Raw genomic sequence first — 72,089 nt, 5'->3', positions numbered from 1 at the left:
AGAGGTTTGAGGTGGCCTGCTCAGTCTGCTGCCTCAGAGGATAATGAATAGAAGGCAGGATCACATTTTCAATTATCTGGTCATTTTTAAACATCTTTAAAATATTTAACACTGCAGCAACAGCCAAAATATGCAACATTAAAAGTAAAAAATGTTGCATAACTCTTTCTCTAGTTAAAGGGGGTAACAAAGCTAGACTTAAAAATCTTAGGGAAAAAATCCTGAAAGCTGTAAGAGGAACTATCCTTGTTGTAGTTTACAGGCAGATTTGAATGCAAAAAATCTATAAATGTTTCTCTAGAGCACTGTATTTTTATTTTATATTAAATAAAAATGAGAATACTATTTATAATATCCCAGCTGAGCCATTCTCAGACTTTGTGCATTTCATTTTTCAATTTGACAATTGTTTGGAATCCTTTTCACTGAATCACATCCTTTGTTATCTAAATCCTGCACTGTGTGGGAGTATGTTTTGTGCTATACTGATGTTCCATTTACTAGGTGAGTTAGTATGTCATTTTGTCTCTGACAATTGCAGCTGTCCACAAAAATAATCTTCTAGTCATCCACAAAACCAATGTGACAGAAGCAATTGTTGTTTTGTTGGAATTTGATATACAACAAGGTATCTTTGCCACATGTTACTAAAGCCTCTGTGCTTGTAAAATACTTGTAGAATGTACTGGTGATCTAATATTTTTTCCACTCCTAAGATGATGCTATGCTAATGGAGGTATTATAAGAGAGAACAAAAGAAATTGTTCCACAATATAATATTCAGCCCATCATTATCACTTCAATCTCAGTTAAATCACATTTACTTGTCTTTTCTAATTGATTTATTTATGATATCTGTATTTAAAGCACATTTCTTTTAAATTAAACCTTGGCATCTTCTTTTCTTGATGAAATAAAGAATTCAGTAAATCAGTCATACAAAGTTGTTTTAATTAGAATAGCAAAAGAACATGACCTCAGTTTCATTAAATTAGAAAACAGTACACTGGGTTATCGGTCAATGCTCTTGCCTCACACCACTAGAGTTTGTGTTCAGATCTCAGTAGAGAAGCCATATGTGTGCAGTTTCTATGTTCTCTCTGTGCTTGTAGGTGTTCTGGCAGTTTTCCTGTTTATTCCAACAAACCAAAAGCAGAGGAGTCTAATGGGCTTCAGAGGAAGTCTGGGATGGAAAGTATTTATACCCTGCGCTAGTAAGGATAAGGCATGTTATGCTGGTGAAAAGTGGAGATACCTTCTAATTCATACACTGATTAGAGAGGGACCTGCAGGTAGTGAAACATGATGTGCATGATATTGCTACCTACTGCTCAAGCTACCTATGTTCACAATGTCTGTCAGAAGAAAGTTTTCTAACACCAATTTCCCTTGCAAGGCTAAAAGCAGCAAGCACTTAGTAAATTTTTAACTATACCAATATTTTTAGTATATGTTATGTAGCACATTGTTTAAAACATATAGCATATAGCTGCCTGTTCAATAAAACATTTTGTCACCCACATTAAAACATTACTAGTAATATAACTGACAAAACATCATTTTTGATAGGGTTCGCTCTAATAAAACAGGGTGAACTATATATGACATCAGTAATGACGTAGCAGCCAGCAGATGAAACCACAGTATACGGGAATAACCAGGTATTTTACACACCCATAAGTATGTTGGCCACAGAATATTCTTCAGTAGGGATGAGCTTTGAGTTCGAGTCGAACTCATGTTCGAATCGAACATCGGCTGTTCACCAGTTCGCCGAACAGCGAACAATTTGGGGTGTTTGGGCCAAATTCGAAAGTCACGGAACACCCTTTAAAAGTCTATGGGAGAAATCAAAAGTGATAATTTTAAAGGCTTATATGCATGGTATTGTCATAAAAAGTGTTTGGGGACCTGGGTCCTGCCCCAGGGGACAAGGATCAATGCAAAAAAAAGTTTTAAAAACGTCCGTTTTTTCGGGAGCAGTGATTTTAATAATGCTTAAAGTGAAACAATAAAAGTGTAATATTCCTTTAAATTTCGTACCTGGGGGTGTCTATAGTATGCCTGTAAAGGGGCTCATGTTTCCCGTGTTTAGAACAGTCTGACAGCAAAATGACATTGCAAAGAAAAAAAAGTCATTTAAAACTACTCGCGGCTATAATGAATTGCCGGTCCGACAATACACATAAAAGTTCATTGATCAAAACGGCATGGGAATTCCCCACAGGGAACCCCGAACCAAAATTTAAAAAAAAATGACATGGGGGTCCCCCTAAATTCCATACCAGGCCCTTCAGGTCTGGTATGGATATTAAGGGGAACCCCGGCCAAAATTTTAAAAAAAATGGCGTGGGGTCCTCCTCAAAATCCATACCAGACCCTTTAGGTCTGGTATGGATTTTAACCAGTTGCCGACCGCCGCACGACGATGTACATCGGCAGAGCGGCACGGGCAGGCAAAAGGACTTACAGGTACGTCCTTGCCTGCCCGCAGATGGGGGGTCCGATCGGACCCCCCAGGTGCCTGCGCGGTCGGCAAATCCTCCCCGGCGATCGGTGGTGAGGGGGAGGCCATCCATTCGTGCCCCCCCCCTCGCGATCGCTCCTGGCCAATCAAATCATTTCCCTGCCTTTGTATTGTACACAGAGGCAGAGGAAATGATGTAATCTCTCCTCGGCTCGGCATTTTCCATTCCGGCGCCGAGGAGAGAAGACTGTAATGTGAGTGCACAACACACACACAGTAGAACATGCCAGGAACACATTACACCCCCGATCCCCCCCCCCGATTACCCCCCGATTCCCCCCTCCCTGTCACACTGACACCAAGCAAGTTTTTTTTTTTTTTTCTTTTTCTGATTACTGCATGGTGTCAGTTTGTGACAGTTACTGTGGTAAGACAGTTACTGTTAGCCCCCTTTAGGTCTAGGGTACCCCCCTAACCCCCCTAATAAAGTTTTAACCCCTTGATCACCCCCTGTCGCCAGTGTCGCTAAGCGATCATTTTTCTGATCGCTGTATTAGTGTCGCTGGTGACACTAGTTAGGGACGTAAATATTTAGGTTCGCCGTCAGCGTTTTATAGCGACAGGGACCCCCATATACTATCTAATAAAAGTTTTAACCCCTTGATTGCCCCCTAGTTAACCCTTTCACCACTGATCACCGTATAACTGTTACGGGTGACGCTGGTTAGTTCGTTTATTTTTTATAGTGTCAGGGCACCCGTCGTTTATTACCGAATAAAGGTTTAGCCCCCTGATCGCCCGGTGGTGATATGTGTCGCCCCAGGCAGCGTCAGGTTAGCGCCAGTACCGCTAACACCCACGCACGCAGCATACGCCTCCCTTAGTGGTATAGTATCTGAACGGATCAATATCTGATCTGATCAGATCTATACTAGCGTCCCCAGCAGTTTAGGGTTCCCAAAAACGCAGTGTTAGCGGGATCAGCCCAGATACCTGCTAGCACCTGCGTTTTGCCTCTCCGCCCGGCCCAGCCCAGCCCACCCAAGTGCAGTATCGATCGATCACTGTCACTTATAAAACGCATAACTGCAGCGTTCGCAGAGTCAGGCCTGATCCCTGCGATCGCTAACAGTTTTTTTGGTAGCTTTTTATTGAACTGGCAAGCACCAGCGCCCTAGTACACCCCGGTCATAGTCAAACTCGCACTGCAGTAACACTTGGTGACGTGGCGAGTCCCATAAGTGCAGTTCAAGCTGGTGAGGTGGCAAGCGCAAGTAGTGTCCAGCTGCCACCAAGAAGACAAACACAGGCCGTCGTGCCCATAATGCCCTTCCTGCTGCATTCGCCAATCCTAATTGGGAACCCACCACTTCTGCAACGCCCGTACTTCCCCCATTCACATCCCCAACCAAATGCAGTCAGCTGCATGAGAGGCATTTTCTTTATGTTCTCCCGAGTACCCCTACCCAACGAACCCCCCCAAAAAAGATGTTGTGTCTGCAGCAAGCGCGGATATAAGCATGACACCCGCTATTATTGTCCCTCCTGTCCTGACAATCCTGGTCTTTGCATTGGTGAATGTTTTGAACGCTACCATACACTATGGTGAGTATTAGCGTAGGGTACAGAATTGCACAGACTAGGCACACTTTCACAGGGTCTCCCAAGATGCCATCGCATTTTGAGAGACCCGAACCTGGAACCGGTTACAGTTATAAAAGTTACAGTTACAAAAAAAAGTGTAAAAAAAAAAAAAAAAACACAAACAAAAATATAAAATAAAAAAAAATAGTTGTCGTTTTATTGTTCTCTCTCTCTCTCTCTATTCTCTCTATTGTTCTGCTCTTTTTTACTGTATTCTATTCTGCAATGTTTTATTGTTATTATGTTTTATCATGTTTCCTTTTCAGGTATGCAATTTTTTTACATTCCCTGAGATAACAATAAAAATGATTTAAAAAAAAAAAAAATATGAAAGGAACAGTTTAAAAATAAGTGTTAAAAAATGGGGGGTGTGACCTATCCACTGACTTATAAAAAATGCACCAACATGCCTCCATCCCAATTGGGTAATGAATGAAGATAGAGGAGAAAAGCGGGACTTTACGTGAGGCATGTTGGTGGAAATGTAGACTGAATAGTATATGCTAAAGTATATTATCTAGGATGTGTCCTATACATAGTTGTGTTCACAAAGAGTGAACCAAATATAAATAGTATAAAAAGATTTTTTATTTGCATAGGTCCAAGAACCAAATACAGTCATAAAAAAAAAAACAAAACATCATATGCAACATTTAGGCATGCAGTAGACAATATATTTTGAAAGACATAATAAAGACATTGGTTGTACAGTTTACAACAGAGAATAAATGCAATATATGCTGGATAAATATGTGCATCGATAGTTGTTAACTCAACGCGTTTCTTGGCTTGTAACCAATCATCAGGAGTCCGATGCAATTTTAAGCTGCATTGAAACAGTAAACGTGTATTAATATGTGGGCAGATATGTAGAAGAAAAATGCAAAAGAAGTTCCAATTGGCCATCGTACTCACAGACAGTGTCTTGGTCCATGATAACCTAAATTCTAGAGTGCAGCAATGATCTGGGTCTATAAAGTCTCCCCCGGGGTTGAGGCAGGAAGCTTGCCCCAGGAGGTCGTCGGCCACAGCCACCAGGATGACCAGGGTACACATAGGGGCCGCCAGGCAGGGACAAACAACGAAGCCACAGAACCCTGGAATAGCTGTGATGAATGAAATAAGTGTTTGAGCATCGGACAACAGTGAGGAAATGGGTAAGGTGACAAAATAGTGAGAAACCAAAAAGTGGGTGAATGTGAATTATAGACCGGGGCCCGAAGGAACACGGAAGGAGAGATGGGGAATTGTGTGAAGGAAATAAGGGAGAGAATGTGTGTAGAGCAGGGGGGCAGAAGAGCCAAAGTGGAAAAGTGCAACGAGGTTACCTGTGTATTGAGAGTGATGGGCTCGGCCGATTGCCACAAATCCCTAGCGAACCTACATGCACCCGGCCTGGGGCCGCCATTATATGCCGTGGACCGGGGGCGTGCACCTGCCAACGTCATCTGCTGGTGTAATTACGCAATAGGGGAGGGACAGACAGCCCGGACACAAAGGCGGCCGCCTCCCATTCCCGCAGCGCAAAAGCCAGAGAGTGGTACGCCACTAATTCCCGCAGAGCGGCGGCACCTGGCGCCTCCTGCGGGGCGTGGGAAAATGACGCCGATGCGCCAAGGTCAAGGCCCGCCCCCGTCACATGACAGGACGGGTGACAGGTCAGGAGCTGGGCGCATCGCAACCCCGGGTATGGGACCAGACAGACCACAACACAAACTGCACTCAGAGAGTTTAAAAATAAGACAAAAAAGCAAAAAAATAATAAAGAAAAAAAAAAAAAAAAAAAAAGCACCCCTGTCCCCCCCTGCTCTCGCACTAAGGCGAGCGCAAGCGTCGGTCTGGCGTCAAATGTAAACAGCAATTGCACCATGCATGTGAGGTATCACCGCGAAGGTCAGATCGAGGGCAGTAATTTTAGCAGTAGACCTCCTCTGTAAATCTAAAGTGGTAACCTGTAAAGGCTTTTAAAGGCTTTTAAAAATGTATTTATTTTGTTGCCACTGCACGTTTGTGCACAATTTTAAAGCATGTCATGTTTGGTATCCATGTACTCGGCCTAAGATCATCTTTTTTATTTCATCAAACAGTTGGGCAATATAGTGTGTTTTAGTGCATTCAAATTAAAAAAGTGTGTTTTTTTCCCCAAAAAATGCGTTTGAAAAATCGCTGCGCAAATACTGTGTGAAAAAAAAAATGAAACACCCACCATTTTAATCTGTAGGGCATTTGCTTTAAAAAAATATATAATGTTTGGGGGTTCAAAGTAATTTTCTTGCAAAAAAAATAATTTTTTCATGTAGTCAAAAAGTGTCAGAAAGGGCTTTGTCTTCAAGTGGTTAGAAGAGTGGGTGATGTGTGACATAAGCTTCTAAATGTTGTGCATAAAATGCCAGGACAGTTCAAAACCCCCCAAATGACCCCATTTTGGAAAGTAGACACCCCAAGCTAATTGCTGAGAGGCATGTCGAGTCAATGGAATATTTTATATTGTGATACAAGCTGCGGGAAAGAGACAAATTTTTTTTTTTTTTTGGAGCACAAAGTTGTCACTAAATAATATATTGCTCAAACATGCCATGGGAATATGTGAAATTACACCCCAAAATACATTCTGTTGCTTCTCCTGAGTATGGGGATACCACATGTGTGGGACTTTTTGGGAGCCTAGCCGCGCACGGGACCCTGAAATCCAAGCACCGGCTTCAGGCTTTCTAAGGGCGTAAATTTTTGATTTCACTCTTCACTGCCTATCACAGTTTCGGAGGCCATGGAATGCCCAGGTGGCACAAACCCCCCCCAAATGACCCCATTTTGGAAAGTAGACACCCCAAGCTATTTGCTGAGTGGTATAGTGAGTATTTTGCAGACCTCATTTTTTGTCACAAAGTTTTGAAAATTGAAAAAAGAAAAAAAAAAAATTTTCTTGTCTTTCTTCATTTTCAAAAACAAATGAGAGCTGCAAAATACTCACCATGCCTTACAGCAAATAGCTTGGGGTGTCTACTTTCCAAAATGGGGTCATTTGGGGGGGTTTGTGCCACCTGGGCATTCCATGGCCTCCGAAACTGTGATAGGCAGTGAAGTGTGAAATAAAAAATTTACACTCTTAGAAATCCTGAAGGTGGTGATTGGTTTTCGGGGCCCCGTACGCGGCTAGGCTCCTAAAAAGTCCCACACATGTGGTATCCCCATACTCAGGAGAAGCAGCTAAATGTATTTTGGGGTGCAATTCCACATATGCCCATGGCCTGTGTGAGCAATATATCATTTAGTGACAACTTTGTGCAAAAAAAAAAAAAAAAAATTGTCACTTTCCCGCAACTTGTGTCAAAATATAAAATATTCTATGAACTCAACATGCCTCTCAGCAAATAGCTTGGGGTGTCTACTTTCCAAAATGGGGTCATTTGGGGGGGGGGTTTATGCCATCTGGGCATTTTATGGCCTTCAAAACTGTGATAGGTAGTGAGGAGTAAAATCAAAAATTTACGCCCTTAGAAATCCTGAAGGCAGTGATTGGTTTTCGGGGCCCCGTACGCGGTTAGGCTCCCAAAAAGTCCCACACATGTGGTATCCCCATACTCAGGAGAAGCAGCTAAATGTATTTTGGGGTGCAATTCCACATATGCCCATGGCCTGTGTGAGCAATATATCATTTAGTGACAACTTTTTGTAATTTTTTTTGGTCATTATTCAATCACTTGGGACAAAAAAAATGAATATTCAATGGGCTCAACATGCCACTCAGCAATTTCCTTGGGGTGTCTACTTTCCAAAATGGGGTCATTTGTGGGGGTTTTGTACTGCCCTGCCATTTTAGCACCTCAAGAAACGACATAGGCAGTCATAAATTAAAGGCTGTGTAAATTCCAGAAAATATACCCTAGTTTGTAGGCGCTATAACATTTGCGCAAACCAATAAATATATACTTACTGACATTTTTTTTACCAAAGACATGTGGCCGAATACATTTTGGCCTAAATGTATGACTAAAATTGAGTTTATTGGATTTTTTTTAGAACAAAAAGTAGAAAATATCATTTTTTTTCAAAATTTTTGGTCTTTTTCCGTGTATAGCGCAAAAAATAAAAACGGCAGAGGTGATCAAATACCATCAAAAGAAAGCTCTATTTGTGGGAAGAAAAGGATGCAAATTTCGTTTGGGTACAGCATTGCATGACCACGCAATTAGCAGTTAAAGCAACGCAGTGCCAAATTGTAAAAAGTGCTCTGGTCAGGAAGGGGGTAAATCCTTCCGGGGCTGAAGTGGTTAAGGGGAACCAAAATTTTTTTTAAAAATGGCATGGGGTCCCCCCAAAAATCCATACCAGACCCTTATACGAGCACGCAACCTGGCAGGCCGCAGGAAAAGAGGGGGGGACGAGGGAGCACCCCCCCTGAACGTACCAGGCCACATGCCCTCAACATTGGGAGGGTGCTTTGGGGTAGCCCCCCAAAACACCTTGTCCCCATGTTGATGGGGACAACGGCCTCATCCCCACAACCCTTGCCCGGTGGTTGTGGGGGTCTACGGGTGGGGGGCTTATCGGAATCTGGAAGCCCCCTTTAACAAGGGGACCCCCAGATCCCAGCCCTCCCCCTGTGTGAAATGGTAAGGGGGTACAAAAGTACCCCTACCATTTCACAAAAAAACTGTCAAAAATGTTAAAAATGATGAGACAGTTTTTGACAATTCCTCTATTTAAATGCTTCTTCTTTCTTCTATCTTCTTTCTTCTTTCTTCTGTCTTCTATCTTCCTTCGGTTTCTTCCTCCATCTTCTTCTGGTTCTTCTGGTTCTTCTGGTTCTTCCTCCGGTGTTCTTGTCTGGCATCTTCCTCCATGGTATGGGCGTCTTCTTCCCTTCTTCTCCTCGGGCCGCTCTGCATCCATGATGGCATGGAGGGAGGCTCCCGCTGTGTAACGCTTCTCCTCTTCTGACACATGGGGACTTGACGGGGACTTCCCTGTGGCATTCCCCATGATGTCAGAGGGGGGCGGGGTCACCCGTTATGTAACCCCACCCCCTTCTGACATCACGGGGAATGCCACAGGGAAGTCGTGTCAAGTCCACGTGCGTCAGAGGGGGGTGGGGTCACCGGGTGGCTCCGCCCCACCATTATTTAAGAACCGTCAGAAGAGGAGAAGCGTCACACAGCGGGAGCCTCCCTCCATGCCATCATGGATGCGGAGCAGCCCGAGGAGAAAAAGATAAGAAGACACCGCAGAGGAAGATGCTGGACGAGAACACCGGAGGAAGAACCAGAAGAACCAGAAGAAGAAGAAGATGGAGGAAGAAACCAAAGGAAGATAGAAGAAAGAAGATGCATTTAAATAAAGGAATTGTCAAAAACTGTCTCTTGTCATTTTTAACATTTTTGACAGTTTTTTTGTGAAATGGTAGGGGTACTTTTGTACCCCTTACCATTTCACACAGGGGGGAGAGCTGGGATCTGGGGGTCCCCTTGTTAAAGGGGCTTCCAGATTCCGATAAGCCCCCCGCCCGCAGACCCCCACAACCACCAGGCAAGGGTTGTGGGGATGAGGCCCTTGTCCCCATCAACATGGGGACAAGGTGTTTTGGGGGGCTACCCCAAAGCACCCTCCCAATGTTGAGGGCATGTGGCCTGGTACGGTTCAGGAGGGGGGGCGCTCTCTCATCCCCCCTCTTTTCCTGCGGCCTGCCAGGTTGCGTGCTCGGATAAGGGTCTGGTATGGATTTTTGGGGGGACCCCACGCCATTTTTTTTTTAATTTTGGCACGGGGTTCCCCTTAAAATCCATACCAGGCCTGAAGGGTATGGTATAGATTTTGCGGGGGACCCCACGCCATTTTTTTTTTTTCATTTTGGTGCGGGGTTCCCCTTAATATCCATACCAGACCTGAAGGGCCTGGTATAGAATTTAGGGGGACCCCCCACATAATTTTTTTTTTTAATTTTGGTTCGGGGTTCCCCTGTGGGGAATTCCCATGCCATTTTTATCAATTAACTTTTATGTGTATTGTCGGACTGGCAATTCATTAAAAGCCGCAAGTAGTTTTAAATGACTTTTTTTCCTTTGAAATGTAATTTTGCTGTCAGACTGTTCTAAACACGGGAAACATGCACCCCTTTACAGGCATACTATAGACACCCCCCAGGTATGAAATTTAAAGGGATATTACACTTTTATTGTTTCACTTTAAGCATTATTGAAATCACTGCTCCCGAAAAAACGGCCGTTTTTAAAACTTTTTTTGCATTGATCCATGTCCCCTGGGGCAGGACCCAGGTCCCCAAACACGTTTTATGACTATAACTTGCATATAAGCCTATAAAATTAGCACTTTTGATTATTCATGTTTGTGTCCCATAGACTTTAACGGTGTTCGCGTGTTCTAACAAATTTTTTGCCTGTTCACAAGTTCTTGTGCGAACCGAACAGGGGAGTGTTCGGCTCATCCCTATTCTTCAGCAATGATAACTATTCTAGAAAGGGAAGATCTGAGGTGTGGGCAGCAGGATAGGTAATTATTTAAAGTATTCTTTTACAGAAGCATTAAAAAAATAAACCAAAAAAGACATAGCAATAAAAACACATCACAATGTGGCCTCTTAAAGTGATATTAAAGGTTCAGGTTAAAAAAAAAAAAAAAAACAACAAAAAAAAATGTGCTTACCTGCTCTGAGCAATGGTTTTGTCCCACAAGCTAAAGGTTTTTGAACTTTCTTTCTGTTTTAAATAAAAGTGGGCAAAATAGTTCCTAAAAAGCACGTCTGAAGTGAACTGGACTCACTGTTATGTATTACCATTGAGGTAAACAACCCCCAACTTGTCACAGTAAGTAGATAGTATGTAATACTTTTTCCTTCTAGGCTATTTAAAGGCATAGTTAACCCCTATAAAAGTTGACATATTTCTAATACTTAGCTTGTTACAAAAAAAGGAACCTATGTGGTCCTGCACATTATTGAAATCTGAAACCCAATGTCCCCCCCCCCCCAAAAGGAACATGTTCTTTTTGAATAGCCAATCAAATGTTTGATTATTTGCTAAAAGCAGTCATTCAAGTATTTAATTTAATTACCTACAGACATCTCACTAATATTTTAATAAATTACTAATTTAAATGAACCAGCTGATGATTTGCTGGTTTGTAATGGAAATGCAATTTTTATTACTGTGCATCTATTAAGCATCCCTAGATGATCCATTATTTGTGAAACAATACAACCACATTTTTATTTGCCTTTGTTTTATACTGAAGTAGTAATCTTGTAATATCACCAATGCTTCTAAAACAAAACCACCACACTTTAATTATCCTTGTATAATATAAGAGTAGCAATGCTGTATTTTGAATAACTAAAAATATCTAAGTTCCATCTTATTATATGCCTCTCTGTATTGTAGCATCCTAAATAGAACCAATATATTAACCACCACTACAACACAACTTTATGTTTGTGTCTACCAGTTACTTACCCAAAACTATAGTTACATGACAGTCTTGGTCCCTGCCCATTGGCTGCCACAAGTGTCCATCATCGGGTCTTCACAGGATCCAGATGCTTTCCAGAAATACATCATGATAACAGGCAGACACAAAACCAATTGGCTAAGCAGTGGAGAGCAAAAAGCAGAGTGCTTGATCATTGGTCACAGACTCACAGCTAACAAAAGGGCGCAGCATCACATGACTCTGAATTCAGAAGATTATTTCTGGATTGTAAGGGCTTTTTTTCAAATAAACATAAAAATTGGGCAGGTGAGGAAGGGACAGGGTTTTTTAACAGAATTCTCCAAGGATTACTATACTTTGCACCTCATAAATGTGCTGACTTGCCCTAAAAGGTTAGGACTTTTTTGTTTGTTTGTGAGCTACCACAGCTGTGGTGCTGACCCTCTGGCTTCACTTCAACACATTCTAAGCTGATAATTTGGAACACATAAACAGCCAGTAGCAAGCAGCAGAGTAAAGTCAAATTGCTTAATCTGTGTTTGGTGTAATATGAAGTCCAAGGATAATCGTCCTCAGATCAAGCATGGGCACCCATGCCTGAGAAATTTGAAAGGGGAAAACTGTGGCTTCCCCATTAGAGATCCTGTGTTAATAAACAGAACATTAGGGGTGAAATGTATTGGGATGACACTGGATACATTGTAGTAAAATTTATAACTCTGTACATGATTTTAGCATTGTTTTTAAATATTTTCTGTACTTCCACAACCCGAAAAATGGTGGGGAGGAAGTTGGCAGCCTACTTGCCCCCATGTGTAAGTTACACACTATCCCCCATGACAATATCTACCTCTTGGGCACTAAGGGTGGTGAAAAGTCCAGTGCCTTTCAATGTCTGGGATTAGTGCTTACAAAATGGGGTACCCCTTTTTCGCGGGGAAGACCCCTCAAAAAAAATTGAATCATTGCAAGTTCACTCAAACTATTCTCAAATCCAGGACAGGACACCCATGCCTGAGACATCTGGAAGGGAGAACCTGTGCTTTCCCTAATAGGATCCCTAGATGGACTGCTGAACAGGGTTGGGGTGATGCCGATTGGGATGACACTGGATACTTTTTCAGTCAAATTTAGAACACTGAATATAAATTTAACATTGTTTGTAACCCTATGCATACTTGCACACTGTAATAATTAATTCACTATTTCTTGGGGTGTGGCTTACACATGGCGTGGGTCGGACGTGTGTAAGGAGAGCTCCGTCCAGCCATCAGCCTTATAGCTCTAGTAATGCCTGCCAGGATACCTAAACCCCGCTGCATGCTTAGCAAAAGATCTCTGAAGAAATCGGTGACTCACCCGTCCGCCATCAGCTCCATCAAGCGGTATCTAGCAGCAGAAAGATCCAGCCCCGACACACGAGGCAGACAGGCCAGAGCCTCGAGGTCAAGTATCTCTCCCTCCTCACACACTGCCTCCGTCAGAGAGAGTTCCCCTGCCTCCTCCTACTACTCGGATCTCATGGACGATCCCAGATCCCCTGCTGGCTCAGAAATGACATCACTGGTGACTGGGCTTAAAAAGGAACTTGCAGGGATGCTTCACAGCCTAGAAAAGTTTATCAAAAAATAAATCACTGCAGTAAGAGCAGACATGTCGCATATACTGGTCAGAATAGAGGCGACAGGACTCTCATGCAACGGCCATTAAAGAACTGCAGGAGACTGTCACACAGCTAACCTTTGCACACCGTGCCGCTCTGTATAAACTTGAGGATCTCGAGAATAGCAATCGCAGAAATAATCTGCATATCAGGGGGTTACCAGAAGTAACCAGAGATAACCATCTGGAACCATCGATTTGTGTTATCTTTAATAAAATATTGGACAACCCTGTCACTGACCCACTGTGATTTGATCGAGTGCACCTTGCTCTGAGGCATCACAATGTCACATCAGACCAGCCTAGAGATGTTACTTACTGCTTACACTATTTGGAAGACAAAAACGCCATCATGACCAAAATGCGGAACACCCCTAACATTGACTTTGATGGGGCGGTCATTAACATCTTCCCAGACCTCTCCAAGGTGACCCTAGACCGCCGCAGAACCCTAAAGCCTCTCCTTGATTAATTGCGCACTGATGGGATCACGTACAGATCTGGCTTCCCCACATGTTTAATTGCCACTAAAACTGTCCGCTCCTTTACCCTCCGGTTCCCTGAGGAACCGGAGGGTACTTTCTTGCAGGATCTAAACTTGCTGCCAGTGGAACTCCCGTGCTGGCAGGACCCCATCCCTAAATTCGCGGTCCCCCTAGATCCCCAGTGGTGGAAAACTCCATCAAAGAAAAGGCGCACCTCGATTCCGGGGCTCCTCACAAAAATATGGCTGAGATGAACATTTCATTACCCAAACTCCCTTTTCAAATATGGGTGTCTATCACTACTGTGTCTAATACGCCACAACCATGCTTTTGAGACACCTATTCAGCTTCAGCTTAAGTTTACTTAACTGACAACAGGTTTGACACCATATTGGGTACTATTGCATTTACTATCACCTTGTTTATTTGGTTTAATTGCAGGTTATTTCACCAGGTTTAATGTGTTCTTGTTTTCTAAAAAAAAATTGCAAGGCCGAGTGCTGACGGGGCACACTGCTCCTACGCATTTATTCCACAGTATGATCCCTGCCCCACTCCCCCTGGGGTTGGTAAATGCTGGCAGCCTGCAAGGTGCTCTATTCGATCTCTCTTTCGAGATCTGGATGGCTGCACACTCTCTCTCACCCCACAGGGACCACTGCAGATTTCTGTGTGATTTTTTCTTGTAACTCCTGCAAGTTTGTCAGTATATGAATATACTCTCTGTATATGCTCTTATTCTTCTCTCTCTCCCCTCCGATCTGCTTCTTTTCATTACTTACCCCCCTCCCTGTTGGCATGCACGGATGAATAAGCTAAAGGGTCGCACTCTGCTGTCATAATGGCTACCCTAACAATTACTTCATACAATGTTAGGGGTCTGAATGTTGCCACGAAACAGCACCAAGTATTACGTGAACTAAAGAAATTCACATGCTCTATTGACTTTCTTCAAGAAATGCATTTAACCCACTCAACGCCTGTAAAATTGACCTTGCCTCACTTTCCACAATGGTACTATAGTCTATCTGACACCAACAAAACCAAGGGCGTGGCCATTGGGTTCAGCGAGAGTGTATCCTTTTGCCTCACAGACATGTTAGCGGATAATCATGGTCGCTTTCTCTTCCTTAGGGGCTTTCTAGGCAACACCCAGTGTACCCTAGCAAATGTTTACTGCCCTAATCGTAACCAACCTGCCTTCTTCTCCCAAACTCTCACTAAACTATCGCTATTTGCCAAAGGAATAGTTATTCTCTCAAGCGACATAAACATGCCACTTGACCCCACACTAGACACCTCCCAGGGTCACTCCAACATCTCGTTCAAACGTTTGGCTTTTGTCAAAAAAAGGCTCCTAGACCTTCAATTACTAGACATTTGGTGCCTATTACACCCCAAAAAAAAGATTTCTCCCATTTCTCCAAAACGCATCAATCCTACTCCAGAATAGACAATATCTTTCTGGACCACTTTCACCTCCCTCTCCTGTGCTCATCCCATATAGGCGCTGCGACTATATTGGATCACGCACCTGTATCAATGCGTTTGACCATGCGCACTTTAACACATCGCACTACTAACTGGAAACTCAATGACTCTCTCCTCTCCAACCAAACAGAGGTTTCTATGCTATCCTCCCAACTGACACAATATTTTAGGGAGAATAAACTTCCTGAGACTTCTCCCTCAATTGTGTGGGAAGCTCATAAAGCCACTATGAGAGGTTGACTTATCGAACTTGGATCGAGGAAAAAAAGGGAGCATGGTCAATGGATTGAACAGGTTTTGCAACAAATAACCAACCTCGATAAACAACACAAACTCACACTACATACCACACATCTCGAAGCCCTCACACTTAAACAAGAGGAACTGAAGTATCTCCTTGATCTAGAAACTAAGAGGAAATTCCAGTACATATCACAAAAACTTTATGAATGGAGGAATAAATCAGGTAAACAGCTTGCCAGATCCCTTAGAGCAAAGAAGTCGTATGCCCTGTACACACAATCGGACATTGATCAGACATTCCGACAACAAAATCCATGGATTTTTTCCGACGGATGTTGGCTCAAACTTGTCTTGCATACACACGGTCACACAAAGTTGTCGGAATTTCCGAACGCCAAGAACGCGGTGACGTACACCACGTACGACTAGACTATAAAAGGACAGTTCAATACCAAGCGCGGCACCCTTTGGGCTCCTTTTGCTAATCTCGTGTTAGTAAAAGTTTGGTGAGAGACGATTCGCGCTTTTTCAGACTCGTGGCTTTCAGATCGTATTTCTGCTGTTCAGTTTGTGCTTGTGGATTTGTATCTGGTCTTCAGTGCGTGCAGCAAGTTCCCATTAATTTGTCATTGTGTTTTTGTCCATTCGTTACTGATTTTCAGGTCGCTCTTCACAGGCCTTGGTGTTCTTCAGTGCGATCTGTTACTTCGTTCTGAGCAGCCCGACCGTTTTCTAGCCATGTTGCATGTACGTACTCATCGTAGAGTTCGTGCTGTGCGGGGGCTTGGTGTTGGGGTTCTTGCTTTGACACAAGCCCAGTCCATGAACAGGGCGAGGAGGAGTTCATGGACCAAGAATTGGTTGCTCCAGCGTGACCAATTCTGTCACATGCCTTTGCTCCGTGAGATCCGTGACAATAATCCTGATGATTTCAGGAACTTTCTCAGGATGACGGACCCCTTTTTTCACCGTTTGTTGGCTTTGCTGACCCCTTATATCAGCAGGCAGGATACCTGCATGAGGCAAGCCATCACTGCGGAGCAGAGGCTAGTCACAACCCTGCGGTATTTGGCAACGGGGAGAAGCCTGCAGGACCTCAAGTTCTTGACAGGCATCCCCCCCCAGGCTCTGGGGATCATTATCCCAGAGACCTGTTCTGCCATCATCCAGGCCCTGCAGAAGGAGTATATTAAGGTAAGATTTTTATCCTTTAACATCACATTTTATTGCATTTAATGTTTGTTAATATATTGTATTTCTTTCCTCATTCCCTAATTACCAAGATTGTAATATGCTGTGAATGTCCCCTTTGTCCTCATGCATGCTGGATTTTTATAAAAAAAAAATTTTGTCCTTCATACATATTTGCCTTCACTTAACTCCCCAGCATGCTGTCCTGGGCCTATATCCACCTCGACTACTCAATTAACAATGTATTTATCAGCTTCATAGTAGTGCTTTTCCATAAATACCCCTAAAATGTTTAAAATTGTGATTTGTGCTTTAAATTCAGGCAGTGTGCCAGAGGCTTTTTTTTTGGGTCCCAAAATCATTTGGAACCCTCCCTCCCCCCCAACTGCTAACTCAGCTATTACCAATTATCTATCTGCTGACTTTGCCAAACCATACACACTATACCCACTTCTTTTGTGGTCATATTTGTGGATGAATTCACCAAAGCATGTAGTGCAAGGGCCTGCCTGAATACTTTCAAATGGTACTGTTTAAAGTTTTTGTAGCCTATTATTATCTTGATAGGTAATAGTAGAATGTAAAAATTTGCTAAAATGTGTACAGTGTGTATTTATATCTTTGTATTATGACACTTCTTACCTGTCCAGTGGGCTGCCAATAGTGTAAGTAAGGAGGGGCTGGCAAAAGTAATATACACATTATTTAGGCATTCATCTCTCAATGAAGTGGAGAGGGTTACCTGGCGAAAACATCCCCCCTAAAATGTTTAAAATGGCCCATGAGAGGGGGGGAGGAATCTGAAAGGTGGACCTTATACTTTTGTCTTTAAATACTCCCTAAAATAAATGTTATACTGATGTTGGCCAAGAATGTTTGTGTCTAATCTGCTTTCCGTGTTTATGTGCAAAATGATTAATTTATTTTTCTTGTTTGATTCCACAGTTTCCTTCCAACCCACGGGAATGGCAGACTGTGGCTTCCCACTTTGCCCAGCGGTGGGACTTTCCTAACTGCGTCGGGGCAATTGATGGGAAACACGTCCACATAGTCCCACCACCCAACTCAGGGTCATACTATTACAACTGCAAGGGGTTCAATATTATTGTGATGTTGGCGGTGGTGTCGGCTACTAACGAGTTCCTGTATGTGGACGTGGGGAAGAATGGTTGGATGTCAGATGGTGGAGTCATCGCCCACACGGAGTTCTACAGGCGTCTCCAGAATGGCAGCTTGGGCTTGTCACCTCCAGAACACAATGCGGAAGGACTACCATTCCTATTCATTGCAGATCTTATGTGGCCATTCCCTATGAGGACCCTCACCCTGGACCAGAGGGTTTTTAATTACCGGCTGGCCAGAGCCAGAAGAGTGGTGGAGAACACGTTTGGAATAATGGCCAGCCAGTTCCGCCTATTTCTTACACCGATACACATGGCGGAATATAAACTCAATCACATCATCCTGGCTTGCTGTGTTCTCCACAACTTTTTAGGGAGAAATTCTTAGAACTATGCTGGCTCAGTTGGGCCTGAGGCTGGAATTCATATTAATGAACCAACCCTGATGGTGCTTGAAACTGGCTTGCCCCCCCAGAGTGCCGCGAGGTCCTTATGAGATACATGGAATACTTTGCGGGTAGGGGGGCCATCGATATGCCAGACAATGTCTGAGACATTTTTTAAATAAAAATATATTTTAAACTGAACAAATATTTGCTTTGATTTACTGCTTGGCTTTCTTTTAGCTGACCATGACAGAAATTTGGGGAGTCCAGAAAATGGCGTGATTGTGTAAAATTAGAAAGCACTGTTGGGTGTTATTTACTAAAGGAAAATACACTTTGCACTACAAGTGCACTTGAGACTGCACTGAAACTACATTTGTAGTGCAAAGTGGATTTGCCTTTAGTAAATAACCCCCATTGCCACTGAAAACACCAACTTTACTACAAAAAATGCTTTTGAGCATTGAAAGAAGAAGCCACACATTGTTGATTCTCAATCTTTTTAATCAAAGCACAATCACATGTGCATTTCTAAAAGGTTTTTAGAACAAACCAACATGTTTGTTGTATAACAATTTTTTTGGTCACATTAAAAGTAGAAATTGCCTTTTAAGGTAAAACAGGCATGTTTAAAACCATAAAAAAAAAACAACCTTGGAACTTACAAAGTTCAACTTTTATAGAAAGTGAAGACAATATCAGACATGAGTATTTATAAACTGTGTTTGATATTGCGTTCAGCAGATGGGGTGAAGTCACCCCTGGAAAAGCCAAAATTTGAAGATGCACACAAATTGCCGAATGTCAACATGTGCTAGCTGCCATCATGGGGGATCAATGGACGTGATTTGTGGGTGCAACCCCTTCCTCTCAGCTACTTTATTATTGAGGAAGGGGTTGCACCCCCAAAATGCATACATTGATCTCCCGTGATGGCAGATAGCACATGTTGACACACTGTGTGCATCTTCAAAATTTGGCTTTTATATAATATGTCAAAAAAAGTAAAAAAAAAAAAAACAATAATATAGCAGAAATAAGTTAGGGATTTCTAGGGGTTTTAAATTTTCCCTAAAACATCAGTGATGTTGTTCATTTTGTTTTGAACATCATTGATGTTTTGCTTGATGTTTTCCAAATCCCTATTACACCCCATTATCTCCCTGATGAGGATCTGGGCACTTTCACTGGTGAAGTGACATTCCTCTTCCACAACATCAGGATCACCTAAAATATAAAAAAAGACACACCATGTATTATAAATATGCAGGCATCCATCTCTTACCTGAGCCTGTGGTCACAGACACTCACCTGTTGTGGTGACTATTTCTATAACATCTCCCTCCTCCTCCTCTGGTTGGGTTTGGGGAATTCCTCTTCTTCATGAGGTGGGGTGTCCATTGTCTCCTCTGATGAGTGGTGTCCTCCGAGTCTTTTCACCCCTATGTGAACAAAAATAGGTATACTTAGCACACAGATATTTGATGGCAGAAATAGTAATATGAAACATTGATTGGAAGTGGGGTACAATTGTCTGTTTTGGCAGCGTTCCAAGATGAAGAAATATTTTTTGCCTTTGTCAAGCTTGAATACTTACCTGTTTTGTGCAAGCTTCACAGATATAGTATACACTGGAGCACCTGTGTGCGCCCCCTAATAAAAAGGGTGTTCTTCTGTCCCACACTAGTGCTCCAGCATCCAGATGTGTAAACAGCTGCTGAGTGTCCTCTCCTTACACAGAATCTAGTTTGCATTTCATTCTAGTTACTAACCCATCTAGACAACAAAATTATTTTAAGAGAAGTAGGACAGAACAAATGTATTGAACTGCATCTGGACAAAACATGGTGTTTTATTGGCCGAACGAACAATGTTTCATACGAACGAATAATGTGTCCGTGAACATGAAAGTTGCCATTTTAAAATGTATAAGAGTAAAAAAAAGCACATGGAGCAGCAAGAACGTTAGAAAATGAAAGAATAGGAACACAGGACAACTACTTACTTTTTTGCAGCACTCTCCTGATCCTTCTATACTGATTATGCTCCCTTAATTTGAAGTCCGACCACTGCTTCCTCAGTTGATCCTTGGAACGCCGTACCCCAAAATTCCTATGTAGACTCTTCACAACTTTCGCCATGATCTTGGCCTTTCTCACATTTGGGTTGGGGTAAGGTCCATACTTCCCGTCATAGTCGTCCCTCTTTAATATGTCCACCATCTCCACCATCTCTACAAAAGCCATATTTGAGGCCTTAAATCTTCTCCTCTGGGATCGTGACGTTTCTGGCTCCGAGCTTTCCTCCTCCTCCTCGTTGCTGTAATTATCACGCACCTGCTCTGTCTCTGCCATGTGCTCTTCCCCACTGAGCCCAACGAGAAGGAGTGGGGAATAGACTAGAAAGGATGTCAGGGGCAGGCGGAGTTTCACGCATGCGTAGTGTATATAAAGCGTAACACGCGTGTGTCGTACGTATGATCTGTGAGTGGAGGAAGGGGTATCGGAAGCATCGATCGTGATAACGAAGGTAACATTTAAACTTGGGCCTATACAGCTTATAGATTGAGGCCTATATTGGGACAAGATTGGAAGACTTTAGCCTGACATTAGGGTTTGTCTTGTGCATTGCAGATAAAATGGATGGCTTCAATGACCACAACTTCCTCCCCCTGTTCATAGACAAATACAGGGAGCTGCCCTGTCTGTGGCAGGTGAAACACCCACATTATAATCATAAACAAAAGAGGCAGGCAGCCCTGGAGAAACTGCTGGAGTTGGTGAAGCCGTTGGTGCCCACGGCAACCATCCCCTATTTAAAAGCCAAAATTGGTGGCCTGAGGAGCACTTATCTTAGGGAGCGCAAGAAGGTGCAGGATTCCCAGAGATCCGGAGATGCAGCAGATGACATTAATGTCCCCAGTCTGTGGTACTATGAGAGACTGGGATTTCTGACAGACCAGACTGAAGTCAGGGAATCCCTCTTAACCATTCCTTCCACTCTTCCTTCCACCCTATCTTCCACCCCAGCTGAGGCTTCCGATGTCCAACCTGAGACTTCCAGCCAGGATAAAGTGGAGGAGCCCAGCTTGAGCCAGGTATAGCATTCTTCTACAGATTTCTGGTCAATAAATAAATGATGTTTACTAGATGTTATTATTGATCACTAATTACTGATTTAATAAAGTGTTTTACATATCAATAGACAGTAGTGGGCAAAAATAATTGGGACAAGAATGAAAAATGCTGGGCTCAGAATGATAGACTTTCTAATTATTAACATTCAATTTGCAACAGTCATGAGCTGAAAATTGTGTGTGATTGATGAAGAAAAAACTAAAACTATATCCCTTTTTCATACACAGGAAGACTTCAGCCAGGACAAGGCTGTGGAATGTGGCACACAGGAGGAGGCTCTGGAATGTGGCAGCCAGGAGGAGGCGGGGGTTAGTGGCAGCAAGGAGGAGGCGGGGTAAGCGGCAGCCAGGAGGAGGCGGGGGTAAGTGGCAGCCAGGAGAATGCCGGGCCCAGTAGGAGCCTTACAGAATCCCCTCCGCCTTCCAAACAAAAGACCCAGGAAGGGGAGTAATGTGGAGGATTCAGCACTCAGGCTGATTCAGGAGGCTTCTGTGTCCCTCAGAGCCACCCCCACTTGTGAAGAGGCCTTTGCCTGCATGGCTGCCACCAAACTGCAGGACATGCAGGAGGGCCAATGCCTCATGTGTGAGGACATCCTTTAAAAAAATTTTTACTAAGGGGGTGAGGGGCGAAATCACACCCAATACCCACCTGTGTGAGTTGCATCATCCTGCTCCTCCTCCTGCCACAACTCCACCACCACAGACACAGCATGGAAGGAAGAGTGGAAGGAAGACAAGAAAGTGATGACCTGGGTTCATTCTGGTCTGACAAAAGATGCAGACTCTTGTATGACCACAGCCTGGGTACATGTATGTCATCTGCTGCTGTTTATGATCTCTTGGACTTCTGGACCAGATTGTACTCCCTTATATATGGACTCCTCAGGCCACCAATTTTGCATTAAAATAGTTGATGTGTGCCCTGGGGGTCAAAGGCTTCGCCAATTTCTGCTGTTTCACCAGCGTTGCCTCCCTTTTTCTTTGGTTAGGACCCCTTAATAAATTTTTTGTTTGTTTTATTATACTTGCCTATGTGTGTTTTCCTTCAAAAAGGACAGTTTGTGAGGAGGCAGATACATTTCCAAAATACAATTTGAAATGAACAAGAGACACCAACACCAAGCAAGCTCTTTGAGATTAAATAATACAAGATAATAATGGTGCTGTGGTAACCTGACACGCAAAACACACCCAAAACTATTCTGGAGTAAAAAAAAAAAAAAATATATATATATATATATATATATATATATATATATATATATATATATATATATATATATATATATACAAAAAATAACATGAGATCAGGATTTCAAAAAAACAAAATCTAAAAACATCCAAAAATGTAATTCTTTTCGGGAGATGTGACAAATCAAAATATTATATTCATGAAATCACAATAAATAATTAAGAAAGAAGTTTGTGAGAACTTTGTGTGAATATGAGCAGCAAAACAACTTCATTCTTTTAGCATTATAAAGAAGAAGAAGAGAGTGCACTGCATTAAACAATTTAAAACATTGCAGCGTGACGAAAGTGCTATATCCATTACGAACGCTAATTTTACCAGACCAAGCAGTTCCGTCTCGGAATTTATTCTGAGCATGCTTGGCACTTTGTGTGTCGGAATTGTCCACACATGGTCGGAATTGACGCAAACGGATTTTGTTGTCGGAAAATTTTATAGCCTGCTCTCAAACTTTGTGTGTCGGAAATTCCAATGGAAAAAGTCTGATGGAGCCCACACACGGTCGGAATTTCCGACAACAAGCTCCGATCGCACATCTTCCATCGGAAGATCCGACCGTGTGTACAGGGCGCAAGTCATTTATCCCCAAAATTAAACTTTGGACAGGAAAGCTTGCCCATGCTACCCCACACATGCCAAAGCCTTTAAAGAATTCTATGCAGACGTTTACAACGTTACAAATGGTCTATCCTCCCTGTCTCAAAAAGAGAAACACAGTCCCATGCTGTCCTATCTAAAAGATGCTAATTTACCTAAACTGTCTAGATCGGTCCTTAGAGAAACGGAAGCTGACTTCTCAGTTGAAGAATTCTAGACCACTTTGAAATCCACTCCCTCAGGAAAAGCCCCTGGACTTGACGGGTTCACCATTTTATCTTATAAAACATTTAGCAACATTTTAATCCCCCGCCTCACAGCCTACGCCAATTCAATCTCCCACTCCTCAGGTTTGCGCTCAGGATCCCTCTCAGCCCATATAACTGTTATCCCCAAACCTGGCAAAGACTCCAACCTTTGTGGCAGCTACAGGCCAATTTTGCTATTAAACGTAGATGTTAAGCTATATGCCAAAGTAATGTCAAATCATCTACTCCCCCTACTACCCAAATGGATTTCAGCAGACCAAACCGGTTTCATACCCAATAGAGATGCTAAAGATAATTCCTTACGAACCATATCTCTAATCCAATACGTACATAGATGCGCCCAACCCACCTTACTCCTTTCCACCGATGCTGAAAAAGCTTTTGATCGGTTGGATTGGGTGGATTGGGACTATCTCAAGATGACCCTACGTTACTTTGGCTTAGGTCCTAAGATATAGCATCGTATTTCCTCCCTCTACTCCAACCCCACTGCACAAATTTGCATAAATGGCGACCCCTTTACCCTACACAGTGGTACTAGGCAGGGTTGCCCCCTATCCCCTCTCCTCTTCGCCATTACCTTGGAACCCCTCTTAGCCACAATTAGACACAATGTTAGTATAAATGGCATCCATGTGGGCAATGGAATTCATAAATATGCAGCTTATGCTGATGACATCCTATTCTTTATCCAACAACCTCGCATTTCACTCCCAAACCTAATGTCAGCATTTTCTACCTTCCAAACGATATCCAACTTCAAAATAAACCTCTCCAAATCTGAAATCCTGAACATCAATCTCTCCAGTTCAGAGGCAGATTCATTGAAACCTCTCTTCCCCTTTAGATGGGAACAAAAGAACATGAAATACCTAGGCATATATCTTACTCCTAATCTCCACTCCCTCTTTAAACATAACTATATTCCCCTATTGAACAGTGCTAGAGAAGATCTCAGGAAACGGGCTAGCCTATCTCATTCTTGGTTAGGCAAAGTAAATATTATTAAAATGAACATATTGCCCCGTATTCTCTTTATTTTTCAAATGATCCCACTGGGTGTTCCTATAGGGTTCTTTACCTTACTGCAGACCATGATCTCCCGCTTTATTTGGAGGGACAGCCACCCCAGAATATCCAGAGAGGGGTTATTTCACTCCAAGTGTTGCGGGGGGTTGGATCTTCCAAATCTTAAAGCTTATTACCACACTGTTGTGTTGTCAAGATTGGCTGACTGGAAATATGCTAATGGCTCTAAGCTATGGGTACAACTAGCACACTTCTTAAGTGGCGTGAACCTTTCGGTTGCCCCCTGGATACCCCGCTTCTCCAGGAATCTTGCCCAAACGGCTTTGTCACTCACCACATCCTCCCTGGACATGTGGGATGCACTGCAAAAAAAATTCTAATGGGCATATGATTCCCCCCTGATGCCTCTTCTCAACCACAATCACTTTTTACCAGGCTCAATGCTCAATGGATCTGGGATTTAAATCCTGGGCACCAGAAGAACACCTCTTGCTACATCACATCCTCTGCTCCAATACCCTTAAGCCACTATCTGAGATTCTTCACTCTAAACCAATTACATTCATGGACAAGTGGAGATTCAGCCAAATACAACGCTTCCTCCTGACTCTCCCTTAGCCTCTACGAGGATTACAAGACCTAAACAGCATCGAAGATGTGTTCAATCAAAAGAACCCACCTTTGCACTGCATTTCGTTGTTCTACAAAGCCCTTATCGAACTTTAAAACCCCTCACACCCAACCTTCCTTGCTAAATGGGAAACCAATTTTGATTCCTCCCTCACAAGCAAACAAAAGTATAAAGTCCTACAACTGGCTCATGTCTCCTCTCTTGCATTGAAAATGGCGGAAGTCAACTATAAATTATTCACCAGGTGGGACTACACCCCATCCTAACTACATCAAATGTTCCCCTCCAGTTCCCCATTGTGCTGGAGGAACTGTGGGAACAAAGCTACTCATGCTCACATTTGGTGGACCTGCCCACTAATCCGTCCCTTTTGGGCCAACATCCTCAATCTAATACTTCAGATCACGGACATTGACCTCCCCAACGACCCATGGATCATCCTCTTCCACGCTACTAAGGAGCCCATCGGCATTTACAAACGCTCACTTATAGCTCACTTATTAAACTCGGCCAAAGCTCTAATACCCACTCTTTGGGGCCAACCCACAATTCCGTCCATGAAGAAATGGCTGCAAAGGGTCACTGAGGTTCATCTCATGGAAGGCATTACCCATAGTGCCAGAGACACCCCTAACCGCCATATGTTAACTTGGGCCCCTTGGATAAAATTTACTTCCACCTCCTGCTACAAACATATCATGTCAAATGCCCCTTAAGACAACCAATCAACCACCTCAGGTTGATTCTTTCACCCAAAAGATAAATCTTATGCCAACTACAATTTGTCTTTCTCCCACATGACCCTAATGTTTAGTTATTCTAAGTAAGATGACATGCATGCCAATGACCCATTCTATCCCGTACCCCTTCCCTATTCCCTCTCCTATCTCTTCTCTCCTTTCACCCTTAATCCCTCTCTATCCCCCTTCTGATCCTTACTCCTTACTCTTTTCTATTGAAACCGCTTCCAAGTTGGACAAGTTTCTTTATCTTGGTTAGTTCAAATGCTTGAACAGTTCTATGCCTCTGCTTGGCCAGTTGTTATAAATGTTTGATTTAACTCCTCCATACTTCCAGAGGCCATGGACTGTTACCAGATCTTAGATAAGACTGTGTGTACATAAGAACCAGTGTACTTTGTCTTCAAGACTGTATAATCATTGTTGAATGTCTATCCCGCCTCTACTTTATTTTACTAAACAATTATTAAACAAAAAAAATTCACTATTTCTTTATACAGTATTTATGCCCCTTAAAAAAGAAAAATTTGTAGATTGAAATGTATGTGTATCTCATATCCCGCTAACTTAAATGTGGCTTACAACAAATCTAACATCCCAAAAATTAGCAGTTTTATTAATTACTTGGCCATGAAACAAAATGGAGTAGTAATATTGTTTTGTCAGAGAAGCAAAAAGTTACCGAGCATGGTAAAACAACACTAATCCACCCTGGAAGAAGAAACATATTTCTAAGTGCAAGTAATGGGACTTTAATTGTACCTCATAGAAGAAAAAAATACACATTTAAATAAAAACAACATTTTTATTACAAAATTGCAAAAAAAACCGCATACAAACATATGTAAAATAATTCCATACTATAGCACACCGCAGTGAATACATCAATTGAGAGCTGTAAATAGTCAGATTGCAAACTACAGTGATTGTCCATAAGCTCTCTAGATCAGTACAGAGAGTGCATTCACATAACAATCCAGTCTAGAAAAGAAATTAAATCCACAGAAATAGTGCACTTCACTTCCAAAATCTCCATGCCCAGCAATAATTACATATAATGCTATAAACAGGTGACCTCCACTCGATCCAAAAAAGGCAAGAAGGGGAAAAGGCGACACATAACCGTATGTACAAGTAATGTGTCTCAGTGAGAAAGCAGGTGTACGTAAATTTTATGAACATGCAGATGTATATCAGTTTATGGAAAGCCAATAAGACAGGGCACATACCACTCCCTAAACATAACCAGAAGAAAAATGATCCCACCAAGGCTAGTAACCATGCCCACATTAATTGGTCCAATAGGGGGACACCAGTAAATCGCCCCTATCATACATTGTCAGAAGCATCAATGAAGAATTGATTAGCACCCAGAGAAAGATAGCGATCCATCTATGACCATTCCTGTTTGTAAGAAGTCAATCTATCAATCAACTTTTTATGAAAAGTCCTGCTGGAAAATTTCCATTCGATCATGCTTGCAGCCAATTGGCTGCAGCACTGATAAGTATATTTTGAAGGTGAGGGAGTCCTGCATTCACATCAAATGTATGGATGAAAAAACTGACCCATGTATGTTTAGTCTAGTTTAGTATTAAGTGACTGCAATGATATACTGTAGATCCCTGCTATGATTATTCAGACCCAAATATGTTTCTCCTGCTTTCCTCTACAATAACCCTTGTTTCAACTTTCAGGTGCTATTCAAATGAATATGTTATTTAACTACCAGAAGAGCTAAGATTGCTCTTAAAGGATAAGTTAACTTTTTTTAAAAATGCACCTTTTTTACAGGTAAAAAAAATGTACATTTATTTTTCATTATTTTCCCTAGAAGCCTGCAGAGCATTGTGTCTGCTATCAACAGATCATGGGTGCAATGTCAGGCTCCTGCAGATACTCAGCACAGCTGTCTGCCCATACCTTCTGTACTGGCAAACAGTTACTGAAGTGCAGGAAGAGTAATGAACTATGAGGGTGCTCACCAGCGCCATTACAGTTCATTGAAAAATACAAGCCGTAGTTCATTCATGCACAGCAGCACTGTTTTTAACCCCTTCATGCCTAAGGGTAAAACAAATCTTAATGTCTAAGCACAAATTTGCAACTTTGACATGTGTTGGTAAAACCATACATATCATCACAACTACTTTGTAAATCCAGGTGAATTACTGTATACCTTGTTTATTTTTCTCAGGATGAATCGGGTTTACATTTGGTGTTAAATGGTTATGGACAGGGATGAGCTTGATGTTCGGGTCGAACATGAGTTCGACTCGAACATTGGGTGTTCACCCGTTTGTGGAATATCGAACATTATGGGGCATTATGGGAAATTTGAGCTCTCGCGGAGTGCCCCATAATCCACTGTGAGATTTCAGTGCATTTCTGTATGATGATTGGCCAAAGCATGCACCTGACCTGCATGCTTTGGCCAATCCTAGCACCCTCTGCTAAGAGAGCCATAATTGGCCAAAGGCAGGGTGCCTTTGACCAATCATGGCTCAGGGGGACTGAGTCCACGCCCCACACTATATAAGGCTGCCTTATATGGCCCTGTGTAGTGTTGTTGGCGTGGACAGAGACATAGCTTGATTTGGATTTTAACAGGCAGGTTATTCAGTTAGTGTCAGTGTATTTAATATATATATGTATACAGTCAAACTAGTATATATCTAGTCTAGTATATATATATATATATAAATACTTGATATTTAAATATCAATATCATGTATGCCTGATTTTATGATGTCTTATTGATATCCTTTTGAATAAATACAGTTTGTGCAGCAATCCCATTATATATATATATATATATATGCATCCAGTCAGTCTAGCCTAGAGATCTACATTCTACAGTGCATTCCGTGTTGTACTACTTCTATATATATATATATATATATATATATATATATATATATATATATATATATACAGAGAGAGAGAGAGAGAGAGAGAGAGAGAGAGAGAAGAAGCGAAGAAGAAAAGACATGGATCGATGCTTGCTACAAATATTTCTTTTACTTGAAAATTCCAATCATACAAAAATTGAAAGTGCAGACGTGCAAGCTACTGTACAGTATCGAGCGTGAATCGCTCTTCATCAGGCTTCTCTGGCTGTGTGTGGAGAACCCAGCATCGTTTCCTTCTCTTATCTTCACCCAACATATCACCACACATGTATCAAATCAAACAATTAACATTACTGATTAAACCAAGCCTAAATGATTAACCCTTACTACATGGAGATATTTAGTGAATGACATTACATTTCCATACACCAAAAAATATTTACAAATACTAACTTCATATGTCATACAAAGTATCATCTTTTTGTTTATCATTATCTAGAGGTTAACAAAATCTCTCCTCATCACAATATTTCTATCTCTGCCTTACTCAATCAGCAATCATTCCAGTTCTTAATACTAATAATATCGTCTCAGATTTCTTAACTTGTTCCAACCGTTAACACTGTTGGCTGATTTTTCCAACGGGAATTCATTCCATTGCATCTAAAAGGGATATAAAATGTACACATCACATATCAAATTATTGCACTACCCTATATTCACATCCTATAAAAATAGGTATAGATCATAATCTCTATTCATACCATCCGGGTATAGAGACTGTAGTCTGTTGATCCACCAAATTTCAAGTTTCTTTAGTTTTAGAATCCTGTCCCCCCCTCTTTTATCACAAGATATTTCCTCCAATACCATGAACTGCAAATCGGTATCTTTGTGTCCCATCTCAGAAAAGTGACGTGACACAGGGAGACCTGACTGTGGATGTCGGATCGTACTGCGATGTTGTGCAATGCGATCCTTAATTTTTTGGGTAGTCTCACCGATATAAATGAGATTGCATGGGCATACAAGGATGTAGATCACATAAGATTTCTGGCATGTATAGAAGCCATTCAATGTTACTTTACTTTTAGTTACAGGATGAATAAGATGATTTCCCTTAAGCATCAAATTACATTGAATACAATTAAGGCATGGATAACAACCTTTTCTTTTTTTACCCAGAAAAGTAGTCTTCTTTTCCTGGGTATCAGATCTGAATTCCAATCGCACAAGGGAATCACGCAAAGTTTTATTGCGCCGATAAGCTTTCATGGGAATCTGTTGAAATTCCTCTATCTGTGGGTATGATCGTTTCAAAATTGGCCAATGTCTCCTCACTAGGTTAAAGATCTTATCACTGTAACTATGGAATTGAAAAATGAATGGTATCCTAGATTTATTTGATCGATATTTTTTGTAATTACAAATTTTTGTTGGCTTTAAGATCTTATTAAGTTCCCATCTGATCAAACCATCCGGGTAGCCCCGCTCTCTAAATTTACTAAAATTTGTAATTACAAAAAATATCGATCAAATAAATCTAGGATACCATTCATTTTTCAATTCCATAGTTACAGTGATAAGATCTTTAACCTAGTGAGGAGACATTGGCCAATTTTGAAACGATCATACCCACAGATAGAGGAATTTCAACAGATTCCCATGAAAGCTTATCGGCGCAATAAAACTTTGCGTGATTCCCTTGTGCGATCGGAATTCAGATCTGATACCCAGGAAAAGAAGACTACTTTTCTGGGTAAAAAAAGAAAAGGTTGTTATCCATGCCTTAATTGTATTCAATGTAATTTGATGCTTAAGGGAAATCATCTTATTCATCCTGTAACTAAAAGTAAAGTAACAATGAATGGCTTCTATACATGCCAGAAATCTTATGTGATCTACATCCTTGTATGCCCGTGCAACCTCATTTATGTCGGTGAGACTACCCAAAAAATTAAGGATCGCATTGCACAACATCGCAGTACGATCCGACATCCACAGTCAGGTCTCCCTGTGTCACGTCACTTTTCTGAGATGGGACACAAAGATACCGATTTGCAGTTCATGGTATTGGAGGAAATATCTCGTGATAAAAGAGGGGGGGACAGGATTTTAAAACTAAAGAAACGTGAAGTTTGGTGGATCAATAGACTACAGTCTCTATACCCGGATGGTATGAATAGAGATTTCGATCTATACCTATTTTTATAGGATGTGAATATAGGGTAGTGCAATATTTTGATATGAGATGTGTACATTTTATATCCCTTTTAGAATCAATGGAATTAATTCCCGTTGGAAAAATCAGCCAACAGTGTTAACGGTTGGAACAAGTTAAGAAATCTGAGACGATATTATTAGTATTAAGAATTGGATGATTGCTGATTGAGTAAGGCAGAGATAGAAATATTGTGATGAGGAGAGATTTTGTTAACCTCTGGATAATGGTAAACAAAAAGATGATACTTTGTATGACATATGAAGTTAGTATTAGTAAATATTTTTTGGTGTATGGAAATGTAATGTCATTCACTAAATATCTCCATGTAGTAAGGGTTAATCATTTAGGCTTGGTTTAATCAGTAATGTTAATTGTTTGATTTGATACATGTGTGGTGATATGTTGGGTGGGGATAAGAGAAGGAAACGATGCTGGGTTCTCCACACACAGCCAGAGAAGCCTGATGAAGAGTGATTCACGCTCGATACTGTACAGTAGCTTGCACGTCTGCACTTCCAATTTTTGTATGATTGGAATTTTCAAGTAAAAGAAATATTTGCATCAAGCATCGATCCATGTCTTTTCTTCATTAATTTATGGTGGAAGATCGGGAGTCCACCCTGACGGTGCTGTGATCTGACTAAAGTACTAAGAAAAGAAGGTAACCCACCTGAAGTTTGAATATATATATATATTCAGTCTAATATATATATATATATATATATATATATATATATATATATATATATATTAGACTGACTGTATATATAGATATATATCTATATAGATATAGATATATCTATATCTATATAGATATATATCTATATATATAGATATATAGATATATATCAAATACACTGCCTGAAGTAGATTAGAAATAGTACACCACGGAATGCACTATAGAATGTAAATATCTAGGCTACACTGACTGGATGCTATACTAGACTGACTGTATATATAAATATTAAAAACACTGCCTGAAGTAGATTTATATATATATATATATATATATTCAGTGTAGCCTAGAGATCTACACTGAATTCTACAGTGCATTCCGTGGTGTAGTATTTCTAATCTATTTCAGGTGGTGTTTGATTTTGATATATATATATATATATATATATATATATATATATATATATATATATATACAGTATATACCAGGGCCCTACGGCCCTCCAGTTGTTCAGGAACTACAATTCCCATCATGCCTAGTCATGTCTGTGAATGTCAGAGTTTTACAATGCCTCATGGGATGTGTAGTTCTGCAACAGCTGGAGGGCCGTAGTTTGAGGATCCCTGGTATATACAGATAGTTTAGTATATATATATATATATATATATATATATATATATATATATATATATACACACACTCTGCAGCATCCAGTGTAGCGTATATCTACAGTGCAACCGTAGTGCAGTTGCTACTACTTTTTTGGTGGTGTACACATCACACAATACTATCCAGCCATAGTGCAGTTGCTACTACTTTTCTGGTGGTGTACACTTTACACAATACAGTGCAACCGTAGTTTAGTTGCTACTACTTTTCTGATGGTGTACACATTATGCAATACAGTGCAACCGTATTGTAGTTGCTACTACTTTTCTGGTGGTGTACACAGCACACAATACAGTGCAGCCATAGTGCAGTTGCTACTACTTTTCTGGTGGTGTACACAGCACACAATACAGTGCAGTGTGGTGTTGCCATACAAAATATACATGATGTCCAGAAGGCCACCAAGGAGAGGCAGATGCCCTCTTTTAGGCCACTAAAAGAGGGCAAGCAGGCCCTGTGTCTACAGTCAACAGTGCTGGTTGCGGACATGGTGCATTCTCTGCAGGTGGCCGTGGGGCATGCTTGTCCTTTTTTTTGCTGCTGGCCATGTTATTGAGCCAGAACATGCAGTAGAGTTGGTGGAGTGGATAACAAAGCCGTCCTCATCCTCCTCATCCTTTGTCACCCAGGCTCAGAGTAGTTTGCCTTACAATGCAGCTGCCAAAGTGGACTTTTCCACCAGCTCCTTGTCCACAGTCACTCCTTCCCTAGCCCCGCCATCATGCACGGAGGAGTCCCCCGAACTATTTGACCACAGTGTCGGGTACATGCTGATGGAGGATGTGCAGCGATTGGAAGGCTCCGATGTTGGTTCCATGGTTGAGGAAAGGAGTAACGTGAGCCTAGAGAGAGGGGGTGCCCAAGAAAGACTGGAAACTGGCAGTCATGTTCCCCCAGCCGCAGCATACTGTCAAGTTTGCTTCAGTGATGAAGAGGGAGGGGATGATGAGGTCGCTGACTCTACTTGGGTGCCTGATAGAAGAGAGGAGGAGGCACAACTCCAACAAGGCAGGATGCCCTCTAGGGAGCAGCTTAAGGGCAGCCACCCTATTGCATCACACCGTAGAGCTCTGCAGGTGCAGGGCGCTGCTGACCCCCGCTGATTTTGAAAACTTCCTTGGTGTGGGCCTTTTTTGACACGTGTGCAGCAGATCGCACCGTTGCTGTTTGCAGCCTATGTTTGAAGCGGATCAAGCATGGCCAGAACAGCAGCCGCTTGGGCACCACATGCTTGACCAGACATATGACGACCTCCCATGCAGTCCGTTGGCAACAGCACTTGAAAGACCCACATCAAAGAAAAAGGCGGACTTCTCCTTGCTCCTCATCTGGGATCTCCAAACCCACTATACCTCCAGTCCTCAAAAAAACCTGCACTGAGAGGAATGAAGGTATAGCAATAGGTGTCCCAAGTACTTGCAGCCAATCTGCTATCAGTACACCTCCATCTCATTTTAGCAGGAAAATTTCCCTACTCCAGTTGCTAATCCTGAAAAATAAATTCTGTCTCAGCCATCCACATGCTCAGCGTCTGAATGCTAGCTTGGCCAAATTGCTAGCACTGCAACTGCTGCCTTTTCAGCTGGTAGACTCTGCCCCCTTCCGTGAATTTGTGGAATGTGCTGTACCTCAGTGGCAGGTTCCAAAATGCCATTTCTTTTCACGGAAGGCCATTCCGGCTCTCTACCAACATGTGGAAGGCAATATTTTGGTCTCATTGGACAGGGCGGTCAGCAGTAAGGTGCATATTAGTGCTAACTCATGGTCCAGCAGGCATGGGCAGGGATGTTACCTTTCCTTCACGGCGCACTGGGTAACTCTGCTGGCAGCTGGGAAGGATGCAGGACAGGGTTCAGTATTGTTGGAGCTTGTTGCGCCACCATGCCTCCAAAATGCTAGTGGTCATTATGCCACAGCTTTCTCCTCCACCCCCCTCCTCTTCGTCTTCCTCTATGGCCTCTTCTTCTGATTTCTCCTCTGAACCAGTGGTGCTCCATAAGTGGTAAGCGGTCAAGGGCCTACGCAAGCACTCAGGCAAAAAGATGCCATGCGGTGCTTGAGTTGGTCTGCTTAGGGGACAGGAGCCACACTGGGGCAGAGATTCTGTCAGCTCTGCAGGGGCATGCTCAGAGGTGGTTGACGCCACGCCAGCTTCAGCCAGGAATGGTTGTATGTGACAATGGCACCAACCTTCTCTCTGCCCTCCAACAGGGACACTTGACCCATGTCCCATGTTTGGCACATGTCCTGAATTTGGTGGTGCAGCAGTTCTTGAGCAGGTACTCAGGCTTACAGGATCTCCTGAGGCAGGCCAGGAAAGTCTGTGGTCATTTCCACCGGTCATACAATGCTGGCTGACATTCAAAGGGAATGCACCCTGCCCACCAACTGCCTCATTTGTGACATGCCCACCTTGAGGTTGAACTCAAAGTTGGCAATGCTGTAGCAGCTGCACTCGCAGCAGAGGGCCATCAATGGGTACCTGTGTGAGTATGGCACCAGGACAGGGTCAGGGGAGCTTGGCCATTTTTCACCACGCCAGTGGCTACTGATCAAGGATACATGCACTGTCCTGTCACCATTTGAGGAGGCCATGAGGATGGTGAGCAGGGACAATGCATGCATCAGTGGTACTGCCCCTCTTGTCTTCCTGTTGGAGCACACACTTCGTGGAATAATGGACAGGGCATTTGAGGCAGAACAGCGGGAGGAAGAGGAGGACTTCCTTACCTCTCAAGGCCCCCTTTATCCTGATAGCATTGCAAACACACTCGAAGAAGGAGAGGAGGAGGATTGTGTCAGCATGGATGTAGAGGATAACACTCAGCAGCAGTCTTCAAGGGATGGTTTTCAGTCCCCAGAAACCCAAGGAGTTGTACGTGGTTGGGAGAAGGTAGTTCCTGACAACGTCATCCTCAGTGACCCAGAGGACTCACAATCAAATGCGTCTGCAAACTTATGCTGCATGGCCTCCCTGATTCTGCAAAGCCTACGAAAGGACCCTAGGATTCATGGTATCAAGAAGAGGGATTACCACTGGCTGGCAACCCTTCTTGATCCACGTTACAAGGGTAAGGTTGCATAATTCATCCTGCCTTTCGCAGAGGGAGCAGAGGATGAAACATCTTCAGGAGGCCATGAAGAAAGGTTTGTGCAATGTGTTTCCAGACCCTGGGAGGTTACAATTTCCTAGTGCTGGACAACGTGTTGCTGAGGCTTCGGTCAGTCAGAGGAAGTGCGGTGGAGAAGATGGCCGGCTGACCGATGCCTTTAGACAATTTTTCAGTCCTCAGCGCCAAGGTCTAATCGGTTCAAGCAACCATCACCAGCGTCTGCATTACATGGTGCAGGAATATCTTGGGGCAAGAGCAGACTTGGAGACCTTTCCAACAGACCATCCACGGGGTTACTGGGCCTTGAGGATGGACCACTGGCCAGAACTTGCTCAATATGCAATTGAGCTACTGGCCTGTCCTGCATCCAGCGTTATTTCTGAACGCACATTCAGTGCTGCTGGAGGCTTTTGTAATGGATTATAGAGTGCGCCTGTCCACTGACTTCTTTGATAGGCTCACATTCATAAAAATGAATCAGTCTTGGATCAGCAGCAGCTATCAAGCACCTGATGCTGATGTAACTGATTGATTTTTCTATGGATGTGGGATCCCTTGAAGACTGCCTATGCCGAGTCACTATCCTATTCCTCCTCAATCTTGATCATGCTAGCTTCCAACAATATTTTTGGTTTAGGGCACCACCACTGCCTAAGTTTTTTTTCTGCCCCTGTATAACAGGGGCATGTAATTACAATTTTTGATCAAATATTTCATAGCAGGGCCCGTTTCTGCGCCCAACAAGCGTAACTGTCAGGGGTTACAGTGTTTTGGCACCACCACCACCACTGCCTAAGGCCCAATTTTTCTGCCCCTGTTTAACAGGGGCATGTAATTACAATTTTTGATCAAATATTTCACAGCAGGGCCCATTCCTGCGCCCAACAAGAGTATCTGTGAAGGGTTACAATGTTGTGGCACCACCACTGCCTGAGGCCCAATTTTTCTGCCCCTGTTTAACAGGGGCCTGTAATTACAATTCTTGATATAATATTTCATAGCAGGGTCCATTCCTGTGCTCAACAAGCGTAACTGTGAGGGGTTACAGTGTTGTGGCACTACTACCACCACTGCCTAAGGCCCAATTTTTCTACCCCTGTTTAACAGGGGCATGTAATTACATTCTTTGATCAAAGATTTCACAGCAGGGCCCATTCCTGTACCCAACAAGAGTATCTGTGAGGGGTTGCATTGTTGTGGCACCATCACCACCACTGCCTAAGGCCCAATGTTTCTGCCCCTGTTTAACAGGGGCATGTAATTACAATTCTTAATATAATATTTCACAGCAGGGCCCATTCCTGCACCCACCAAGAGTAAAAGTGAGGGCTTAGAGTGTTGTGGCACCACCACCTAAGGCCCAATTTTTCTGCCCCTGTTTAACAGGGGCATGTAATTACAATTCTTAATATCATAGTAGGGCCCGTTCCTGCGCCCGACAAGCTTAACTCTCAGGGGTTACAGTGTTCTGGCACCTCCAACACCTAAGGCCAAATTTCCTGCGGAGCATTTAGGGCAGGCCGTATAGTATATATACTTCTGTTCAGAGTATATAGTGCCTGGGGGCCCCCCACGCCATTTTTTTATATTTGGCTGCGGGATTCCCTTTAATATCCATACCAGACCCAAAGATCCTTGTAATGTGCTGGGGGGACCCATGCCGTTTTTCTCAATGATTTTCATGTATATTGCCGGGACCCGATAATACATTACAGCCGCAAGCAGTTTTAAATGACTTTTTTTCCTTTAGAAATGTAATTTTTCTGTGGTATTGTTCTAAACATAAGAAAACTGCGCCACTTTACAGGCATACTATAGACACCCCCCAGGAACAATATTTAAAGGAATGTTTAATTTTTATTGTTTCACTTTAAGCATTCTCAAAATCACTGCTCCCTTAAAAACGTCCATTTTAAAACTTTTTTTTGCATTGATACCTGTCCCCTGGGGCAGGACCCGGGTCCCCAAACACTTTTTAGGGCAAAAACTTGCATAAAAGCCTTTAAAATTAGTGCTTTAGATTTTAGAGTTATTTTAGAGTTATTCAAATTTAGAGTTATGAAAGACCATTCTTGTTAAACCAACCTATTATCTTTCTATGAGGAAGTAAGGGAAAATTGGATGGTTTTACAATGCGTTTGATTCTGTACCTCATGAACATTTAACCACTTGCTTACTGGGCACTTACACCTGCTTCCTGCCCAGGCCAATTTTCAGCTTTCAGCGATGTCACTCTTTGAATGACAATTGCACAGTCATGCAACACTGTACCCACATTAAATTTTTATCATTTTTTTACACACAAATAGAGCTTTTTTGGTGGTATTTAATCACTGTTGGGTTTGTTTATTTTTTGCTAAAAAAAACAAAAAAAAATCAAAAATTGGGGGAAAAAAAAGTTTTATAGTTTGTTACAAAAATTTTGCAAACAGGTAATTTTTATCCTTCATTGATGTGTGCTGATGAGGCTGCACTGATAGGAACTGATAGGCTGCACTGATAGGCACTGATAGGTTGCACTGATGGGTGGCACTCATGGGCACTGAGAGGTGGCATTGATAGGTGGCACTGATAGGTGGCACTGATGGGTACTGATGGGTGGCACTGAAGGGCACTGAGAGGTGGCATTGATAGGTGGCACTGATAGGTGGCACTGAAGGGCACTGAGAGGCGCCATTGATAGGGGGCACTGATATGCACTAGTAGGTGACACTGATAGGCAGCATTGATAGGTGGCACTGATGCACTGATTGACAGCACTGATGGGCACTAATAGGTGGCACAGGTGGGCATAGATAGGTGGAAATGGTGGGCACTGATAGGTGGCACTGGTGGGCACTAATATGCACTGGTGGACACTGGAAGGAGGCACTAGTGGGCACTGCTTAGCAGCAGTGGGTGTCCATGTGCAGGACCAATGTCCCTCTGACGTTGTCAGTGTGAGGAAAAAAATTGATTACGATCTTCTGTTTACATTACGTGATCAACTGTCATTGGCTGACAGCTGATCACGTGGTAAGGGGCCGGGATCGGAATAACAGAACGAGTTGCACATGTGAGCCCAGCAGGGGGCACGCAGGATGTACATAGATAAAATACTTGTGTAGTTTTGCTCTATATTACACAAACAAACAAGCTACTGTACTTGCAAAAAAGAGGAAAGTGTTACCACAACCCCTGTGTTACTAAATGGCTGTGTAACTGTGTAAAAAAAAAAAAAACCTAACCATGTGATCCTGATGCTTCCAGATAATAATAATACAACAAAAGATTAAATGCAAAACAAAGGCTGCATACAATATATGGCTGTTACTACCATGCTGTAAAAAAAGTGTTGCACCCTAATGAATTGGTATCAATACACCTTAAGCAGAAAAAAAAAACTTTATATAAGTAATTGACACCAAAACACCAGTGCTGCGACTAGTTAGTAGTACCCCAAACTCAGTGCTATAAAATTATGACTTTATACACACCGTTTATGGTGTTTTTAAGTTGGTACTAGGGTTGCCACCTCATCCCTTTAAAACTGAACACATAATAATTACATAGGTTCTGAGGCTGATTAAGGTGGTAATGAAACCCACTTGGTGCCTTATATGCTTTAAATTAGCCTCAGAACCTGTGTAATTCATATGTGTTCGGATTTAAAGGGATGAGGTGGCAACCCTAGGTGGTACAGGAGTTGTACTTCACAGGTTAAACCTTCATGGGGGTTCTAATTGGTTTGGGTTTGCCTCCTTTCGGCAAGCAGTATTGTTCCATGCCTTCAATTTTATGAAGTGGCAGGCACAAGGAAGAAAGTGGTACGTGAAAAAAACACCAGTAAAATATTTATGATAAAAAATATATTATAACTGCTCTAAATTTTTTGAGATTTAAAAACATGTTATTAAAACACACTTAAACGTTAAACTATCACTAAAAATAAACTCTATGTAAATCCAATTCAACAGGACATAACTTGTTGGCAAAATATGTATCTTTTATACACTTCCAAGATAGACAACCTCTGACCCACCATTTTAACATTGCGTTCAATTACTGGAAACACAATTGGTCCTGCTCTTTGTAAGATAGTGATTAGGCATTGTTTTAGTGAGTTGTAAAATTGTAAAAGAGCCCTTTCTGACATGTCCACAAGGGCTTTGATGCCCACGTATTGTTTTCAGAGAGCTTGCAGAAAAGATAATAGGGCAAACATTGAATTATTTTTGGGAGAAGATGTCAGCAAAGAGAAATGGAAATGTCAGAGTGTAGGTTGAAATATTACTAACGGTTGAAAAGAAATGATAAAATGATCTCCGAAAGGCTTTTATGGTGAGTACAGAAGTAAAAAGTAAATTGAAAGCTTTTCTGCTTTTATATTACTCAAAATGTCTGACAGATAAAATATTAGTTTGGTATTTATGATCTGGAACCAAGATCAAAAATAATAGGACAGCGTGACCAAAATGGCTTAGGTCTGTAAATTAAAGCATAACAAATACTTTGAGGACCACCTGTTCTAAGGGTGGGTTCCATGTTTTCACCGTATGCTTAATGATTACTAAGGTTATCTTATTTGGTGCCCACAAATCTGCATAATGATTACTAAGGTTATCTTATTTGGTGCCCACAAATCTGCATAATGTTTACTAAGGTTATATTATTTGGTGCCCACAAATCTGCATAATGATTACTAAGGTTATCTTATTTGGTGCCCACATATCTAAATGAGATTGGTTGTATTATTTATTTTATCTTACGACTGTACCTTTAGAAATAAAACAGCTTCTTCACAGGCCCTATAACAAATCTGCCCAATTCATACTGCAGTTAAAGTTGCCAACTTTTCTACACAAAAAGGTGTTCATTTCTGTAATCACCAAGGCTGAACTTCAGAAAAACAGCTGATTACATGACTTAAAGTAGAAGTAAATGCTTCCCTTCAACTCTCAGCTAAACATTCACTAATCACAACAGTAGAATTTTTTCATAGTTCAAATATTTTAAACATGCTTCTTTGTACCTAATTTTCTTTTAAAAGTCCCTCTGTCATGTGACCATATATAGAAGAGACGGGCCGGTGATCTGGCTGTTAACCACTTGACCTCCAGAAGATTTACCCCCCTTCATAACCAGGCCATTTTTTGTGATACGGCACTGCGTTACTTTAACTTACAATTACACGGTCATGTAACGATGAGCCAAAATAAAATGTATGTAATTTTTTTCCCACAAACAGAGCTTTCTTTTGGTGGTATTTGATCACCACTGTGTTTTTTTCTTTGTTTTTTTTTTGCACTATAAACAAAGAAAACCGACAATTTTAAGAAAGAACAATATTTTTTACTTCCTGCTATAAAACATATCCAATAAAAAAAATGAAAAAAATATAATTTCTTCAAAAATGTAGGCCAATTCTGCTACATGTTTTTTGTAAAAAAAAATCTCAATAAGAGTAAATTGATTGGTTTAGGTGAACGTTATAGTGTCTACAAACTATGGTATATATTTATGGAATTTATATATATTTTTTTTAATAATAGTCATAACGGCGGTCAGCGACTTACAGCAGGCCTGAGATATTGGGGTGGACAATTGGACACTAACTGACACTTTTGACACTTTGCGGGAACTGGTGACACCAATACAGTGATCCGTGCTAAAAATATTCACTGTCACTGTACTAATGACCCTGGCTGGGAAGGGATTAAACATCTAGGGTGATCAAAGGGTTAACTGTGTGCCTAGCCAGCGTTTTTGTGACCTGTGTGGGCTGCTTTTACTAGGGCAAGAGATGGATTGTATTCCATCCTTTCCCCCTGTCAGAATGGAAATCTGCCTTGTTTACTTAGTAAGATCTCTGCTCTATGTGCTTTACTGACGATTACTGGCAGACATCCAGTGCTCATCACCCGCAGATCAGCTTCTGCTGTGATTAACCACAGTAGAAGCGCCCTGCACGCGCCTCCTGTAAGCGGAAGTGTACAGTCACATATACAGTATATATATGATCCTGCACAGGAGGGCCAGCCTCCAAAAGTGGTTAAACAATACAGTAAGGTCACCTCCATGCCCCCAATTTGTGACTGAACAGCATGTAATATAAACCCCTCTCCAGTTTGTAAGGGTTAAATGCTGGTTTAGTCTAGAAGTAAGAGATAGGCAAAAAATATTTTTTTCTTGCTGCTGCAGGCTTACTTCCTGTTGAACAACTGTCCCACAAAGCCGCCCCCCCTGATGACATCATCACTTACATGTATGTGAAGAGAAAGGACCAATCAGAGGAAAGCGTAGCACAGCCAGCTGTTGGGGGGAGCGAAAACTAAGGTAAGCATTTCTGCCTAATCCTTGCCCCCTAAACTAAACAAACATTAACCCCCTCCTTTACATTGAGGGGGTTTCACAATCGTGTTTATATTACTTGATATTTGGAGTTCAACTTTAAATGGAATCATTTTGAACTGCATCTCAGGAATATAAAATAGCTAGGAGCAGCATCTGAACAGATAAAACCAGGTGTGCAATCAATCTCTATTGTCTTATCAGTATCTAAGATTATCCTAAGGGAATCCACTTATTCGAATGAAATAGCTAAGCATCGTGTTTTTGTATTGCATGTAGTGCTTATTTTAGTGCAACTGTTCAGGGCATAGGTGTATTTAGAATGGAAGTATTAATTCTAATGATAGAACACAGAAAACTGAAGAAGAAATTACAATAAAGCTACTGTTATGAAAGAAGACATGGAAAAATAAAGCTACCGCTAACACAATGCTATAACTTAAGAACAGAACAGACACCCTTCATTTGCCCTTAAAGTATAAGTAGTAAGTCTATGACATGATAATGATGAGCTATATTTTAATGATCAATTAACCTTATTTAATACAAACTATTGAGTTATTACTGTAATCAGTTTAGAAATTAAGACATGTCCTAATTTATTTAAAGAGACACTGTCACCTTGCCATATTTATTTAATGAAAGTGTCTCCCCAGGTGTCCTCCCCCCGAACCTCATGTACTAACCTTACCAGTGCTCCTTCACAGCTGGCAACAATACCCAGCACTTCAGCTATGGAGGAGCATGTGACCCTCCCCCTATAACAGGGTCACCATCACCGACAGTCATTTCTGTGCTGGTGCAGAGGAGCAAGGAGTTGTGAGGGAGTGCTGGAAGAAGAGTATAGGGTGGGGTGGAGGGAAGCCTTTTGCAAATAAATTGTCACTTTGCATTGCATGGCCAAGGTGACATTGTCTCTTTAAAGATGATCTCCAGGTTTACTGTTCCTTTAACTTGTTTGTTTAGGCCAGGGGTGCCCAGCCAACAGCCATACCCACCTGAGGGGACAACAGCAGCCAGCAGTACCAGCCAGCAGTACCCGCCAGTAGGGATGAGCTTCGAGTTCGAGTCAAACTCATGTTCGACTCGAACATCGGCTGTTCGCCGAACAGCGAACAATTTGGGGTGTTCGCTGCAAATTCGAAAGCCGCGGAACACCCTTTAAAAGTCTATGGGAGAAATCAAAAGTGCTAATTTTAAAGGCTTATATGCATGGTATTGTCACAAAAAGTGTTTGGGGACCTGGGTCCTGCCCCAGGGGACATGTATCAATGCAAAAAAAAGTTTTAAAAACAGATGTTTTTTCGGGAGCAGTGATTTTAATAGTGCTTAAAGTGAAACAATAAAAGTGCAATATTCCTTTAAATTTCATACCTGGGGGGTGTCTATAGTATGCCTGTAAAGGGGCGCATGTTTCCCCTGTTTAGAACAGTCTGACAGCAAAATGACATTTCAAAGGAAAAAAAGTCATTTAAAACTACTTGCGGCTATTAATGAATTGCCGGTTCGACAATACACATAAAGGTTAATTGATAAAAACGGCATGGGACTTCCCCACAGGGTAAAATTTTTTAAAAAATGGCGTGGGGGTCCCCCTAAACCCCATACCAGGCCCTTCAGGTTTGGTATGGGTTTTAAGGGGAACCCCGTGCCAAATTTTTTTTAAAAATGGCGTGGGGTCCCCCCAAAAATCCATACCAGATCCTTATCCGAGCACGCAACCTGGCAGGCCGCAGGAAAAGAGGGGGGGTCGACAGAGCGCCCCCCCTCCTGAACCGTACCAGGCCACATGCCCTCAACATTGTTGATGAGGACAAGGGCCTCATCCCCACAACCCTTGGCTGGTGGTTGTGGGGGTCTGCGGGCGGAGGCGCTTATTGGAATCTGGAAGCCCCCTTTAACAAGGGGACCCCCAGATTCCGCCCCCCTCTGTGTGAAATGGTAATGGGGTACAAAATGGGTGACCCCCACCCCCTCTGATGTCACGGGGAATGCCACAGGGAAGTCCCCGTCAACTCCCCGTGCATCAGAGGGGGCGGGGTCACGGGTGGCCCCGCCCTCCATTATTTAAGAAGTGTCAGAAGACGAGAAGCGTCACACAGCAGGAGCCTCCCATCATGGATGCGGAGCAGCCCGAGAACGAAGAAGGGAAGAAGACGCTGCGGAGGAAGATGCCGGACGAGAACACCGGAGCAAGAAGCAGAGGATAGGAGGAAGAAACCGAAGGAAGATAGAAGAAAGAAGATAGAAGAAAGAAGATGGAAAGAAGAAGACTTTAAACAAAGGAATTGTCAAAAACTGTCTCTTGTCATTTTTAATATTTTTGACACTTTTTTTGTGAAATGGTAGGGGTATGAAGGGTCTGGTATGAATTTTGAGGGGGGCCCCCACGCCATTTTTTTTTTACATTTTGGTGCGGGGTTCCCCTTAATATCCATACCAGACCTGAAGGGCCTGGTATGGAATTTAGGGGGACCCCCACACCAATTTTTTTTTTTTAATTTTGGTTCGGGGTTCCCCTGTGGGGAAATCCCATGCAGTTTTTATCAATGAACTTTTAAGTGTATTGTCGGACTGTCAATTCATTAATAGCCGCGAGTAGTTTTAAATTACTTTTTTTCCTTTGAAATGTTATTTTGCTGTCAGACTGTTCTAAACACGGGAAACATGCGCCCCTTTACAGGTATACTATAGACACCCCCCAGGTACGAAATTTAAAGGAATATTACACTTTTATTGTTTCACTTTAAGCATTATTAAAATCACTGCTCCCGAAAAAAAACGTCCGTTTTTAAAACTTTTTTGCATTGATACATGTCCCCTGGGGCAGGACCCTGGTCCCCAAACCCTTTTTAGGACAATACCATGCAAATTAGCCTTTAAAATTAGCACTTTTGATTTTGAACGTTCGAGTCCCATAGACTTTAATAGGGTTCTAACGTTCGTGCAAAGTTTTGGTCCGTTCACAAGTTCTGGTGGAAACCGAACCAGGGGGTGTTCGGCTCATCCCTACCCACCAGCAGTACCCACTATCAGTACTCACCAGCAGTACCCACCAACAGTACCAGCCAGCAGTACCCACCAGCAGTACCCCCAGCAGTACCAGCCAGCAGTACCAGCCAGCAGTACCCACAACAGTACTCGCCAGCAGTACCAGCAAGCACTACCCACCAGCAGTACCCACCAGTAGTACCAGCCAGCAGTATCCACCAGCAGTACCAGCAGCAGTCACCAGCAGCCACCAACCATACCCGCCTGGGGGTACAGCAGCTGCCAGTGATACCTGCAGGAATCCTGAGGAAAAAGTGAAGCTTGAGGTCAGTTGAGGTGCAGGTAAACCGCAGTGCATCAGTGGGAAAGTAGCCTTAGGTCTCTTTCACACAATCGGTCTGATCGGGTCCACCTGTCTGTTTTTCAGGTGGACCCAATCGGACTCTCCATTCACCTCTATAGAGCGGCAGATGTAAACGGACTTGTGTCCATTTACACCCACCTATCTCTGATCCGATCCACTTAAAAAAACAGAAGGGATCTATCCCCTTCTGTCTGAGCGCATAGGACTGGAGGGCCCATAGAGGAGAGTGAACTGTGTCCGTGACTGCTCTGCATATGCAGAGTGGACACTGACCTGTCATTTCCGCTCATTGTGGCCCATGACCGGTTACCAAATCACTAAAGTGGCCCTCGCTCCTCAAAAGGTTGGGCACCCCTGGTTTAGACCAAGCTGGCCCTAAATCAACTACATTCCACACTAACAAGCATGTCCACTGGGCATAATGTGTACTGTATGCAGCCTCACCCAATCTGAGATAGTTTTCATTCTGACAGCAGCCTATGAATGGTTGAGCGGCACTCAGCCTGGCTCATTTTTGTTTCAGATACGAGACGGGAAGTTCTTGTCCCACTGCTGGAACACAAAGCATGTATACTGTATGTAGCTGTCAGGGCTGGGCTCAGCCCTTCCTTCTCTGAGCTGGCCACTCAGCTGTCGGCTAATTGCCAGCTCCCATCTCTCTCCACAGTTACCCAGCTGTTGTTGATTCTGCTCGTCAGTCCTGCCTACTTAAAGCTGTCCAGCTCACTTGACCTCTACCTTCGCCTTTGTCAACATCAGGGGCGTTGCTAGGTCTGCAAAAGATCTGGGGATAGAGCCCATAGCAGCGGTCACCAACCTTTTTGCAGGCCCGTGGGGGGAGGAGGGGGTACTCCGGTGGTAAGCAAGTGGTTCAACTCACCATAATGCAGAATCAGTGGGAGCCCTAGGCGTGTCACTTGCCACATCTCCTGCCACCAGATGCAGTGTGTCACTTGCCACCGTCGCCTGTCACCAGATGCAGTGTGTAACTTGCCATCGTCGCCTGTCACCAGATGCAGTGTGTCACTTGCCATCGTCGCCTGTCACCAGATGCAGTGTGTCACTTGCCACTGTCACCTGCCACTAAATGTGGATTGTCACTTGCCATGTCGCCTGCCACCAGATGTGGATTGTCACTTGCCACGTCATCTGCCACCATATGCAGATTGTCACTTGCCACTGTCACCTGCCACCATTTGCAGATTGTCACTTTCCATGTCACCTGCCACCATTTGCAGATTGCCACATCCCCTTCCACCATTTGCACATTGTCACTTGTCACCTCACCTGCCATTAGATGTGGATTGTAACTTGCCATGCCAGCCAGTGTCACCAAATGTGCATTGTCGCTGCATTGGTGGCAGGCTGACTGCACTGGTCCATTTAGTGAGGGCAGGAGAGCGGTGATGCGGGGCAAGCAGTGAGATATGATGTCATTTTGCTGCTCCTCGCCACACCTCCGACATTGAAGCAAGGGGGTCTGGCTGCAGAGTGGAGCTCCACCAATGACAGGAAGCATGTGACCTCCACTCCACCACACTGTGAGGGCGGAGGAGCACTGATGTGTGGCGGGCAGTGAGAGATGATGTCATCTCTCTGCACCTCGCTCCCACATTGAAGAGGCCCGGCTGTGAAGAACGCTGATGTGGAGCGGATGGAGAGAGATGATGTCATCTCTGCTTGTCCGCCCGCTCGCTTCTCTCCTCTCCTCCACCTCTCTCATGCAGCCAGCCTGCCCGCCGCAGCCGTGGCCACACCAGCGGCCCACTGGTTAGGCAGGGACCCTGCGGCAAGAGACTCGGGGCTATGTGCCCCAGATTCTGGGTTATAGCCCCAATAGCCACCCCTTAGCAAAGCCTCTGGTCAACATCATAGAAACTTTCTCCTGCGTTCCTGTTGAAGACTTGCTCGGCTGATGTTCCTTCTGGCTCCTGATCCTGCTTGCTGTACTACTACGTTTATCTCTGGCTTTCTAACATTTGCTTGGCTGACTACCCAATCCGGTTACTGAACTCTGGCTTGTTTTGACTACGCTTACTCTGTTTACCTTATTATTATTATTAAACAAGTGTGATTTAACTATACTTCCGTCTCGGTCTGAATCATGGTTCCTGATAGTATCTGAGGCTACAAACGGTTTATACAGTGTGCCCAGTGGGCATACTTGTTAGTTTCAAAAATATATGTTTTTGCGCCAGCTTGGACCAAATGAACTAGTAAACCTGGAGATCACCTTTAAAGTGGAAGTAAAGTTGCATTACTAAATTTTACCTATTGGTAATCCTATAATAATGCTTACTTATAGGTAGTCTAAATATCTCCTAAACATGCACCATTTAGGAGATATATACTGTACATGCAGTCAGTGCTGCATGTGCTCTGAAGGAATGACCACCCGTGCCATTCCTTCAGAGCCCTGTGCCATGAACGTTGGAGTCTGTGAAACCAGAAGCAAGACAGGTGAAGTTGGAAGTGGCCTCCAGCGATGACATAGCTGGAATGCTTTGTTTTCAGGTAATTTTCCTATAATGTGCTAGTATGCAATGCATACTAGCACATTATGACATTACTTTGCAGGTAAGAAAAAAAAAAACATCCAGCAGTTTACAATCGCTTTAAGTCATATTCTTCCCTTATTGTCCATCATAAAAATAACCAAAGAATTCCTCATGTTTGGGAGTTTAAAGGAGCCTAACCACACAAAACATATACAGTGCTTCTAAAATTCATCAGTTTAATATATTAATAAAAACATTAAGACATATGGCATACTTATCCCAACATAGCTTTTTTTCTATATATATATATACAAACATGTAGTATATAGAAATTGTACAAAAATGTTTCACAGCATATCATTATTCTTCCCACCCAACTCAATATCACTTGCCATCTTTCTTTTTGCTGGACCTCAATAATATGAAGTTCAGAATGACTCTTGCAGAGGGGAGTTGAATGATTTTACCACAATGCATTTTGTGGGTCCGAAATATCCCACTTCTTCAGGTTCTGTGAAACTGTAATACCGCGAAAACACATGATCGGACATTCCGACAACAAAACTGTGGATTTTTGTTCGAAGCTTGTTGGCTCAAACTTGTCTTGCATACACACGGTCACACAAATGTTGGCCAACAATTACGAACGTGAGAACGCAGTGACGTACAACACGTACGACGAGCCGATAAAAGGAAGTTCAATAGCCAGTGTGCTACCCTTTGGGCTCCTTCTGCTAATCTCGTGTTTATTTCATGTTAGTAGAAGTTTGGTGAGAGACAACTCGTGTTGTTCAGCGTCATGCTTTTCAGTTTGTTTCTGCTTTTCAGTTTGTGCTTGTCGGTTCGTATCTGTTCTTCATTGCGTGTTGTCAATTCATTCCTGTTTTTCAGTGTGTTCTATTTATAGTTTGCTTCTGTTTTTCAGTGCGTTCTTGTCCACTCATTTCTGATTTACAGATCGTTCTTGCCAGGTCCTTTCTGATTTTCAGTGCATTCTGTGAGTTCGTTCTGAGCAGCCGACCGTTTTCTAGCCATGTTGTAGTTATGTACTTGTCATAGAGTTTGTGCTGTTGTCATGCTTGGTGTTGGAGTTCTTGCTTTGACCCAAGTCCAGTCCATGAACAGGGGGAGGAGGAGTTCATGGACCAAGAATTGGTTACTTAATCGTGGCCAATTCACTCATATGCCTTTGCTGTGGGAGCTCCAGGAGAATAATCCTGATGATTTCAGGAATTATCTCCGGATGACGGACCCCAATTTTCACCATCTTTTGGCTTTGCTTACCCCCTATATTACCAAGCAGGACACCTGCATGCAGCAAGCCATCACTCCTGAGCAAAGCCTCGCCGCCACCTTGCGGTACTTGGCGAAGGTGAGAAGTCTCCAGGATATTATATTTACAACTGGGATCTCTCCCCAGACTCTGGGAATCATTATTCCAGAGACCTGTTCTGCCATCATTCAGATCCTGCAGAAGGACTATAATAAGGTAAGTTTTATCCTTTAACATCACATTCTATGTAGTTAATGTTTGCTAATGTATTGTATTTATTTTGTCATTCCATAATTACCATGATTGTAATATGCTGTGAATGTCCTCATGCATGCTGGAAGCTTTTAATGCTCCTTTGTTTCCTTCATGTACAGTATATTTGCCTTCACTAACCTCCCAAGCATGCTATCCTGGGCCCATACACACCTAGCCTAATCACCTAACAATGTATTTTGTCAGCTCCATTGTAGTGCTTACCCTAAACACCCCTTAAAATGTGTCCAAATGTTATTGTTGTCCCTAAATTCATGAATAATGCAAGAGGCTTTTTTCTGGGGGCCAAAACTCATTTGGAACCCTCCCCCCAACTGCTAAGTCAACCGATACCGATACTCTATCTTCTGACTTTGCCAAACCCATTGGCAGGTCACCTTGAGGCTAGGTGACAGCTGCACATTATTGGGATCAGGAGTGCACCGCAAGGTAGTGGACCCTACGGCTGACTGCTGCGGATGGGAGTCAGGGTGGTAAGGAAGGCAGGGTCGCTGGAACACCAACACGGATCCCACTGGGGTTAGAGCGTAAGATTCCCTAGGGCGCGGAGTATAAGTATAAGAGCCAGCAGGTGTTCACCAAACCCTTTAGTGGTGAGGATGGACTGGGCTGCAACTGGTTCCAGGTCGCAACCCCCAGGGTCCCCCAGCTCACACCCACAGTAGGCAACAGGAGGATAGGGATAGTAAAGGAATAAGCCAAGGTCGGGGCCACAAGTAGACAAGGACAACAGAGTTCACACCAAAGGTTCAGGGTCACAGGCAAACAGGGATAGTCGGGGGACACGCCAAAGGTCAGGGTCACAAGCAGACAGGAATAGTTGAGAACACGCCAAGGTCGGTAACAGAAACAAACATAGAGCACACGGTAGGCAGGAAACAGGAAGCCAAACACACAAAGGTTGATCAGCAGGGCTGGCCTGCAGTGCAGAGGTTAATATAGAGTTCTCTGATAGGAGCTGGGGTGGAGCCATGCTAGAGGAAAGATTATAAAAGCAGTCAGGTGAGAGTCAGCTGGTCTCTAGAGATGAACATATGGAGACAGGTAAGCTGACAGACAAAACTCTATTGCATAGCCATGACACCCATACACACTATACCTGCCTCTTTTGTGTTCATATTTATGAATAAATTCACCAAAGCATGTAGTGCAAGGGCCTGCCTGAATACTTTCAAATGGAACTGTTTCAAGTTTTGTTCTCCTATTATCTTGATAGGTAATTTCAGAATGTAAAAATGTGCTTCAATTTGGACAGTGTGTATTTATATTTTTGTATTATGACTGTCCAGTGGGCTGCCAATAGTGTAAGTAAGGAGGGGCTGGCCAAAGTAACACACATTATTTATGCATTCAGCTCTAAATGAAGTGGAGAGGATTACCTGTCCAAAACATCCCCCCCACCCTAAAATTTTTACAATGGGCCATCAGAGGGGGTGAGGAATCTGGTACGTGGACCTTATACTTTTGACTTTAAATACTCATTTAACCACTTGCTTACTGGGCACTTAAACCCCCCTCCTATCCAGACCGATTTTCAGCTTTCAGCGCTGACGCACTTTGAATGACAATTGCGTGGTCAGACAACACTGTACCCAAATGACATTTTTATCATTTTTTCCCCACAAATAGAGCTTTCTTTTGGTGGTATTTGATCACCTCTGCGGTTTTTATTTTTTGTAAAAAAAATGTAAAAAGACTGAATTAAAAAAAAAAAATTATATTTTGTTATAAAAAATTTAAAACAGGTAATTTTTCTCCTTTATTGATGTACGCTGATGAGGCGGCACTGATAGGCACTGATAGGCGGCAGTGATGGGCACTGATGGGTGGCAGTGATGGGCACTGATGGGTGGCAGTGATGGGCACTGATGGGTGGCAATAATGGGCACTGATCAGTTACACTGATAGGCAGCATTGCTAGGTGGCACTGATTGGCACCACTGGTGGGCATTGATAGCTGGCACTTGTGGGCATTGATAGGTGGCACTTGTGGGCACTGTTAGGTGGCACTTGTGGGCATTGATAGGTGGCACTGTGGGCACTGTTAGGTGGCACTTGTGGACACTGTTAGGTGGCACTGTGGGCACTGTTAGGTGGCACTGTTAGGAAGCACAAAAGAGGCAGATGTGCCTCTTCCACTTCGGGACCTTTGTCCCTCGCATCTGAGCCGATGATCGGCTTTTTTTTCTACTCACGCTATCAGTGTGAGTAGAAAAAAAAATGATTACCGATCTTTTGTTTACATCATGTGATCAGCTGTCATTGGCTGACAGCTGATCACATGGTAAGGGGCCGGGACCCATACTCAGATCGGTGATCAGCCGAGTCTCAGTGACTCGGTGATCACAGCACACTCGGCGCGCACCCTGCAGGTCGTGCGCAGGGCGCATGCACAGGTGAGGCCGCCATATGACGGCCTCCCGGGAATTCAGGTCCGGGCTGTGGCCATCATTCGGCCATAGCACGGATGTCAAGTGGTTAAATAAATGTTATACTTATGTTGGCCAAGAATGTTTGTGTCTAATCTGCTTGCAATGTTAAGTTTGACTCCACAGTTTCCTTCCAACACAGGAATGGCAGACTGTGGCCTCCCAATTCGCCCAGCAGTGGGACTTTCCCAACTGCAGTGGTGCGATAGATGGGAAACACGTCCGGATCATCCCTCCCCCCAACTCGGGGTTGTACTACTACAACTACAAGGGGTACAGTAATATCGTGTTGTTGACGGTGGTGTCGGCGAATTATGAGCTTCTGTCTCTGGACATGGGAAGAATGGCCGTATGTCGGATGGAGGAGTCATTGCCCAGACTGAATTCTACAGGCGTCTCCAAAATGGCAGCTTGGGATTGCCTCCTCCAGTGGTTCCCCATGAGCACCCTGACCCCAGACCAGAGGGTTTTTAATTACCGGCTGGCCTGTGCCAGAAGAGTGGTGGAAAATGCCTTTGGCATAATGGCCAGCCGGTTCCGTCTTTTTCTAAAAGCCATAAATATGGCTGAATACAAACGAAACCATATAATTTTATGCTTCTGCATTTTATACAATTTTATGCATAAAAATGCAGCCAACTATCTGGCCTCAGTTGCAACTGAGGCCAGCTCACAAGAAAAAATAATGACGGCACTTGAAGCTGGCCATCCTGGCTTGCCACTCCAAAGTTCCTGTGAAGTACGGCAAAGTTATGTGGAGTATTTTGTGGGTAGGGGGGCAATTGATATGCCAGAAAATCTGTAAAATCTTTATGATAATTTTTTTGTGAAAAACTAAACTCATATTTCATTTGATTTACTGCTTGTGTTTTTTTTATCTGTCTCCTAGTCCTAGGTTCTCCAATGGCCTTTTATTTTTGGCCATTTTCTTCAATAGTGCAAACGTAACTTATTTGTTACACAAGGTGACAATCTCTTCTTCAGCTAACTATTATGTTCTGTGCTATGGGTCTGCTACACACACACACACAATGTTTTTTGTAGTTAATGTATGTAATGCATTAATGATAAAAATAATCATCCTTTTAAACTCCATGAAATTGCTTGTAGTCCCTAAAATGGCCTGATTTTGGCAACTTTAACAGCACAGTAGGGGTTATTTACTAAAGGCAAATCCACTTTGCACTACAAGTGCACTGCCAGTGCACCTGAAAGTGCACTGACAGTGCACTTGTAGTACAAAGTGGATTTGCCTTTAGTAAATAACCCCCATTGTCCCTGTAACTACACCAACTTACTAAAAAAAAATGGTATTGAGCATTTAAAGAAGAAGCCACACATTGTTGAGCATTAAAGCACATTCAAGCCAAATTTTGAAGATGCACACAAATTGGGACTAAAAATGTGGATTTCCATCATGATCCCATGCCTAAAATGTGTGTCTTTTCCTTCATCTATTTGGTTAAAAACACAAAACACAGTGTGTCAACATGTGCTATCTGCCATCATGAGATATCAATGTACGCGTTTTGTGGGTGCAACCCCTTCCTCGCAACTAAAGTAGGTGAGAGGAAGGGGTTGCACCCCCAAAACACATCCATTGATCCCCTATGATGTGAGCTAGCACATGTTGACACACTGGGCCTTATTTCAGAAAGGACAATCCACTTTGCCCTACAAGTGCACTTTCAAGTGCACTTGCATTGCACTTGTAGTGCAAAGTGGTTTGGCTTTTTTTAAATAAGTTTTGTTGCTGGAAAATTTGAGAACCTGCTATCAAACATTTTTTGGCGGAAAGTCCAACAGCCAATGTTCGATGGAGCATACACACGGTTGGACTTTCCGACAACAAGCTCACATTCAACATTTCCCATCGGAAAATCCGATTGTGTGTACGTGGCATAAGAGCCCATCAATATCCATTCAAAGAATAATAACTTAAATATCAATGAATATCTTTGTAATGTCATATACCTTTGTTGTACTAGCACCAAAATTGGGATCAAGAGCCTGGGGACCCCAACCTCCCCTGGGAGGAAGACCAATTAATTGCTGGAAAAAAAAGAGAGAAGAAAGGAAAGAAAAATGATAACATTGAATGAAATAAAGATTAGAATCATGATAAAGCAAAAATTAGGCGGTGACTCCAAAATAATACATACCAAACAAAAGGCCTCAGTCATGTCCCCAAGTAAGAAGAGGAAAGCGTAAAGACTAAAACCTTTAATACAAATGTAATAGTCCTCCTCTATTAATTCCCAACTGAACATGTAGCACTATCCTCCTCCTAAAGTCTGTAAGTATTACTATATGTCTTTTTTTTCCCTCATTCAAATATGATTTTACCTTTACTACTAATGTCTCCAAAAAAACTCAGTTAAGCATCAGTTGCCATCCTCTGTTATCTTTCAGACTAGAGATGAGTATCGGATTCTGACCAAAGTTGAATTAGGCAAATTAAATAGGGTGTTTGGCACCTGCTGAACTAAACCTCCAGCTGCAGCAGGAAATTATACATTACATACAGCAGCGGTTTTAGGAGCCAAATGTTAGGAGTCAGTTGCTTCCTAGCTCATTAAGCTGCCAGCTGGGAATTCTTGTCTGGCAGCTAAATGTAAATAAGGGGGCTGGGATGGTGGCTGACATCACTGGCAAACATGTCAGTCATCATATTTGGTCAAAGGCCATGGCCTCATTTGGTCAATGACATCAGCCACCATCCCCACCACTTTGTTTAAAAAGCAGCAGACAGCCAGGAATCTGTCAATCAGAAAGGAGTAGCAATTAGTCTGGACATGTCAGCGTGGTTTTTCTTTGACAGGTTGGCAGGTATCATTTCTCATAATTGGCGAAGATTTGCATCACTGGATGATTAGATTGATGATGATTTACATCATGGGACTTTTTTTTTTTATTTAAGGAATTTACATCATGGGACTTTTTAAAAAGAAAGGACTTGTTAAAACGTGTATAGTATATTAATTTTAAAAGGGGCTTTCAGGTCCCAATAAGGGACCAACCTGCAGACCCTCACAGCCATAGAGCCAGGGTTGTGCTGAAGAGGCCCTTGTCCTCATCAACATGGGATAAGGTTCTTTTACCAAGGGCATCCCCTCTAGCAAGATACCCTCCCATTTTTTGAGGGAATGTAACCTGATATGATTTATGATGGGTGGAGCTGCACCATTATTATCTCTCCTGGCCAGCCAGGGTGCATGCTTGGATGAGGTTTTTTTTTTTCTCTTTTTTTGTGTATGGTGTTTCTCCCCTAAAATCCAAACAGACCCTCATCAAGGATAAGGGCCTGGCACAAATTTTGAGAGCACCCCACATCTGCTTTGACAGTCTTGCTGTTGAATGTACAGGAAAATGAAATTTTAGCAAGACAAACATAAAACATTTGAGGATAAATTATGCTTCCTTGCTGGCTTCTTTTTTTTTTTTTTGGTAAAAAAAGCACGCTAGAAATTACACACCAGGCAAGGGTCCGGTGTATAATTTCTAGGGGTCCCAGTGCTATTTTTTTTTTTTTTACAAACAAATCACAGTTGACTGTATTTGTGATTTACCTGTAATGTAAATTTTATTTTTTCCCTCGTAAATGTAATTTAGCTGTGGTACACTGCATACATCATACAGATGTGCCACTTCACAGGATAGTTTAGGGCTTCCCCCAAGCACATTATTTAAAGAATTTGGTATTTTTAATGTTTCATATTAAGCATTATTACAAACCTTCACACCAAACTGTAGTTTTTGGGGTTTTTTTTTGCATTAGTACATGCTCCCCAATGCAGTGCCCATTACCATATGCATTTGTTTTACAATTCCTTGCCTATTATCCTTGAAAATGACCAGAACTGTTTTTAACCACTTGCCGACCGCCTAACGCACATATACGGCGGCAGAATGGCACTGGCAGGCAGAATCACGTACCTGTACGTGATCTGCCTCCCGCGGGCGGGGGGTCCGATCGGACCCCCCCCCAGGTGCCAGCGGCGGTCGGCATTTGACTGGGAGCGTCGGGAGGCGAGGGGGAGACCATCCGATCGTGGCCCCCCCCTCGCGATCGCTCCCAGCCAATCGGAATCCTCCCCTGCCTGTGTGTAGTTTCACACAGGCAGAGGATGTGATGTCATCTCTCCTCGGCTTGGCAGTTTCCGTCCTAGCGCCGAGGAGAGAAGACATGTGAGTGCACAACACACACACAGTAGAACATGCCAGGCATACTTTACACCCCCGATCCCCCCCCGATCGCCCCCCGATCCCCCCCCAATCACCCCCCCTGTCACAAACTGACAGCAAGCAGTATTTTTTTTTTTTTTTTTCTGATTACTGCATGGTGTCAGTTTGTGACAGTTACAGTGTTAGGGCAGTGAGTATTACCCCCCTTTAGGTCTAGGATACCCCCCTAACCCCCCCTAATAAAGTTTTAACCCCTTGATCACCCCCTGTCACCAGTGTCACTAAGCGATCATTTTTCTGATCGCTGTATTAGTGTCGCTGGTGACGCTAGTTAGGGAGGTAAATATTTAGGTTCGCCGTCAGCGTTTTATAGTGACAGGGACCCCCATATACTACCTAATAAATGTTTTAACCCCTTGATTGCCCCCTAGTTAACCCTTTCACCACTGATCACCGTATAACCGTTACGGGTGACGCTGGTTAGTTCATTTATTTTTTATAGTGTCAGGGCACCCGCCGTTTATTACCCAATAAAGGTTTAGCCCCCTGATCGCCCGGCGGTGATATGCGTCGCCCCAGGCAGCGTCAGATTAGCGCCAGTACCGCTAACACCCACGCACGCAGCATACGCCTCCCTTAGTGGTATAGTATCTGTACGGATCAATATCTGATGCAATCAGATCTATACTAGTGTCCCCAGCAGTTTAGGGTTCCCAAAAACGCAGTGTTAGCGGGATCAGCCCAGATACCCGCTAGCACCTGCATTTTTCCCCTCTGCCCGGCCCAGCCCACCCAAGTGCAGTATCGATTGATCACTGTCACTTACAAAACACTAAACGCATAACTGCAGCGTTCACAGAGTCAGGCCTGATCCCTGCGATCGCTAACAGTTTTCTTGGTAGCGTTTTGGTGAACTGGCAAGCACCAGCCCCAGGCAGCGTCAGGTTAGCGCCAGTACCGCTAACACCCACGCACGCACCGTACACCTCCCTTAGTGGTATAGTATCTGATCGGATCAATATCTGATCTGATCAGATCTATACTAGCGTCCCCAGCAGTTTAGGGTTCCCACAAACGCAGTGTTAGCGGGATCAGCCCAGATACCTGCTAGCACCTGCGTTTTGCCCCTCCGCCCGGCCCAGCCCAGCCCACCCAAGTGCAGTATCGATCGATCACTGACACTTACAAAACACTAAACGCATAACTGCAGCGTTCGCAGAGTCAGGCCTGATCCCTGCGATCGCTAACAGTTTTTTTGGTAGCGTTTTGGTGAACTGGCAAGCACCAGCCCCAGGCAGCGTCAGGTTAGCGCCAGTACCGCTAACACCCACGCACGCACCGTACACCTCCCTTAGTGGTATAGTATCTGATCGGATCAATATCTGATCTGATCAGATCTATACTAGCGTCCCCAGCAGTTTAGGGTTCCCACAAACGCAGTGTTAGCGGGATCAGCCCAGATACCTGCTAGCACCTGCGTTTTGCCCCTCCGCCCGGCCCAGCCCAGCCCACCCAAGTGCAGTATCGATCGATCACTGACACTTACAAAACACTAAACGCATAACTGCAGCGTTCGCAGAGTCAGGCCTGATCCCTGCGATCGCTAACAGTTTTTTTGGTAGCGTTTTGTTGAACTGGCAAGCACCAGCGGCCTAGTACACCCCGGTCGTAGTCAAACCAGCACTGCAGTAACACTTGGTGACGTGGCGAGTCCCATAAATGCAGTTCAAGCTGGTGAGGTGGCAAGCACAAGTAGTGTCCCGCTGCCACCAAGAAGACAAACACAGGCCTGTCGTGTCCATAGTGCCCTTCCTGCTGCATTCGCCAATCCTAATTGGGAACCCACCGCTTCTGCAGCGCCCGTACTTCCCCCATTCACATCCCCAACCAAATGTAGTCGGCTGCATGAGAGGCATTTTCTTTATGTCCTCCCGAGTACCCCTACCCAACGAACCCCCAAAAAAAGATGTTGTGTCTGCAGCAAGCGCGGATATAGGCGTGACACCCACTATTATTGTCCCTCCTGTCCTGACAATCCTGGTCTTTGCATTGGTGAATGTTTTGAACGCTACCATTCACTAGTTGAGTATTAGCGTAGGGTACAGCATTGCACACACTAGGCACACTTTCACAGGGTCTCCCAAGATGCCATCGCATTTTGAGAGACCCGAACCTGGAACCGGTTACAGTTATAAAAGTTAGTTAAAAAAAAAAGTGTAAAAAAAAAACACAAACAAAAATATAAAATAAAAAAAAAAATAGTTGTCGTTTTATTGTTCTCTCTCTCTCTATTCTCTCTCTATTGTTCTGCTCTTTTTTACTGTATTCTATTCTGCAATGTTTTATTGTTGTTATGTTTTATCATGCTTGCTTTTCAGATATGCAATTTTTTATACCTTACCGTTTACTGTGCTTTATTGTTAACCATTTTTTTGTCTTCAGGTACGCCATTCACGACTTTGAGTGGTTATACCAGAATGATGCCTGCAGGTTTAGGTATCATCTTGGTATCATTCTTTTCAGCCAGCGATCGGCTTTCATGTAAAAGCAATCCTAGCAGCTAATTAGCCTCTAGACTGCTTTTACAAGCAGTGGGAGGGAATGCCCCCCCCCCCAACGTCTTCCGTGTTTTTCTCTGGCTCTCCTGTCTCAACAGGGAACCTGAGAATGCAGCCGGTGATTCAGCCAGTTGACCATAGAGCTGATCAGAGACCAGAGTGGCTCCAAACATCTCTATGGCCTAAGAAACCGGAAGCTACGAGCATTTTATGACTTAGATTTCGCCGGATGTAAACAGCGCCATTGGGAAATTGGGAAAGCATTTTATCATACCGATCTTGGTGTGGTCAGATGCTTTGAGGGCAGAGGAGAAATCTAGGGTCTAATAGACCCCAATTTTTGCAAAAAAGAGTACCTGTCACTACCTATTGCTATGATAGGGGAGATAACAATAAAAATGATTTAAAAAAAAAAATGAAAGGAACAGTTTAAAAATAAGATAAAAAAATAATAATAATAAAGAAAAAAAAAAAAAAAAAAAAAAAAAAGCACCCCTGTCCCCCCTGCTCTCACGCTAAGGCGAACGCAAGCGTCGGTCTGGCGTCAAATGTAAACAGCAATTGCACCATGCATGTGAGGTATCATCGCGAACGTCAGATCGAGGGCAGTAATTTTAGCAGTAGACCTCCTCTGTAAATCTAAAGTGGTAACCTGTAAAGGCTTTTAAAGGCTTTTAAAAATGTATTTAGTTTGTCGCCACTGCACGTTTGTGCGCAATTTTAAAGCATGTCATGTTTGGTATCCATGTACTCGGCCTAAGATCATCTTTTTTATTTCATCAAACATTTGGGCAATATAGTGTGTTTTAGTGCATTAAAATTTTAAAAAGTGTGTTTTTTCCCCAAAAAAAGCGTTTGAAAAATCGCTGCGCAAATACTGTGTGAAAAAAAAAAAATGAAACACCCACCATTTTAATCTGTAGGGCATTTGCTTTAAAAAAAATATATAATGTTTGGGGGTTCAAAGTAATTTTCTTGCAAAAAAAAAATATTTTTTTATGTAATCAAAAAGTGTCAGAAAGGGCTTTGTCTTCAAGTGGTTAGAAGAGTGGGTGATGTGTGACATAAGCTTCTAGATGTTGTGCATAAAATGCCAGGACAGTTCAAAACCCCCCCAAATGACCCCATTTTGGAAAGTAGACACCCCAAGCTATTTGATGAGAGGCATGTCGAGTCAATGGAATATTTTATATTGTGTAACAAATTGCGGGAAAGAGACAATTTTTTATTTTTTTTATTTTTTTTTGCGCAAAGTTGTCACTAAATGATATATTGCTCAAACATGCCATGGGAATATGTGAAATTACACCCCAAAATACATTCTGTTGCTTCTCCTGAGTACGGGGATACCACATGTGTGAGACTTTTTGGGAGCCTAGCCGCGTACGGGACCCCGAAAACCAAGCACCGCCTTCAGGCTTTCTAAGGCCGTAAATTTTTGATTTCACTCTTCACTGCCTATCACAGTTTTGGAGGCCATGGAATGCCCAGGTGGCAAAAAACCCCCCCAAATGACCCCATTTTGGAAAGTAGACACCCCAAGCTATTTGATGAGAGGTATAGTGAGTATTTTGCAGACCTCACTTTTTGTCACAAAGTTTTGAAAATTGAAAAAAGAAAAAAAAAATTTTTTTTTCTCGTCTTTCTTTATTTTCAAAAACAAATGAGAGCTGCAAAATACTCACCATGCCTCTCAGCAAATAGCTTGGGGTGTCTACTTTCCAAAATGGGGTCATTTGGGGGGGGGTTTGTGCCACCTGGGCATTCCATGGCCTCCGAAACTGTGATAGGTAGTGAGGAGTAAAATAAAAAATGTACGCCCTTAGAAATCCTGAAGGCAGTGATTGGTTTTCGGGGCCCCGTACGCGGCTAGGCTCCCAAAAAGTCCCACACATGTGGTATCCCTGTACTCAGGAGAAGCAGCTAAATGTATTTTGGGGTGCAATTCCACATATGCCCATGGCCTGTGTGAGCAATATATCATTTAGTGACAACTTTGTGCAAAAAAAAAAAAAAAAAAAAATTGTCACTTTCCCGCAACTTGTGTCAAAATATAAAACATTCCATGGACTCAACATGCCTCAAAGCAAATAGCTTGGGGTGTCTACTTTCCAAAATGGGGTCATTTGGGGGGGTTTTATGCCATCTGGGCATTTTATGGCCTTCAAAACTGTGATAGGTAGTGAGGAGTAAAATCAAAAATGTACGCCCTTAGAAATCCTGAAGGCAGTGATTGGTTTTCGGGGCCCCGTACGCGGCTAGGCTCCCAAAAAGTCCCACACATGTGATATCCCCATACTCAGGAGAAGCAGCTAAATGTATTTTGGGGTGCAATTCCACATATGCCCATGGCCTGTGTGAGCAATATATCATTTAGTGACAACTTTTTGTAATTTTTTTTTTTTTTTTTGTCATTATTCAATCACTTGGGACAAAAAAAATGAATATTCAATGGGCTCAACATGCCTCTCAGCAAATTCCTTGGGGTGTCTACTTTCCAAAATGGGGTCATTTGTGGGGGTTTTGTACTGCCCTGCCATTTTAGCACCTCAAGAAACGACATAGGCAGTCATAAATTAAAGGCTGTGTAAATTCCAGAAAATGTACCCTAGTTTGTAGGCGCTATAACTTTTGCGCAAACCAATGAATATACACTTATTGACATTTTTTCTACCAAAGACATGTGGCCGAATACATTTTGGCCTAAATGTATGACTAAAATTGAGTTTATTGGATTTTTTTTAGAACAAAAAGTAGAAAATATCATTTTTTTTCAAAATTTTCGGTCTTTTTCCGTGTATAGCGCAAAAAATAAAAACGGCAGAGGTGATCAAATACCATCAAAAGAAAGCTCTATTTGTGGGAAGAAAAGGACGCAAATTTCGTTTGGGTACAGCATTGCATGACCGCGCAATTAGCAGTTAAAGCGACGCAGTGCCGAATTGTAAAAAGTGCTCTGGTCAGGAAGGGGGTAAAACCTTCCGGGGCTGAAGTGGTTAAAGATTCAGCTCCCTTAAGCTGGCTACACATTATAAAATATTTTTTTGTTCAATTTCCTTTACCATATACAATTTGAAAGTGTTTAGGTTTGTGTTAGGATTACTCTCCTCTTGTGATCAGTCGAACTCCAGATGTATTGAAAAGCAGACAATTTATTTCAGATGTGTCACACAAATGGATGATGCTTACAAGCCAAAAGATGCAGTAAGAATCATACAAAGAGATGAACATCTCCCTCCTAATACCTACAATAATATAGAGATAACGCTTCTATTGGCTGAGGAAACACACATAGCGTGCCTAGTACAAAATGGTACTTTATTTGCTAATTAGTGTTTCCTGTACATTCTTGTTCTACCATATATGGTTAAGCCTAATCATCCTACAACTTACTACGGAGTTAGTTAAAGCAAACGATACAGCAAGTTAATACAACAATGTGCTCAGAAGTCATCTTAAGAAAAGTCTCAGGGTTATTGTTTTTCTAATAGTTTTTCCAATAGTCACACAATAAACATTTAAAACTTTTCTAACATTCCCTCCTCTTGTGTGACTATTTTATCTCAACACTAGGGATGAGCTTCGAGTTCGAGTCGAACTCATGTTCGACTCGAACATTGGCTGTTCGCAAGTTCACCGAACAGCGAACAATTTGGGGTGTTCGCGGCAAATTCGAATGCCACGGAACACCCTTTAAAAGTCTATGGGAGAAATCAAAAGTGCTAATTTTAAAGGCTAATATGCAAGTTATTGTCATAAAAAGTGTTTGGGGACCTGGGTCCTGCCCCAGGGGACATGGATCAATGCAAAAAAAAGTTTTAAAAACGGCCGTTTTTTTCAGGAGCAGTGATTTTAATAATACTTAAAGTCAATCAATAAAAGTGTAATATCCCTTTAAATTTCGTACCTGGGGGGTGTCTATAGTGTGCCTGTAAAGGGACGCATGTTTCCTGTGTTTAGAACAGTCTGACAGCAAAATGACATTTTGAAGGAAAAAACTCATTTAAAACTACCCGCGGCTATTGCATTGCCGACAATACACATAGAAGTTCATTGATAAAAACGGCATGGGAATTCCCCAAAGGGGAACCCCGAACCAAAATTAAAAAAAAAAAATGACGTGGGGGTCCCCCTAAATTCCATACCAGGCCCTTCAGGTCTGGTATGGATTTTAAGGGGAACCCCGCGCCAAAAAAAAAAAAAAAAAAACGGCGTGGGGTCCCCCCAAAAATCCATACCAGACCCTTATCCGAGCACGCAACCTGGCAGGCCGCAGGAAAAGAGGGGGGGACGAGAGTGTGGCCCCCCCTCCCTCCTGAACCGTACCAGGCCACATGCCCTCAACATTGGGAGGGTGCTTTGGGGTAGCCCCCCAAAACACCTTGTCCCCATGTTGATGAGGACAAGGGCCTCATCCCCACAACCCTGGCCGGTGGTTGTGGGGGTCTGCGGGCGGGGGGCTTATCGGAATCTGGAAGCCCCCTTTAACAAGGTGACCCCCAGATCCCGGCCCCCCCCCTGTGTGAAATGGTAAGGGGGTACATAAGTACCCCTACCATTTCACGAAAAAAGTGTCAAAAATGTTAAAAATGACAAGAGACAGTTTTTGACAATTCCTTTATTTAAATGCTTCTTCTTTCTTCTATCTTCCTTCATCTTCTGGTTCTTCTGGCTCTTCTGGTTCTTCTGGTTCTTCCTCCGGCGTTCTCGTCCAGCATCTCCTCCGCGGCGTCTTCTGTCTTCTTCTCCTCGGGCCGCTCCGCACCCATGGCATGGGGGGGAGGCTCCCGCTCTTCTCTTCTTCTCTTCTTCTTCATTTTCTTCTCCGGGCCGCTCCGCAATCCATGCTGGCATGGAGGGAGGCTCCCGCTGTGTGACGGCGCTCCTCGTCTGACAGTTCTTAAATAAGGGGGGGGGGCCACCCGGTGACCCCGCCCCCCTCTGACGCACGGTGACTTGATGGGACTTCCCTGTGGCATTCCCCGTGACGTCACAGGGAAGTCCCGTCAAGTCACCGTGCGTCAGAGGGGGGCGGGGTCACCGGGTGGCCCCGCCCCCCCCCGTTATTTAAGAACTGTCAGACGAGGAGCGCCGTCACACAGCGGGAGCCTCCCTCCATGCCAGCATGGATTGCGGAGCGGCCCGGAGAAGAAAATGAAGAAGAAGAGAAGAAGAGAAGAAAAGAAGAAAAGAAGAAAAGAAGAAGAGAAGAAGAGAAGAGCGGGAGCCTCCCCCCCATGCCATGGGTGCGGAGCGGCCCGAGGAGAAGAAGACAGAAGACGCCGCGGAGGAGATGCTGGACGAGAACGCCGGAGGAAGAACCAGAAGAACCAGAAGAGCCAGAAGAACCAGAAGATGAAGGAAGATAGAAGAAAGAAGAAGCATTTAAATAAAGGAATTGTCAAAAACTGTCTCTTGTCATTTTTAACATTTTTGACACTTTTTTCGTGAAATGGTAGGGGTACTTATGTACCCCTTACCATTTCACACAGGGGGGGGGCCGGGATCTGGGGGTCACCTTGTTAAAGGGGGCTTCCAGATTCCGATAAGCCCCCCGCCCGCAGACCCCCACAACCACCGGCCAGGGTTGTGGGGATGAGGCCCTTGTCCTCATCAACATGGGGACAAGGTGTTTTGGGGGGCTACCCCAAAGCACCCTCCCAATGTTGAGGGCATGTGGCCTGGTACGGTTCAGGAGGGAGGGGGGGCCGCACTCTCATCCCCCCCTCTTTTCCTGCGGCCTGCCAGGTTGCGTGCTCGGATAAGGGTCTGGTATGGATTTTTGGGGGGACCCCACGCCGTTTTTTTTTTTTTTTTTGGCGCGGGGTTCCCCTTAAAATCCATACCAGACCTGAAGGGTCTGGTATGGAATTTAGGGGGAACCCCACGTCATTTTTTTTTTTAAATTTTGGCCGGGGTTCCCCTTAATATCCATACCAGACCTGAAGGGCCTGGTATGGAATTTAGGGGGACCCCCACGTCATTTTTTTTTTTTAATTTTGGTTCGGGGTTCCCCTTTGGGGAATTCCCATGCCGTTTTTATCAATGAACTTCTATGTGTATTGTCGGCAATGCAATAGCCGCGGGTAGTTTTAAATGAGTTTTTTCCTTCAAAATGTCATTTTGCTGTCAGACTGTTCTAAACACAGGAAACATGCGCCCCTTTACAGGCACACTATAGACACCCCCCAGGTACGAAATTTAAAGGGATATTACACTTTTATTAATTGACTTTAAGCATTATTAAAATCACTGCTCCTGAAAAAACTGCCGTTTTTAAAACTTTTTTTTGCATTGATCCATGTCCCCTGGGGCAGGACCCAGGTCCCCAAACACTTTTTATGACAATAACTTGCATATAAGCCTTGAAAATTAGCACTTTTGATTGTTCATGTTCGTGTCCCATAGACTTTAACGGTGTTCGCATGTTCGAACGAACTTTTTTCCTGTTCGCATGTTCTGGTGCGAACCAAACAGGGGGGTGTTCGGCTCATCCCTACTCAACACATTTCGATGATAGTCCCAGTGTTATACACTTTCGGTCTGTATGTCATTAAGTTGAGCTTCAATGTCCACAAAGGTCTCCTCAGAGGTAGGAAGGGCTTGATACATCGTTCTTTAGACTGCGGTTTCAGTCAGTTTTTGTGAAAGTCCTCAAATACAGGGAATGCAGCAGCATCCGCAAGTGACCAAAATGGCCAAAGCCACAGCAATTGAGATTAAACATGATGTGATAAGTCCAGTCCACTTACCGAACCATCCTTCAAGCCAGTTTGTTAATGGATCATTAATACCTGAGTTTTCCGCTAATTCATTCGATAGAGCAGTCAGTCCTTCCAAGGCTCTGGTCACGGTCCCTCCAGGAGCTGTATTATTAGGGATAAAGGTGCAACACATGCTACCAAACATTTTGCATACCCCTCCTCTTTCAACTAGGACCATATCTAAGGCCATTCGGTTCTGCCATGCCATTAGAGATGTGGTGGCCAACTGTTCTGTTAGGCCCTTCACAGCGTCCCTAGTATAGTTTACAAATCGTTGTTGGTTATAGTGTACGTGTGTGTGTGTATATTTATATATACATACATATAATCCAGTCAACATTTTTATCTATAGTCACCCACCAGAGAAGAGACTCAAACCCAGCTGTCACCTGATTCCTGGCCCTAAACTCATGCAGCACTCCGCGAGGAACCCCAATCTCATCTATGTAGATCCGAGAGTCAAATGACCCTATGGGAGAGGTGTCCCTCCGATACCGTTGGCGACTCTTAGTCCACGGGTGTTCTGACAGGATCCTCAGGGGCATAGCCAGCTGGACCATAGCGCAATCCCCTCGGGCATTGGCCAGTATTCTAGCTTACCGTTTCTTATCCCCACACATCCACCAGACATCAGCTCTCTGAATGTCATGTTCAACCCAGTCACCATTGCCCATGTTAATCCTCTCCCTGCAATAGTCATCGGGTAGCGACCCAAGATCCACCCCGCTACAGTTCCCTGGGAGTGCAAAACAAGCAAAGTTGCCCGGATAAGCAGTAACCGCTGGAGGTATCTGAGGTCTCTGTACTGGGGGAAACAACAAACTCAACGTGTGACAGGTAGAATTTGTTTCAGGTTTATAGCTCTTATTATACAATCACAACATACATTTTAAACCTTCTGGATCTGTATTGTGACCTAGAGGAAAAGGAATAGTTGCTAAATGTAGTCTTGCTCTGGCACAAACTAAACAGTTTTCCTTTTTTTTTTTAAAGTTTTAACAGTGTACCTCAACCATCCTAACCACTCATTTTTTCCCTGGTATCCTGTCTCCAAAGCTATGGCATCTTCTACTGTTAGGTTAGTAAATCTTATAATTTTACTCAGAACTTCTATTTTAGTATGGGGTCACTTCCTGTCTGAGCGGCGATTGTTGTTTACACAGCGCCATCTCTTGTTTTATCATGTGAGTATATCTTCTAAACTTTTTATTAAATAAAGCCTTTTTAAACAATATCACACTATTTTTTTTTTTTTTTAAGCACGTCACTTTGTATGGACTTATCTACTAATAATTTAGTGTTTGCAATAATTTCATCATTTGTTTTGGTTTTGAATGTGGTCTTACTGTGGTGTAGCACAGAGACGTATATTGAATTGTGCATTTACATTTTTGTTGTTTATTATTATTACTTTTTTTTTACTTCTACTTTAAGTTTATCTATTGGCATAATTGGATTTTTATTCACATACCAGATTTTTGATACAGCAGACATCCATATTTATCACTTTGCCAACTAGGTATTAGATCACTGCATTTCTACAGTTCCAGATATTGTAGTTCATAGATTTTTAGTTTGCGGACTCCAGAGGGTGTAGCACACCAGTTGGACACCCTATCTGAAGTTCAGCACCTTCAACACACACACTCTGATATTCATCAACAGGGGGTGTAACACTATCACTTGTATAGGTTATTTTTAATTCTTGCCTCCAGGGGGTGCAACACAACAGTGGTTTACTGCATCAGAGGTTTAATACATAAAGTAGTTGCATTTGTTTAGATGTTTGGCACTTATATATATTTTTATTTTTTTCAAACACATTTTGAGACCAACAGACAGAGGATGTATCACAGTTCATTTTATTTGAGGCATACCTCCCCTAATATTTTACATATATATATTTTTTAATTTGAAGGGAAATAGCGCCACATCTACACTCCCATAATCTACCTTTTCCTGTTGTCAGGTTTTATTAGGTGGTAATACCTTGAGGAAAAATTTGCCTGAGGGGTCAGTTTCTGACACCCATGCTCCCATAGAGTACAACCACTGATCTTCCTTCCTCGACTCCTTTAATGTTATCAATAATTATTTACATTTCTTACTATGTGTGTAGGGGGAGTTGGCCGCTTCTGTAATTGAATCTTTCCTTTATTCCACTCTTTTTAGGCCCTGGTACATTATACCCCCAATCTTGATGTGCTGTGGCCCACAGGGCTTGACCCTATGCTTGAGATCCTGCCCCATCCTAGAGCCAGCAAATGTATTTATCTGCCCATAGAAGTCCTCTAGCCCCAGTTGTATCCCCACAATCTGTAATCTGACAGAAGTCTACCAGTATGGTGCTAGTTATTCCCTCTATAAAGGTTAGATTCAATGCTTTTCCTGTTCTTTCCCAATCCAAAGGTTCCTCTACTCTTCCATAACGTCTCCCCCCTCTTATGGACGCCTCTCCTAGAGTCACCAGTAACCCAAGGATAATTACTGTCCCTTTCATCCTAACTAGCTACAGAGTTCCAGCGGATAGGGTAGGGGAGACTTCACCGGTTTGAGACAAATCCCACCTTGTGCAGGACCTCCCTTTGTAGCCGGACTTTCTGAACCTCTTGTAGCCAACTGGCCCTACTCTACTTGTAAAACCTTTTTTGCAATGGGACTGGTGAATCCAGGTAGACCACTCTGCAATCCTTATCGCAGTAGGGGTAGTTAGGAGGACTTTGAAAGGGCCATCCCACCTTGGGGAGTACCACTGCTTTTTCTTATTACTTTTTGTTAAGACCCAATCTCCCACATGCACCTTTTCATCTTCTCGAATTGGACCTTCTAGGACAGAACAAAAATCATGAGTACGTCTTTGTCTTAACAGCCTAGACATGTGTTCTGCTAGTGTGTGCTCAGACTCCTCAGTAGGTGTTTCATTTGGTTGTAAGGGTATCTTATATGGCCTTCCATTTATCATCTCAAATGGGCTTAAACCTTCTTTTGTGGGTGTGATATGCATACTAGTCACAGCCACTAGTAGGCAGTACATCCAATTTTTACCTGTTTCTTCCATAGCTTTCCTCAGTTTACTTTTCAGAATGCCATTATGTCTTTCCACCAATCCAGCTGATTGGGAATGATAGGCACAATGGTATTTCACTTGAATTCCCATCACTTCTGTCAAATGTTGTATAGTTTTATTTACAAATAAGGGTCCATTATCACTGTCTGTGCATCTGCACTTCCTGTCGGGAATTCTCCACCCATTTGGTCAGGGTGTCTGTGATTAGCAAACAATATTTCTTCCTTTCACATTTGTCCAATTCAATAAAATCCATGCAAATGTGTTGGAATGGATATTGCGGCGTGGGGAACTTCCCTTTCCGTGGTCTTATGCCTCCTTAAGCATTGTATCTTACACATATAATCCATTGAGAGCAAAAAGTTTTTTTTTTAGTAGTTAGTGAAGCCATGGGCGGTAAATACCTTATTAAACATCTCAGTGACCCCCCTGTTTGACACATGTGTTACTCCATGTGTCAATACTGCTGCATACCTAAATAAGGATTTTGGCAATACTGGTTTTCAATCAGGTGACATGTAAATGTTATCTATACTTGTGCAACCTCTTGTTTTCCAATATTGTTTCTTTGTCTAAGCAATGGACACTGTGTAGTCTATATTATTTCATACCTTAATTTAATGTTCTAAACTCTAAAATACCTCTAAATGTTCAATTTTGTACCCATTCATGCAATCACTAGACACCCACCCCATAAAAAGGAACTCACCTCATTCTTCAGTTGTGTAGAAGGAGGAGGGGGGGGGGGGTGTCATATCTGCACTTGAATTGGGGCTGGGGAAAATAGATACTCTTTATCTAACATGAATGAGTGCAGGATCACAGATCAAACTACCAAAGAAAGCCTTCCTTACTTTGGAGTTGTTAAAAACAATATTCTTTCATTTATTCAAATATAAGTCCATAAGTCCACCAAGTATGCAGACATAAAACACTTTACAGTTGAAAATCTGGGAGTTCTAAAAGTAACATATCCAAGAAATATTTACTTTAAGACTCTTATTCAGACTTTCTTTCCCACCGAAAATCCTAATATTTTTACAGATGCACAAATTAACCTCTGTGTGCCCAAAGGGTTAATGCTGCCCTACTAGTCATCCATCATCATCTCCCTCTCTCTTCTGCTATGTCTGTCAGGCAATCTGCATTTTCTTGTTTCTGAGAAAAAGTATCAAGTCTGTTGTATTCCCTTCTCTCCTCTCTCTGGGCTCCCATCTACCTCCTCAAAACCATCAACAATTTCTGCCATGTGCTTCCTTTAACACCATGGCATGCTAAAATAATAAAGCAGCCTGGTGTTATCAGTGTACCTTTTTTTTTTTCTCAGTTTCAATATTTACAATATAACCCTTCTGTATTGTCATAGCTGGTCAAGAGTTAACTTTTTTTACAGACACAATCTCTCACACAGGAATTTGAAATGGAGGAGCAATTCACTCCCTCCTGTAATACAGGAGATTCACACGAGGGGAGGGGTGAGGAAAAAGTACAGGCTTTAATCTCCCTGTGATGATTTCTCGCACTTATTTATTTATTTTTTTACTCAGTCATACTTAGCTATTTTTCTGCTTCTCAAATATTTGTTAAACATTTAGATCACACTTGCATCTGGTCTAATTCTCTTTTGCCAGACCCATCAGTGATATGGCTATTGGATCACCTTTACCTGAAGTTGCAGCGCCAACTGTTTGGTTTCTATGAGTCCAACTGAGGGTTGTCCCCGAGCAGACGGCCCAGATGTAGCACAATCTCCCAGACAATGTTGTCCAGTGGTACATGAGACAGTGCTGTAATCCAAGACGCCAGCTCCGGTCCAATCCCCATGGGCCATATAGTCCAATGTCACCTGGTATTTTACATATTTATCTGCTTAATACATTGGCTAGCAAGGTGTTGGCTGCCTTACAGAGTGAAGCCATAAGACAATTAAACCAAGTATCTCTTTAAGTTTTTCTAAAGTTTCCTGCTTCTCTGCCAGCTCCCAATCTGTCACTGATAGGCAAGCAGGCTACAACATAAATTTTACAAACACAGACCATGAGGTGTGAAGAGAGATTTTTTGCTGGTTATTTAAACTCCTATTATAAACCCATACCTTTTTTTTATCTTTGGGTCCTAACAATTTAAATTTATCCATCAAATCCTGACACTTTTACAGTTAGTTTACTATTGAATCCAAACTTCCCTATAAAGCCCTGTGTCCCTAAAGAGCAGTTCCAGTCTCCCACTTGGCACATCAGGAACACAGCAGCCTCATAAGCAGGCACAAAACATTCTTTTACAGAGACTATTCCCCATTGTCAACGCCAGACGGGTCTCTCATTTACCTATAAAACACTGGTATAGTGACCCTCCACCCACGGTAACAATAGGAATACAAGAAGAGTAAAAATATCATCACTCCCCACACTATAGGGAGAATCAAAATATAATTAACTTGTCTCTGCAGTACTGTTGTTTTTTTTTTTTTTTCTTCTTTTCAATAAGGTTACAGCATCAACAGAAAGGTTAACCATGAGAAAGGAGAAACTAAACACACAAAAGAAAGTTAGTCTTGTGATCTTCCTAGATCACTTAAGCGCTTACATCATCGGGCAATCCACCTCCAACGATGACGTCAGGCATTCACCCTCTGACGTTCGGTATACCTCAAATCTTTTTTTTATCTGTCCTGGACAGCGGGTAACGCTATTTATTACCTTAGACAACGTTCCCAAGTGTCTCTGTCTCCGCACACTGGATTATTAAGATATTATACAATCAATACCAGTGTCGGCAATTACAAGACATTAAACCAGAATCAAACAGAAAGAGAAGAAAAGACTCTTAGAGAGTATTAAGAATAAGTTAAATTATCTTACCTCTCAAACACCAGGAGGACTGGATCATGAAGTTCGAAACCAGACAGTGGATCTGGGTCTCAGGCCCCCGCCCCTATTTCACCACTAACGTTGAGTGGGGGGACTTTTAATTCTCAGTGAGCTTTGAGGTCCAATACTCACCAAAGTTTTTTGTCGGGACCATCTGACCCGAAATGCACTTGTTGGTTTCCGGCTCAAAGGACCAAAAATGTTAGGATTACTCTCCTCTTGTGATCAGTCGAACTCCAGATGTATTGAAAAGCAGACAATTTATTTCAGATGTGTCACACAAATGGATGATGCTTACAAGCCAAAAGATGCAGTAAGAATCATACAAAGAGATGAACATCCCCCCTCCTAATACCTACAATAATATAGAGATAACGCTTCTATTGGCTGAGGAAACACACATAGCGTGCCTGGTACAAAATGGTACTTTATTTGCTAATTAGTGTTTCCTGTACATTCTTGTTCTACCATATATGGTTAAGCCTAATCATCCTACAACTTACTATGGAGTTAGTTAACCACTTGACAACCGCCTCACGCCGATGTACGTCGGCAAGGCGGCACGGACTGGCGAAATCACGTACAAGTACGTAATTTGCCTTCCGCGGGTGGGGGGTCCGATCGGACCCCCCCCCGGTGCCCGAAGCGGTCGTCTTTTGTTCCCCGGCGATCGAAGGTGAGGGGGAGGCCATCCGTTCGTGGCCCCCCCTCGCGATCGCCGCCGGCCAATGGGAACATTCCTTTGCTGCTGTATGCTAAACAGCAGCAAAGGAAATGATGTCATCTCTCCTCGGCTCGGTAGTTTCCGTTTCAGTGCCGAGGGGAGAAGACATCACTGTGAGTGAAAACACACTACACAACACAGTAGAACATGCCAGGCACACAAAACACCCCGATCCCCCCCCGATCGCCCCCCGATCGTCCCCCAATCACCCCCCCCGTCACAAACTGACACCAAGCAGGTTTTTTTTTTCTGATTACTGTATTGGTGTCAGTTTGTGACAGTTACAGTGTTAGGGCAGTTAGTGTTAGCCCCCTTTAGGTCTAGGGTACCCCCTAACACCCTCTAATAAAGTTTTAACCCCTTGATCACCCCCAGTCACCAGTGTCGCTAAGCGATCATTTTTCTGATCGCTGTATTAGTGTCGCTGGTGACGCTAGTT

This window comes from Aquarana catesbeiana, linkage group LG04 (genome assembly GCF_042186555.1).
Source record: "Aquarana catesbeiana isolate 2022-GZ linkage group LG04, ASM4218655v1, whole genome shotgun sequence".
Lineage (NCBI taxonomy): Eukaryota > Metazoa > Chordata > Amphibia > Anura > Ranidae > Aquarana > Aquarana catesbeiana.
The sequence above is the reverse complement of the archived record's forward strand: the minus strand, read 5'-3'. Positions refer to the sequence as shown.